This window comes from Rousettus aegyptiacus, unplaced genomic scaffold, assembly GCF_014176215.1.
Source record: "Rousettus aegyptiacus isolate mRouAeg1 unplaced genomic scaffold, mRouAeg1.p scaffold_m13_p_9, whole genome shotgun sequence".
Lineage (NCBI taxonomy): Eukaryota > Metazoa > Chordata > Mammalia > Chiroptera > Pteropodidae > Rousettus > Rousettus aegyptiacus.
In genome coordinates, this window is record NW_023416312.1 from 8,334,634 (window position 1) to 8,406,722 (window position 72,089).

Sequence of the window (72,089 nt, forward strand, 5' to 3'; positions counted from 1 at the left end):
TTCCATTTATCTTGGGTATAGACCTAGGACTAGAATTGCTAAGTCATAAGGTAACTCTAAGTTTAACCACTTGAGGAACTGCCAGATTGTTTTACTAAGTGGCTAAAACATTTTACATTACTACTGGCAGTGTATGAGAGTTCTAATTTCTCCACACACTTGCCAACACTTATTATTAATTGTATTTGGGATTATTGCCAATCTAGTGGAGTGAAGTGATACCTTATTGTGGTTTTGATTTGCATTACCCTGATGACTAATGATGTTGGACATCTTTTAATTTGCGTACTGGTCATTTGTATATCTTCTTTGGGGAAATATCTATTCAGATTCTTTGCCCATTTTTAGATTAGGTTGTTTGTCTTTTATTATTGAGCTGTAAGAGTACTTTATATATTTTAGATATTTATCAGATATATGATTTGCAAAATTTTTCTCCCACTCTACAGGTTAACTTTTCACTTAATAGACTCCTTTGAAGCATGATTGATTTTAATCTGATGTCTAGTTGATCTATGTTTTTCTTTCCTTGCTTGCTTTTGATGTCATATCTTGACTAATCCAAGATCACAAATATTAATGACTACTTTCTTCAAAGAATCTTAGTTTTAGCTCATATGGTTAAATATCTGATCCATTTTAAGTTAATTTTTACATATGGTATGAAGTAGAGGCACAACTTCATTATTTTGCATGTGGATATCCACTTGTCTCAGCACTATTTATTGAAAAGACTATTCTTTCCCCTACTGAATTGTCTTGGCATCTTTGTCAAAAATCAGTTAACTGTAAATGTGAGGGTTTATTTCTGATCTCTCAGTTCTATTCCATTGATCTATAAATCTATCCTTATGCTAGTATCTCACTTTGTTGGTTATTGTTACTTTGTAGTAAATTTTGAAATCAGAAAATGTGAATTATCCAGCTTTGCTCTTCTTTTTTAAAGATTCTTTTAGATATATTTGGTCCTTTTCATTTTCACATGAATTTTAAGATGAGCTTGTCAAATTCTGCAAAGGAGTTAGCTGGTATTCTGATAGGGATTGTGCTGAATCTTGTAGATAGATTTGGGGAATATTACCATCTTAACAATATTAAGTCTTCCAATCCATGAGCATGAAATGTCTTTCCATTTATTTAGGTCTTCTTTAATTTCTTTCAACAATATTTTATAGTTTTCAGAGTATATGTTTTGTACTTCTTTTGTTAATTTTTTATTTTATTTTTTTCATAAATTTATTGGGGGTGACATTTATTAATAAGATTATGTAAGTTTCCAGTATACAATTTTATAATACATCTTTATATTGCTTTGTTTTCTCACCACCCAATTACTAATTACCTTATTCTATGTGATGCTATTGTAAATCTATTTTCTCAGAGACTTTTTTTTAGTTGAAAGTTTCACAAAAGGCTATTTCTTTGAACTTCAGGTTGAAACTTTAGAGGTCAAAAATTGTCATAAACACAAGAAAACTTCAATTCTAGTTTATCTATTGCAGATGGCTGCTCAGGCACATTTAAAAGATTTGGCACACTGTCCCAGTTGTTACAAGTGTTATTACCAATTACTCTGTTTGCAAAGCAGCTTCTCTTTAGACTCAGAGAGCAGATGAAGATTGTGTTGGGCTCCCCAACTCTTTCTTTACAGCCTCATCCACAGACAGCTTTCCTGATATTCTTTGATTAACCAGAGGTCACAAGAATGGTTTCCTACCTATTCTTGCCTTTTCTGACCAGAACTCTGAATCCTTAATTCTCAGTTGTCCACCCGACCATCTCCTACCTCAAGCTTTCTGTATAATGATATATTTTTTAGCAGAGAAGTTAGCATATTAGAGAGTTAAGATAGTGCCTTTCTAGAGGAAATGGGGACAGGAGATGTGGCTACAAATATATTATTATAGGTCCCAGGGATGCAGAAGGAGTTCAGTGAGTACAGTCACACACACACAGAGGGAAGATCTAGGAATAAGGTCAAGGAAAAATCGCCACAAACAGGAGTCAAGGCAACAACAGTCAATAGTGTAATCTGAAATGTCATTATAGGCAGGGGTCATGGCAGGATTAAAAAATAAGAGTTTGTGGCTTGAACAAAGGACGGAAGTCATTGATGGAGCCAGACGTTGAGATAGTAGCAAGAGAACAGCCATTTAGGTCTAAGGTGCTTCCCTTAGTTACTGTCAGTTTATCTTTTTCCACTTGAGGTGGTCCTCTAAGTTCCTATAGTGTCCAGGCTTCTAGTATCAGTCAACATTCAATGAGAAAAGCAGAATCATTACAAAATATCTATCTCTGTCTCTGTCTCTATCACTCTCTCTTTCCCTATTATTATTGCCATCTGTAGCTACATCTATGTATTTATATCTATATCTATAAACAGCTATTTTAAGGGATTTATTATAGAAAATTTACCATATTTAATTGTGGAAGCTGATTAAACAGCCCATGTGAGGCTGTTGATTCTGAGTCTGGTGCTAGAGCCCCAACTCTCAGGGCCAGCACTGAAACAGGGAAGACAAACATGAGATAGGAGAAACAAAGGTAAACTAGAACCTATAAGGCTGAGCTTGAACACACAAAGATGAACTGAAATCATGTTGGGCTATCACCATGACCTTTAAGCCTCAAACTTTAATGATGGGGGAATCCTATGTAAGTTGGCATCTGTCATCTCAAGGCTAAACACCTGACTGTTCCAGGAGCTGAAAAAGATGTAAGAGCTGTGAGCCCAGCTGCTGCCCCACACCCAAAGGGTGAGACAGCAGATAAGATAACCTATGTGAACTGCAACAGCACCTTGTGCCCTGCACTGATCTATAAGAAGGTGGCTCTGCTTCATTCGTGTCTTCCTAGTCTCATATAAAACATCTCTGTGGCTCACCCTAACTCAGATCTATGCAGGAAAGGAAATTCTGGATAGATGTAGTTCCAGGTTAGTTGACACTGAACAAATCTACAATTCTTGTAAACACAGGTCATGTTTTTTTTTTTCAGTGAAGAACTCCTTATTCTTCAGGAGCACTTGATGTACCATCTTCAGAAAAGAACCCTCACTCTGTGGGGTTCATGTCCCCAGTAGATGGGTAGGAACTACCTCAAGGCCTTCAGAATGAGATCTTGATATCTGGGATCTCAACTCGAGCTCTAAGAAGCATTTTTCTCACTTCATAAGTTATTTTAAAAGACTGAAGAAATATAGCTAAAAGTATGGAATTTCTTAGGTCAATGACATCAAATAGGTCTATAATTCATAAAGCTAGTCCTTTTTGTTCTCATGAATTATGGTATAATCTCACACACATTTTAACCACAAGGTGTCTTTCTTCCTGTGAAATTTGCTCTTATGTAATGGGGAATGAAGCAAGTAAAGAGGGAAAGGGTTACTCGATATTTATAACTGGCCTCCTTTAATGGATGTGACTACAATTCTCTAAATAGGACTGAGTGTCCTGTTGAAGAACAGATGTACAGTGGTAGGACTACCCATATTTCCCTTAAGGCATATAAATTCCCTTCCTTCAGGCATTGATTTAAGATATGTTTACACTGTAACAATGAATGCACCCAGCATTACCCATTTTCTTTTCTTTCTTGTTTTGTCTGTGATCATTGTTAATGAATGGAGGTAGAAAAGTACAACAAGAAAAAAATTACTGGCTTTAGATGGTTATATAAAACTAGTTTAGAGTTTGAAGAGATTCCAAGAATGAAAAGAATTATAGGTTAGCCTTGCAAATTGTCAGCTGCCTTGGGCCAAACATGATTTATATGTGCAGTAAAGGTTTCAGTTTGTTTCTTGTTCTGCCCTAGGATTCCATCTCTCTTCTAGTAAATATGACATTGCCCCTCCATACACATAAACCCACCCCCATCACAAGTAACTTTGAAAAAAAAGCTGAGTTTTGCAATGTTTGGATCTTGGTACATTTTCTGTTTATTTTCAACTGGCTTGGATGAGTTTTCCCAGTAAACTACAAAGCAAATGTATTTTTTTTCAAGAGGGAATCATCTCTTCTTAAATACAAGTGAACAAGACCATGATTTATTTATCAGGAATGAAAAATAGATTCTTCACCAAAATTTATAACTTTTCTCTCTCCCTGGAGTAAGTAGTTATGATAGCTGAATTACCTGCATTTTTTTTACTTCTTTGCTACATAATTCTCCTTGTTAGGAATCTCTCTGGAACCAGAATGCCCTATATTCTTAATGACTTGGAGAGCCACAATTATCCCTCTAGTTTCATCTTTGTTGAAATCCCGTTAGAAAAGATGGTCTATTATTTCATTTCCACTGAAAACTGTACACCTGATATTTCAGGACATTTAATAATTAAATGAGCAGCATGAATCCCGAGTAACTGCAAAATTATTTGACAGCAACTGAGAAAGACCTGTACACTAAATCAAACAGCTTCCAATCTAAGATACCAATACACACTCAAAGAATTAGATGAAGGAGGACACAACTGAAATTACTATGGATTGTAGAAAACTAGGCAATAAGAACACAGGTCTTCTCTAATGCTTTCTTGTAATTGGGAACTTGGAATGCCTTATATAGTAATTAGGAGTGTTTGTCCTGTCTTTTTGACATGTGCCATGTATTAATATCTGAGCCCAATACCTCTTTTGATCCAGTTTGAGAGAAGGGGGCAGTGTTTGTTTTATTTTGTTTAGTTTTGCAAATCTAGTATCTATTGAGAAATAGATAGTTCTTAACTTTAGAAAATACAGTCTAAATACTGGGTTAATGGAGAATCTGGGATGGTTAGAATTAGAAACCAGGCCACTAGCTTTTCTAAGCAGAGCCTAAATCCATCCTGACTTTTCCCCAACACTACCTCTAGGCCTATTTACTTTCATCCTTTATTGGAAAACATACTTCTGACTTTGTTTTCTTTAGATCTCAACTAAAGGAGCCTTGGATGATGTGTGAGATTTTGCCTAAAATAGCAAAACTTGACCTTGTCTGCGTTTCAGTAGTTAGTAGCAGTTGTTCTCACAGTTGTAACCTTATCAGCTATAAATGTGATATACATGAAGACATAACTCAGTTGAAATTCAAAACAATGAATAGGTCATCTTTCCTACTTGGAGAAAAGTCAGAGGAGTTTTATTACATTCTACATAATGAACTGTGTATAGGAGTCAGATTTTAGTGAACTGACAAGGACGGTTTGATAAAATCCCCTCCAAAGAACAACTGATGCTTTATTTTTATAGGATTCAAGAATTTTCCTTTTCAATTTCAAGAGTTTACTAAAATCGAGAATCAAATTACTCTAATAATCACATTGCTTCTTAACATCTATCCATATAAATGCCACTTACCATTAAGGTCAGTGGCGACTGATTTTGAAGTTTCTTTTCCCAGAAAATCAGTGTTAGTTAAAAATAACAATTCAAAGAAGTTTTCAGCTGATGGAGTGGGAATTCTTTAAAGGAATTCAAGAAATTAATGTGGGGACCACAGTGTCCTCTTCCTTCTTGATATCCAAAGGAAGAAAAGCATACTAAAGAGCCTGGCACAAACTTTAGTAGTTGGCTTAAAGGTTTTCAGCCTCAGTTGTGCCACTAACTAGTTACAACCTTGAATCATCCAAATTATATCTATGGGTATAAGTTTTCTTGTCAGGAAAATGGGAATGATCTTTGTTTGGTCTGCTTCTCTGTGTTTTGATGGCCTAATGAGGAAGGAGAAAGTACTTTGCCAGCTGCAGAGCATCATATAAAGCTAAGATGTTATAATGTGAGGCTGCTTGTGTATGACAAGCACCTCATGATAAAGAAATCTTTGGCCATGGTTCTCTGTAAATCAGTGGTCATCTGCCCTAGCTGCATAGTAGAGAACTCTAAAAAATACTAATACCTGGGCCCCACCACCAGTGACTCTGTCATTGGTCTGAGGTATGGTCTGGGCATCAGGATTTCTAAAAACTCCCAGGCAATTCTAATGTATATCCAAGAACAAGGAACGATTGCAGAGTAAGGATTTTGGAATGCCTGATTCCTGCCTACACTTTGAGCTACTTGTTTGGCTTAAAAGCAGACCTGTAGAAATATTCTCCTGAGGCTTTGCTGGACCCAGCCATAGGAAGTAAATCACTGGGATAGAATCAGAAAATTTACATGTGAGTCCTGGATGTGTCACCTTTAAGCTGTGTGACTTTGGGCAATTAACAACTTTGGTGATAATAATAACAATATCAGAGCTAGCATTTATTGTGTACTGACTATGGACTGGTAAACACATCAAGTCCTCAATAACAACCCAAAATAGACATTATTATCCAATTTTACAGAAGAGGAAACTGAGGCTTACCCATATTCAGTGACTTACCCATGTTTCTCCTTATTTGCAAAATGGATAGAAAAATAACCTGTCAGACATAATTATCAGATGAAATAATATACACAAAAGTTGTTCATAAATTAAATCGCTGTACACCAATTTAAAAAAAACACATAGAAGTTTGGGAAAAAAAACATGAGATTTAGCTTCAGACAGATTTGGGTTTCTATCCCAGTTCTTTTCACTTAAAAGCATTGCAACCTTAAGCAGTTTACTTACTGTGTTTTTAAAATGATATAATGGAGATAATACTTTTGTAGGATTGTTGTGGATTGCAGATAATGTACTCAAAACAAAGCATAGTGCCTGGCACTACAGGTCAATAAAAGTAGCTACTGTCATTTACAACTGTTTGCATCTCTATAAAATCAGGTAGTTCCTATTCCCAAACTAAGATTAGTAGGTTGAATTTGAAACCCAAATTCTGTCTTTGTTGTTACTATTATTGGAGTTTATTTTTCATAGATTTTGAAACATTAGGTTTGGGCCTTTGGATTTTTTTTTTCACTCCATCTAAAGACCTTTTGGTCTATCTCGATAGTTAAACAGAGACTACAGTTTGGTTGATGCCTTATCAGTAAGAAATGGTACATCTCTACCTTCAGGTGGCAGGGCCTGAAAAATCAGTTTACCTTGGCCACCATAATCCTCATCTTCCGGGTTAGAGTATCCACTAAGATCTTCAGGATTTATATGGAAATTTGCAGACCCCAAGTCTCAGCCATGTTTTGCACAGAAGGATTCAAAATATGTCTAAATAGGGAAATCTGAGCCCTTTCCCTATTTCTTGATCCTTCAAAAAAATGAAATAAACTTTTAAACCATTTCAACCAACTGAGGCAAATTAGTTGACTAAAAAATAAAAAAGAAGCCAAAAGGTCAACTCTGTAGGGTAAACTAGTGATTGGACAAGCAACTGTCCCCTTATGTGTGCTATGGGGTAGGTGACTCACCTTAGCATTCCTGTGTGATTATTTAAATATTTTCTAGCATATATGTCAAAAGAGAAGAAAAAGGAAAATGGTATGTACTTCTGCCTAAAAAGCCACCATGAGGTGCTGTTATCAGCAAGTGTATCATGACATTTATACAACTCACATGCTCCTTCAGTCCATTTTATCACCAAATATCAGTTTAATACTTAGTATAAATGTAACACTTGAGAGATACAGATGCCATGCAGGATGTAATGCCTGTGCTCAAGAACAGTGTAATTTATTTGGAAAGACAAGATTCCACATAGATTACAATTCAAAATCAGTATATAATTATAAATAATTGCTTCTGTAGTACAAATGAGGTAGAAATGCTTTTTGAGTTTTTATGAATGTGAGATCAGTGAGGTACAGGGTGACCTGGGAAATATTTGTGAAGATGGTAAAATGTGAGGTGGATATTGAAAGAATGGAGATATTTTGGTAACAGGGAGGGCGAAAGCATGCTAGATTATAGGAATTTTATATACCCTACAAAGACTCTACAACTACATAATATTCCAAATTAGTATTGTCTCCCTCTCCCTCTTCCTCTCCCCTCTCTCTGTCTCTCCTTCTCTTATTCTCCTTTCTCTTTTTCTCTCTCATAAGAGAAGGTCAGTTGCTAAACCAAATAGAACTCTGAAGAGAAAGAAAACATTGTTAACTACTGGGTTCTATAGGGATCTGTCCTGCTCTGAAGGAATGCGGTAGCCTTCTATCAGGTACCTGCTTCCACCATGAAGACATTTATAACCACGGCAGAGGACAGATAGCTCTCATGCTAGGGATCTAACTTCTCTGGTCATGGTGTTAAAAACTACTCATGGTGTATGAAACTACTCACGATACAGGGTCTCTTAATGCCATACCTTAATATCTTCATTGTTACCCCGTGTGTAAGATAATCTGCTAGTCATTAGGATCCCCTAAATACTCAGACCACACTTTAAACTGTTATTATGTCAATAGCATGGAGGCCTATAGAGTGACTATCAGCCTCTGCCCTATCTATGTGCCATTCTGGCATTGGACAGTCAGCACAGTCCACTGACTGCATGTCCATCTGTTTCTTCCAGCTTGGCCTGAGCACACTGCCTGCAACTGTGACTTTACCTCTGTGTGCAGAGTATACATACTCTCTTCTTTCTGCATTCAATGACTTCCATGACCCTCAGTTATGAATCTTTTCTTGGCCATCCACTTTTCACTCACAATTGCACCCATGGCTTTTACTGCCACTTCCACACTGGCCATTCTTAAGTCTGGGTCTCTATCCCAAACTTTTCTCCTAGTTCCAGATCCTTAGAGCTAACTGTTGGCTTGATATCTCTATCTGGAAGTTCCGCAGACCATTCAACATCAACTTATCCAAAAATATACTCTTTCCCTCTCCCAAATTTATTCTTCTTTTCATTTGCTTTCTCAGTCTATGGCACCACAATCTCCCTAGTTATGTGTTAAGATTTGTTGTGGCTATGAGTGACAGAAACTAAAAGAACAGTGGCTTAGACAAAATAGAAGCTTATTTTTCTAGCATGTAAATGAGAGTACTTCAGGGCTGATTTGGCAGCTCTGCAATCATTGAGGACCCATGCATGTCCTTTCAATCTGACTGTTCTGCCCTCTTCAACATGCAGTTTCTACCTTGTGTTCCAATATGGCTGCTCTACCTCCATCCATCATGACTGCATTCCAGTCACCAAAATGGGAGAAGGCCATGCTTATTTCATTAAAGATTCTTCATGGGAATTTCATATACCACTTATATTCATAGCCACTGGCCAAAACTTAGTCACTTGGCTGCAAAGGAAGCTGGGAAATACGGGCTTCTTCCATTCCCAAAATTAAAGGCTTCTGTTTGTAGGAAAAATGAGCATAATGTAATTTTGGGAGACAACTAGCTAGAAATATGGGAGTCATTCTCATCTCCTGCCTTTTCCTTGCCCTCTGCCTCCAAGATAAACGTTTCTCACAATTCTATTTCCTAAATTACTCTTAAGTGTACTCAGGCCCCATCTTTTTCACAGATTATTACGATAACCTTCTGAAGGAGTTATCTGAGTCTAGTCTTACAGTCTCCTATATATTCAATCTGTTCACAACAGTTTTCTTTCAAACATGTAAATTTAATGATCACTTTTGTTTAATTCTCTATTGCCTTCAGGATAAAGTCTAAATTCCTGGGAATGGTATATACGCTCACCTCTGCTTGAATTTACTCTATCTTCGAGTCATAGAAAACTTGAATTTCCTGGAAGGCAGGATACTGTTCCATGCCCTTTAGCTTTCCCATGCTGTTCCCTTTGCCTAGAATATCCTTTTTTCCTCGTCTTGACAAATAAACGCCTACTCCCTTCCCAGCCCCAGCACAGACTTCACCTGCTCTGTGAGGTCTTTGATTTTCCCAAGATAAACTGTGTGGCTACATAGCTCCTGAACCAACTTCTATACTAGCACCTTGCTGTGGTATTATAGATTTACAGTTCTAGAAGGTGAGCTCCAAGGCTGTGCCTTATTTATCTTTGAACCCTTAACTTTCAAGAACAGTGCCTGGTCCAGGGCAGGAGTTTAATGGATGTTTATTTAACGAGTGAATGAAGAAAATTAAACTTGTTAGGATTGTGTGCAAAGTTGGAGTAAGTAGACTGAAGGAAGGCTTTAGGACCTTTCCTATATTTGAAGTGAGTAAACTTAATATATAAACTCAAATAATTTATTTGGAGTATTTGATCCTTTTCAATAGCTTTCTAATTTTAACTGCTATGAATAGTTGATATCATTAGATAAGTGACTTCTCAATATGACACATTTTTATAACATGCTCAAAATTCTGTATAAGGCATACAGCACATAAAAAAAGAATAAAAAAGTGTAATTCTCACCTTGTAGTCTATTGATAAACATCCTAGACAAGAGTCAAATAACCTTTTTCCTAGTACTGACCAGTAACTTTTCTGGGTTTCAGTTGTCTACAAATGAGAAATTTGAAAAAGATGGTGTCTAAGTTCTCCTTCAGCTCAAACATGCTCTAATTTTGTAATAGTTGATGCGTTTTGCATTACAGAGCATTTTCTGCCTAGGGTATTTTATCCTGATATGAAAAAAGAAACTCAGGATCTCTTAAAAGAAAGATCATAAATGCAGAGGAGTAAGGTCCACATAAAGATAGTCTTAAAATAGGAGAGCAACAGAGTCGTGGTGGAAAAATGAGGTTTGTGAACCAGCCTCTCTTTTCTCCCTCTATCCTCACACTGTCCTATTTATTTTTTAGGGCAAGAGATGAAAGTAGGTTAGACTGGGAGGGGGATGGGCAAAGGGGCATCCTGCAGCTGCAGCTTCCTTTCATGTCCCCCTTAAACCTGGTGACAGGGTGGAGGAAAAGCTAATTGAGGTGGGATGACTTCCGATGTGCCCGAGGGTCCTAAATCCTTTCATCTCCCCTTTCCCTCTGAACATTTCAAATACGCATAATGACAACAAGACTGTAATCCTGACAAGGCTGGGTTGAGCATTTTCTGCTGAAAATATGTGCTTTCTAGACTCTGGGGCCTGGGGGTGTGTGGTGAGGGGAGACTGAGGACTTTGGCTGCCTCTCTTCCAGATGAAAAAGCAGGCGGCTGCCTTTGGAATTTTTGTGTTGGTGGTTTGACAGACATCAAAGTGGAAATACCTGTGATTGAGAAAGCAAATGAGAGGCTGATTTCTCCTAAAAGAGATGGGAGTTGCACTCTCTGAGGAATGCAGTGTGACGTGGGAGTGTCTGAACTAGTCCCCAGAAGGTTCTAAATGGGATTCTCTCCTTCAATAACTTTTTAAAGCCCCGAGGCTCTGTCATACAAGGCTACATTCTGCTGACTGAGTGTGCTCCTGAGATGATTAATAAGTAGCTGTTCTTCGCTCTTAGCAGGCAGTTTTCAGTTGTTCTAACGCTCATCCCTTAGCTTCTCTCCAGAATGTTTGGATTCTTGGTTGTATACTGTTGTTTTGTTTTTGATAATTTATGTGGCAAATGAATGGGGTGTCTTTGCAAAAGACCTCCCAAGCTTCCAGTTTCCTCATTATGTTGGGGAATTTGTCAAAAAAGGAGCAATTAACTCAACCAAATAAGTGGCTGTGGTCCCTTGTAATGGTGTTCAGTGCAGATAATTACCCTTGACCTTTTCACCTGATACTGGATCAGCACCATATTGTTTGCAAAGTACTTTTTCAAGCCCTAATTTCTCTTCGCTTGGAAACCAGACATCTGGACAAATGCTGCAGTTAGTAGCAGGGCCAGTGATTACATTCTCACCTCCTCCAGTATCACTTCTCTCTGTAGGGCTCTCAAGACAGGTGGGTTATCTTCCCAATGCCTTTCACATTTGCCTAGCCATTTTCCTCTTATTAAATTTTATTTATTTATCTTTTAGACAAGTACTAAATTCACATGGCACAAAATGGAAAAGGTATAAGAGTATTTGGTGAAAAGTCTCCCCCTTCCTCCTGTCCCCCAGCCTACCTGTCCTCCCTCCCCTCCAGAGGTAACCAATGTTATTGGCTTTTCTTAATCCTTTCAAACATATTCCATATTTGTACAAGCAACTATGTGTACAGGATATTTTTATTTCTCTGTAAGCCCACATGATAGCACATCATCCACAGCTAGCCCCTTGCTTGACTGACTTAGGCATCTTGGAGCTTTTTCCATCATCAGTTCGTATATACATACCTCATTCTTTTTTATGGCTGCACAGTATTACATGACATGGGTGTGCCATAATATATTTAACCAACTATGAGCCCATTTTAACTTTTAGAAATATGTGTACAGAGACATTGCTGCAAGGAACAACAACATTGTATGGTTCTCCCCTATTAGGGTAAATGTGGTATCTGTGCCTCCTCCCAGGGGCACTGAGTTTAGTGCTGCACTTTCCCATAGCCTAAAGCCTGCACAACCCTCTACCTCTCTGTTATCAGACCCCTGATACCTGGGAATTGTTCTCCTTTGCTCCAGTGAGAAAGCTGGATTTCTAACCTCTTGACCTATATTATTTTATTAGTAACACTACTTATATAGAGTTTCGATTAGCATGCTCTGGGCATGGGAAAAAAACTGTTTCACCATTTCGAGGTAACTTAAGACTGTGACATGTCACTGGGAAGTCACAAGTAATTGCCATATTACCCTATTTCCTAGTGTCATACATATGTGTCACCAGGCAGTTCCATTTACCTACAGAGAAATCTCTAGAGCACCCAGGTTTGTTCCAGGAGTTGGATAATGACATTCTTTATATTTAATGGTGGCCATCATTTCCTTTACATGGCTCAGCAATCTATATGGTACCCAGACTGAGCATCCCAGGGCAAGGATCATCTGGCTTATTCATCTTGTTTCCTTCAGTGTTTTTCATAGTGCCTGGCATCTAGTATTTACTATAGGCTAAAGGATTTGGATATTTGGCAAAAATATTAGAAAAGATAAATAATGTTGAGTTTTATATAAGGTCCTTATAACTTCTATAAGGACCTTATATAAGTCAGGGTTTGCTCAGAGAAGCAAAACCATCATAATTATGTAAAATAAGAGATTTCTTACAGGAATTTGACCTTGCATAATCAAGGGAGTTGATTAAATAGTTTTTGTATGGCTGCTGCTTCTGTACCAGGCATTGAGTCTGAAGTCAGCAGGACAATCATGAAAAAAAGATGGAGGCAAGGACAAGCTAATACTGTGAGTCTCTAACTGCCCCTAGACTCTAGTTCAATGATGCAGAGACATGAAGGGAGAACACAGCACCCTTCATCACAAAGCTGAACACGGACTTGACACAGGAGTCAGAAAAATTGAAGACATAGTCAGAGTCAGAGGAACTGCAGACCTGACTGTTGCCCCAGAAGCGGTACACACTGGCTCAGGAGATGGAGAAGATGTAGAAGGTCTGGCAGGAGCTGGAAGAGCTATGGGCCCAGCTGCTGCCTCATACAAAAAGGGTAAACTAAGTTCAGCAAAAACAAGTGGGAACTGCATTTGTAATCTTCACTGTAACCATTAATAGTGTTTCCTTTCTTCTGATATTACCCCAAATCAGGTTCTCTAAAAAGAAACATTCACAGGTTATAAATTAGCTTCTCAATTTAATCTTTAGTATCTACAGAGAGGCAATGAAGAATGTTATCTTTCTGCTACTCCCCCCAAATAGTATTTTCATCCTCATGGGAAACTCATGGTTTGACTGGGAATACGATAAACACTTCCCCTGAAAGAATTTACTTTTTGTTCCCCTAGATTATATCATAGAGTACCGTTTAGGCGGGGAAAAAAGGCCAATTGTGTTTTTTCAGTACCTGTTTCTTTTTAGTCAAGTATTTTTCACAGCCTACTCAAGGTTAAAAAAAATGTTGTGCATGTAAGTTCTTTTTTTCCCTTCTTCTTAGAATTTACTTTCATTTTATTATTATATTTTCTAAAAGCAGTAAAATATCTTGATAGATCTCAGAGCATCTATTAATGCTTTACAGAGAGATGTTTTCAGCCCATCCCAAAGTTGCTCAGTTCTATTCAAACATTGTGGTAGATTGCACAACTGATCCCAGTTTTTCACTCCTTCTTGTATCCTACACCTTTGTCATGTGAATTTTCAGTTCCTCTGATTATAGGGACAAAGTTTATTTCCTCACCGTTTGGTTTTGGGCTTGGCCATGTGACTTGCTTTGGCTAATGGCAAGTTGACAAAAGCAACAGTGGCCAGTTCTGAGCCTGAGCCTCAAGTGACCTTGTGTCTATACCATGAGAAGAGCTTTTCCAAGGGAGTGCCACCTCTCAGACTGGTCCCCCAAATGAGCAAACATGGAGTGGAGCTTCTTTAGGTAACCTGAAGATCTGTGAGAACAAATGACCTCTGCTCAAAACCAATGAGTTTTGGTGTGGTTGTTACATAGCATTTTTGTGGAATTACCTGTCCCAGTTATCTTTTTTTATGTAATCCTCCCATGACTACCAAGAACCAAAATAAAACAAAATTTAGTGGCTTGCAACAGCAACAACCATTTGTTTGCCTATAGAGCAGCAATTTGGGCAGAGCTCTGCAAGGAAGGCTCATCTCTCTTCCACATGATACAGCTCAAATGGGGCTGGAAGACCCACTTCCAAGAGGCTCTCTTATGTGACTGGCAAGTTGGTACTGGCTGTCACCTTCAGCTCACTGGGGCCTCTCCTTGGGTTGCTGGCTTCCTCATACATAGTGACTGTGTTCCAAAAATGAACAACTCAAGATACAGAAAGTGACAGCTGCCAGTTTCTTAAGGCCTGGGCCCAGAAATCAGCCCAACCTCACTTCTGCCTTATTCCAGCAGTCAAGCAAAAGTATGCTAAATAGCAACCTCCTGTTCACAGAGTCCATATTCAAGGGTAGGGGATGCAGACTTTGCTATTTGAGGAGAGCCAAAGATTTTCCCTACCATGTTCTAAAATTGCTATAAGACATAACTGATAGAGACACCTTTGGGTATAAACCTTTCTACCAGCAATGGAAAACATACCTTTGGGGGTAAAAAATGAAAAGGAAGGAATAAAGCAAACACAGAGAAATATCACCCATCTTATATATACCTTTCTTCTTAGAAGTTTTCCAGTTTCAGCCTAGCAGCAGAGTGGAAGAAGAGATCAATATTTGTGTAGCCCACTTGGAAATTAGAAACATTAAAAGAACTTTGGATTTGAGGAGTTGAAATAGGAGCTTGATAAAACAAAATGTGGGTCACTGTGATACTATGGATAAAAAAAGAATTTTAATCAGGTAATCTGGCTCTGTCTTTATTCTGCACTACTTTAGTGTGAACTCTGGAACATTACTTAACCTCTCTGGGTCTCACGTTTTTCATCTATAAAATGAAGTGAACAGGGTAGTATTTGAGATTTCTTCCTGTTCTGACATTCTATGAATCATTGTCATTTTCTTTATGACGCTGACATCTAGATGATGGCCTGGACTTTCTATACTTAACTCCTCAGAATCTATTTTTGTTGTATGCCCTCAATAATGAATGGGATTCCTTAGTGAAACCAAACCTTACAAGGTCTGAGCAATAATGAGCTTCAGAATAATAGTCAGGCTGAGTGGGACAGCCAAACTAGTGGCTGAGCACAAACTTCTTCCTGTAATTGGAATAAAATGAAAACATTTTCTTACTCTCTTTAGCAGAGAAGAAGACTAATATTTTCAAAGAGAAGTTTACTAAAAACTAGGGAAACAAAATAGAAACCACTATCCCTGAAATAAAAGTAGTATAAAAATATTCATTTCTAAATATAGAAAATAAAAGCAATATAGAGTTTTCAGAGCTGAAATCTTATGCTAACTAGCAACCTCCTATCCCTGTGATGCTAATGGATTAAACTTAGTAAGAGCTAGGTTCAAATCCCAGCTCCACTATTTAAATTTTTTACCTGGGCTAAGTTATCTAGGCATATTGAGCCTTAATTTCTTCATCTCTAAAATGAGGATAATCACACCTACTATGATCTGAATGTTTGTGTCCTCCCCAAATTCATATGTTGAAATCCTAACCTTAAGATAATGATATCTGGATGTCGGATGTCAGGCCTTTGACAGGTATTTAGGTCATGAAGGTGATGCTCTCATGAATATAATTAGTGCTCTTATAAAAGAGACTCCACAGTGAGAAGCCTTACACAGTCTATAACCCAGAAGAGGCCTTCATCAGAAACTGACCATGCTGGCACTCTGGTCTCAGACTTCTGGCCTCTAGAACTGGGAGAAAAAAAGTTCTGTTGTTTATAAGCCACCCTATCTATGGTATTTTGTTAAAGTAAATCAGACTAAGATAACACTCATTGCTCATAGTCGTTTTTAGGATTAAATGAGGTAATATAGGCATGCCGAAAGGCTCATAGAAAGTTCACTTGGTTTGGGGTATGTGAGAAGCAGACCCAGAGACAAGGATTCCAGTGTGCATGGTTTATCAAGGAGGTACAAGGAATACAGCCAAGGAAGTAAGGGAATGAGGGACAAAAAGGCAGCCAACAAAGGACATGATTATTAAGATAGCTACCAGAGTGGGTAACTAAATCCCACTGGAGAAACTCTAGGAACTGGTAAAACACATGCTTCAGATAACCCCACTGAGGAATCAAGGAAGCTGGGGTATTTATACATCCTTTTCTGTCAGTCATTGAGGGCTGCTTATGGCTTACTGTGAGAGGATAGAAAGGTCCTCTTGAGAAAGCCCTCAGACAGAGATGGAAATACAGGTAGGTGGAACTTGTCCAGAGCACACTGATATGTAAGGTCTAAGGAGAATGGGTAGTGTGTGGATAGCATCTGCTACAAAAGTACTCACCAAATGTTTCTCTTTTTCCCCCAGTCTCTAATACAAATCGGTAGCACCAAGCTCAATTTCCTTTCCTCTAGATTCTTATTTTTCGCTCAGAGAGACATTCTGTTTCACAACTTAAAACAGTGACTAACATCAATTCATTGAACTTGGGTATAGAAGCTGCTGTCATAGACCCCTTTCTCCTCTTCTCCACTTCCTGAGTCTCGGGGCCATAAGCTAGAGACAGTAGAATTTCCATCTGAAGATTGACATTTATAGCTCCCCACAGAGCACTGTTAATGGGAAGTCCCGAGGAATATCATTATTGTCAGTAAGAGGTCTATTTTCAATGCCAAGGCTATTAAGTCCACCAAGTCTCTCATACTGCCCACTTTAGTACCCAAATACAAATCTCTCTGGCTCTCTGTTCTCACCTGTATTCCCTTAGGCATATTGTCCTGCTCTTCCTTTCCTTCTCTAACTGCAGCCTTTCCTTCTGAATCATTTAGGTGTACTTTTTGGAGGTGTCAGTAGTTTCTAACTTGTCACCAGATATTTTCTCCACATCCTTGCTTTACGATAAACTTCATTCTTCTTGTCCTAAAGTTGGGAACATTGCAGAATTCTGTTTCTGACCCTCTTCCTCAGAATCTTCTAAGCCTGCACTATATCATTGAACACTCTCATAAAACTATGCAGATAGCCACAACTATAATTTCTAGTCATCAAAAAAAATATTAGATAGACTCTAGCTCAGCCCTCTCAGCTTGCTGGGTTTTCCTGGTCCATGGCAACTATTTCTAATATGGTCCATTTTGCTCATACTCCTGACTCTCTCCTGGGTCATCTTTCTCAGCAAATGATTTTTGTTTCCTCCTTCACAGAGAAATTAGAGGCCATTAGTCAATACTTCCTTATATATTTGCCATCAAATTGGTCCTCATCTTTTCATTTTTCCCTGCTGCTATGTTGGGGGAGGCCAATGTCTCTATTTCCCTGTTGTGCAAATCCATCCCTTCCTACCTTATCAAAAATCTTGCTGTCTTAATTTTGCCCTCTATTTCCAATCTTAAAGCTCTCCATTACCAATCAGCACTCAAACGTGCCCAAGCCTAATTCATACAAACAAGACTAAATAAAAACAAAAACACAAATCTTCACTTAATTCCATCATGTGGTAAAGAAGTTGGCTTTCCCAAAAAGTCTGGCCTTCAGTCCTGACTCCTGGGAGGTAACCTCTGAAATCTCGGAATTTCTCAAGTGATAGAAGTATCTAAACTATTCAAAGTAGGCCCCTGGGACCATGTAATAACATCCCAATCTCAAGGGAGGGAGAAGCTGGAGACACAGTTCAACTACATGGACAACCAATAAATCAATCATAGCTACATAATGAAGCCCCAATAAAAACTCTGGGCACCACAGCTTGGGTGAACTCAGATTGATAATACACTGTGGATATTTTCACATATCAACTGGGAGGATAATACATTCTGAACACAACAGAAGCTTCAAATTTTCAACCCTCCCAAACTACCTTATATGTCTTGCTTTGGCTGGTTCTAATTTGTATCCTTTCCCTGTAATAAACCATAACCATGAGCATAATAGGTTTTAGTGCGTTCTATTAGTTTTTCTCGTGAATTTTGAAACTGACAGTAGTTTGGGGAAATGCCCAACTTAAGAGTAGCATCAGCAGTGGGAGTGATCCTGTGTAGACCCTTCCTTCTAACTTGCATTTGAACCCTAATTCCTGTGGTAAAGTCAGAAGTCTTGAACAGACTTGGCATTCTGAAGGACTGTGTCCTTATTGTTGCAGTTTGCTTAACTCTGAGTACCCACATTCCTCTTCCAGTTGCTACTAATGTTTCTTTCCCTTTCATAGCTAAATTTTTTTTAAAAAAAATTATCTACAAAGCTCATCTCCATTAGCTTTCTTTTTCCTTTCTTATTCATTCCTAAACCCACTGCAATTAGTTTCTTTCCATACCATTCCAATGATACTCTAACATAACTCACCAGTACCCACTTTGACACTAAATCCAGTGGACAGCTACTTTTTGTCTAATTGGTCAGAAACATTCACTACTCCATCCTTGATTCATTCATCTCTTGGATTCCATAATATCATATCTCCTTATTACTTTCCTACCTCTGGCCACTACTTCTCAGCTTTTCTTTTGGTACCTCTTCCTCAACCTGTCCCACATATATTGATGTTCTAGAGACTTCCTTAATGATTTCATGCACTGGTAATTCCCAGTCCTATATCTTTGCCTTAAACTCTTTCCGTAACTTCACTCAAATATCAACATGTCTACTTCAATTTAAGCTAATCTGTATTCATTGTTCTATTCCTACAACATAGCATAATGCCTGGCATATAGTAGAAACTCAATAAATATTTGTTGGATGAATGAGTAAATGAATTGAATATTAGTATCACAGGCACCTCAAGCTCAATATGTCCATAATTGAACTCATCAATATATCCCTAAATCTAATCCTTTCCTGGAATTCTCTGTCTCAAATAAATGGGGCCATCATCCTCTTAGCTCCCTAAGCTAGAAATCTTGGGAGTTGTCCTTGACTTTTCTCTCTCTCTCTTACCTCCACATTGTACCCATCAACAATCCCTGTCAACTCTTACTCCTAAAAATCTTTGGAATTCATCTACTCCATTTCGTAGGCAATACATTAGTTCAGTCACTATCATCCATCACCAAGACTACTCCAGTAGCCTCCCTATCTTAGATCTCAACCTTCCTACCCATTCTTTGTGCTGCAGCCATACTGATGCTTCTAACTACAATGCTGATCATGTCATTCCCAAGCTTTTGCAGACTTTCTTCTATCCTTAAAATAAAGCTCAAATCTATTAATATAGCTTACAAAGGACCACCCAGGTGTCACTTTAGCCTCATTTTTAACCCTTCCTCTTACCACCTCCTCCCTCAATTTTTTGTTGCAACCCTACTGAAGACATTCAAATCCATCATACTCTCTCTATCTCTCACTCCAAGTCTTTGCATATACTGTTCTCTCTCTGAAAACTCCACATACTTTAAGAATGTATAACAATCTTTCTGACCTAAATGACAGACTCACTTCCACATTCATCTTTCTCTCTTCCCATCCAGTTGTAGGTGATTAGAGTCTTTCTTTCCATTCAAAGTCAGTGTCTCCACATCTACTCTTGATTTTACTTACTTTTATTTACTTCAATATTTTGTTTAATAATTTTTTTTTTCTGTCCTATACCTTCAATTTCTTCCTCTCTGGTGGTTCTTTCTCTCCTGCCTATAAAGAAACTTATGTTCCTCCTCAAGTAAAAAAAGTCTATTGACCCTAGACTCCCTAACAATCATATTAGTTCTCTGTCCTTTTGAATCAAGCTTCCTGAAAGATCACTCTACACTCAGTGTCTATATTTCCTCACTTTCAATTCACTCTTCAACATACTGCTTCTTCTATAGTCTTCTGAAATGACTTATGCAAAAACCTTCAGTGAAACCCATTTTCCCCAGACCAACATACGTTCCTCATTGTGTTCCCCCACATTTCTCTTCTACAGTTAACCTGTTGAGCCCTGATTCTTTGCAACTCTTATTATCTTGATTTTAATTTTATGCAGTTATTTTCTCTCCATTAGCTCCCATATTTGATCATTTATCAACTCCTGCCAAATTAACATCCAACTTAATTTTGAGCCTTTCCTTTCTTTTCCATCCCTCCATGCTGCCACTGCCTTGATTTAAGTTTTTGCCATTTCTCGGTTGGATATTACAAAAGCCTCCTAACAAATCTCCTTGCTTCTAGTCTTGTCTCATTAAAAATTCATCCATTCTTCCACCATAGTCAGAAATATTTTCTATCATGACATCTGACTGTATCACTCTTCCTCTAAAACTTCAAATATGTCTCCGTTGCTTACAGAATAGAGTTTAAGCTCCTCAGCATGGCATATAAAGTCCTCTGTGACCTAGCCTCTGACTATCCTGCAAGCTTATAGCACCTTCTACTTCACACTATATATTTTTTAAATTTTATTTTATTAGTTTCAGCTACACAGTACATTGGTTAAACATTTATATAGTTTATAAAATGATCCCTCTAATTGCTCTTTCTTTCCTCTGGATCTCCACCTAGCTAATACATTAATGCTAATTGCATTCCCTATGCTGTGCTCCCCATCCCCCTGACCATCTATCAACTACTAATTTGTACTTCTTTAACCTTTCACTCCATTCTCCCAGCACCCTAAACTCTCTCCTCTCTGGCCATCATCAGATTGTCCTCTATATTTGCGAGTCTGTTTTTGATTAGTTTGTCTTTTTTTGTTCCTTAGATTCCACATATAAGTGAAATCATATGGGATTTATTTTTCTCTTTCTGACTTATTTCACTCAGCGTAATAGCCTCTAGGTCCACTCATGTCATTGCAAATGGTAGGATTTCATTTTTTTAATGGCTGAGTAATCATACTTTATATTTTAATAATATGTAATGGTTTATAGACACACACAGTATATATAATTAATACTTTTCACTTCATATCTTTGATAATGCTTTTTCCTTTGTCTACAATGTTTTTCCCATCTTTCTTTGCTTAAGGGCCTCTCTTTTGAGATCCCATAATACCCTGGAAATTTTCCAGATATTATCATTTACCATTATGTTGAAATTACCTATTTAAATATCTGTCTCTCCACTAGACTATTAGCTCTTTAAGGAAAGGGACCCTATCTTCAGCAGCTAGCATAGTGCCTGAGGTGAACTAAGATCCCAACTTCTTATTAGACAACAAGTTCTCTAATAGAAATTCAGTTATTTTTAATCTGTAACTCCTGTAGTTGGCAGGGACCTTTTAGGTCATTCAGTCCTGCGTCCCCTCCTATGAGACCCCTCCACAACAGAGGCCAAGATAATTCAGTTAAATGTTATAGTCCATTCCAAACTTGGGCAGTTCTTATTTTTATACATATGGTCTCCTCTGGTGAGAGTGGAAATTGATACTACTTTCTTAGAAAGAAATTTATAACACATATGAATGTTTATGTGTCTATATTTTTACTGTTTCATATTTTTATTCCTCAAATACTTATATCTTTATTCCTAGTAATGTCTCTTTCAGAGATCTCTTCTTAGAAAATTATCTAAAATTATAGGGAAAATTTATTACATAATAATGTTCATCATGGAAATACTCAGAGAACATTTATAAATAGGCAAAAGTAGGAAAATGATTAAGTAAATTATGCCATTTTAAGTGAAAAGTCAAGATATAAATTATTTACTCAATATAATCTTAGCTATACAAAAAAGTGTTTAGGAAAAAATGCTGAAAAGAAATGGTTGTTATCATTGATATTCTTATTTTATTTTCCAAATGTTCTATAGTAAGCATGGATTATTTTTATAATAAGAAAAATTACAGGTTTTGTTTTGTGTTTTGTTTTGGGCTTTGTTGTTACTGTAGTTTTAAGGGACTATTACTCTTTTCTTAAGAAACAAGTCTCCGATCTCGGAATTCTCTGACTTTTGTTGAGTCACCCCCTCTTGCTACTGTGTTTACCGCAATTTAACTCCTAAGCACAGCCCAGCACATCCAGCCTAGTTCATCTCTAAAGTCCAGTGCAGTATGCATGTGTGTTCCCTTCCTTACTGTTTTTGCTCAAGCCTTTGTTACTCCTGCCTCGCAGTAATTCAGAGTACACCAGCTCCATCCCTTCTTCCATAGATATGCCTGTGATTTTATGTTTTCTTGAGTAGTTACAGTTCCTGACCTGAAGTGTCTCATATCCCTGGTGAAAGAGCCACGCACAATAAATAAAGTAATAAAGGTGTGCCCAAAATAGAAAAAAGGAAGAGATTCATGCTCTCTGGAGGTATCAGAAAGGTTTCTCTACATAAATGGATGCAACATGCCTCTGAGATAAGATTTTCTTCTTTAGAATCACAGTGTTATGGCTAATATGGAGCAATTGAGAATTTAGGAGAACACTCTCCAGCCTAACATCTTATTTTACAGATGGGAACACTGAGGTACTCAGAATTCAAGCAATGTGGACAAGGTTTCCTATTGAAGTAGTAACAAACCCTGGACTAGACCTCGGGCCTGTGGTTTCTGTGACCAGTGTTCTGCAAATCGGTTTGCTAAAGGGAGGATAACTGCTTTCTTAAGCTTTTCAGAAAAGAGCCCTTAACCCAAAGTAAAACAAAAACAGAACAAGAACAGCAACAAAAATCAAAGTAGGATCTGTAGGAACTAATAAAAACAGAAACACACTGGTTTCTGTTTTGGGGAAAGATTTAGGGACTCTGAGAGCTACTTTGACCCTGAGGTTATTCCCAGAGGGCATACTGGAAAAACAAACAAGAGTCAATTACTATTTTGACTCCAATTATTTGGGGGAAAAAATTGAAACCATTGCCTCCTTTCATCTCTTGAATACTGTTGACAACAGGAGTTTCTGATTAGAGCTGTTAGTGGGGAATGCTGAGTAGCTCTGGGCAAGGACTCTGCATTCCAAGGTGACCCTGCCCCACCAGGAGCAGGGTGAAAAAGAGGCATTGAGCACAAATTCCCAACTCTTCACTACCCGCCCCCCACCTGCAAATAGTGCATTTACTGATTGCTATAAAAGGTATTTATCTCATTAGAGAGTGTTTCCTCCTTTATTAGTAAGCAATTAGACCACACTTTAGTACATTAAGAAGGTTTTGTAAAACCAACCGCAAGCATGTAAATTCTATAATTGTGTAATTGTATATTGGGCACAAAACCACGGATTTCCTTCTATTTTGGCTTGACCATTTTTTAAAGCAATTTAGAGTTTTCCAAACTAATGCTTATGTGGTGAATGTTTTTTAAAGCCTAGGCTAATACATATAATTTAGACATTCTTTGGTCTTAGACCCAAACCAGAAAATGACACAAATTCCACACAAACATACATCAAGTATTTGTCTTTCTTCTTCATCTGAGTGCCTGGGAATAATTCTTCTGTTTCACAATATATGGTGAAGGCACAGTATCATTCTTTAGCATAGTAGCCAAATAATTCCACAGACTCTCATATAAACATCTGTAGTTCATATGTATATGACTGAATTTATCTTAATTAAGTTATATTTGCAAGCTAGGAGTGGGAAAGAAAAGTAAAGATCATATCAATTTGAATATTAACTTTGTTAGGTTAAATATAATATTAGGTTGAAATATATAATGTCAAAATTTGACCATTTTTTATTTATAAAAATGGTAATTTCCTATGGTTCAAATTCTATTATATATGTTGTTCCCAGTTTTCACAGGACATTATAAATACTGAAAATGAAAACCATCATTGTTTCACACCCTTAATAACAATTCATCCACTTATAAAAGGTGTTGAAAGACTTTCTAAGATACACAGCTAACATGTGTTACTATCAGTTTTACTACTAGATGCCTGTGGAATCTTGCACAAAACACCAGGCTTTGGGGATATTCCGTTTCCTTCTCTAACAAATGAGTGGATTATACTAGAACTCAAAAGAATTTTTTAAATTTCTATAAAAGCTATATCACTAATCAAAATTAGGGTAAACTGTAGATAACAAGGCTATTAAGCAAGTTGAGGTCTATGTCATTTCAGAAACAGATCATAGTATTTTTATATTCTCTAGGAAAACTTTCAGTGCATTGAATTATACAATAAAAAACTGATTCACTGACTGAATGATATAAGCAACAATACTAATGAGAAAAATGACCATTTATTGAATACATGAGTCACACACTTAAGTACCTTTTACATGTTATGTCATATTAATTCTTATATCACATGCATAAACAGTGGTGTACAGGTATACTTAATAAACGACTATTGCAGGGGACAAAAAGCCCTGACTTGTAGTGTGTTGTTGTTTTTCATGGTGTAAATATTTTCACCTTGGTTGATTTCCAGCTACTAATCTGACTTCACTGAGCAAAGGTGAGATGTATAAGCAGTGCAGCACCACATATAATATAGTATTTCCACCAGACTGATACAGTAGAAATGAATAAGCTCAAGAGCACAGATAATAATAAGGAAGTGATGAGTTTTGAGTTTTGTTTTTTATTTAATATAATTTTAAGTGTAAATTTATAGAACTTAACTTTTAATAATGGTTGTATTTAATAATCAATTCATAAAATTCATGAACATTTAGCAGTTTTCATGAACCAAATGCACCACTGTATGTGAGGTTGATTTTACTACCCAATTTCATTGAAAATAAGGAATAGCAAAATATAAAGGATTAAGTAACTTGTCAAGGTTATCCATCAGTGAATTCAAAGCCAAATTTGAAGGCTCAAATATAAGCCTTAATTTCTTAATTCTGAGGAAGCTTCTGCAATGAATTTTGAGAACATGATTTTTATATAATCCAAGAATGTGTTTTTTATTATAGGTAAAGAGGCAAGCAAGGCAAAAGTGAAAGGAGAAAGCAAAAGGAGAATTTAAAGGAATGTCTTCTAGAAGAGGGCCTGCTGACAGAAAAGATACAAGTCACTGGTGACAGGTTTCTGTTCTATGACAGGCTCTAAGGTTAGTCAGAAAGAACTAATAATTGAAAAAAGAGAAGTCAGAACAGTGAACAAGCCAATCTATTCTAAGACATCACCAAGGGGCACTGAGGTGTGAAATCCCCAAGGTAGGGGTTCTCCAGTCTGAAATGCTTCAAGGAATGCTGTCTCCTTTATTTGCCTGCACTGGGGTCACTATAGACTATGACAGACACTGCCATACTTTTCCCCAATTATTTGAGCCTATTTTCTCCAAATAAGAGAAGCAAAACTCTACATTCATGTTGATAACTTTTTGATCCTCGGGTAATTTCTAACATAAATTATAAAGTAATTTATAATTATAAAATAATTTCAATATTTTTTGTCATAAAGTTTTATCTATTCAGAACTTTTATGCATTTTGATTATGCAGTGCTTCACTGGTGCTATTGGCGAAGTACTCCATGCTGAATGTAAATGGGCCAAACTTTTATGTTTCATGAAGACTTGGGCTTACTCTGACACTTACCAGACACTAGGATTGGTGTCTGGCCATAGTAAGTGCTATATAATCATTAGCTGTTATTATTATTATTTAGAACTGTTGGGTTTCTGGTGAGTCCCAGGTTCAGGCTATGGGTAGGTTTTCTTAGAATGCTGCCACTCAGATTGTAGAATTCTCTTCATAAGCAATGTATTACCCATGGGCTGGCCAAATTTGCTCTTTCCTAAGGCTGGTGTAGCTAATGTTTGCAGTTGGTCTTTGGTGCGCTGGATTTATGGTTCAAGGAACGATTCATTTAATCACTTCTGGGGGCCATTTGTGAAAGCAATTTTCCCTCCAAAACAGGATCAGCTCTGGTTGTCTGATTTGGGATCATAAAGTGTCTGGTTTGATGTTGGGTAATGTTTGTTGATGTGAAAATTGTGCTCTTCATAGTGCAACCAATGTGTCTTCTCACCAGGCCAGAGATCAAAGTAAGTTCCTCATGAGAGCTGGGAAATGATTTCTTTGATGATCAATTCTTGCTTTTCAGTAGGTTTCTAAAATTTATTGAAGGGCTATGTGAACAAATTCAAAATAATGCATCTTTTAGTATTTACAACAAACTGTAAGTTAAATTTGTGAGCTTCATTGGAATTGATAAATGGAACTGGTCTTTTTGTATAATGAATGATGAAAACAATGAGCGATCTAAGAAAACCCTCCTTCTAAGACTTTCTGCCTCAAAGCTAAACCTTTCAGGTTCATCTTGTACTTTACTATGATGTTTAACTATTGCTCCCTGTAATTTTGAATTATTGTTTATTACTAAATTTGTAACAGCTTTATCAGAAATGCGAGCCACCTTTATAACTGTTTTTTTTGAACATATATAATATTTTCATCATCATAGCAGCCATTTCAAACCACATCCTTTTAGAGCTAGTAAAGGACTTCAGATTCATTTAGTATAAACTCCTTATTTTATGGTTGAGGAATCAAAGGTCCAGTGAGGTTAAACGCCTTGCCACAAAACTCACCACATCAGCATCATACTAGTTCTGAACTTGCATTTTTGAATGAGTTATAAGTAATGTGTGGAATACCATCTATTTGTAAGATGAATAAACTTTTCTTTAGAAATTTTAATTTCCTGAAAAGAATTTTTCAAGAAGGCATAATATTACATAATCAAAATCAATCATATTGTCTTAGCAGGTAATAAAACCTTGGGTGGTCATCGCTGAAAACACAAGATGAGAGCGAGAAGGAAAAGGTACCTAAGCTGCATCCAACACAGTAGTCACTAACCACGTGTGTGTATTTAAAATTTTTAATTCATTAAAAGTAAATAAAATTAAAAATGTATTCCTTCAGTCCTACTAGTAACAGATCAAGGGTTCGACAGCCACATGTAGCTAGTAGCTATGGTATTAGGTAGCACAGAAGAGAACACTTCTTTTATCCCAGAAAGCCCTGTTGGATAGCACTGGAACTGGTTTGGACCTCCACTGAGCTTCCGATTTTGCTGGGGCTTTCACAACTAAAAAGTTCCTTCCTTCTTGAGGTAGGTGTTAATTCTGATACCAGGTGACTCTCTCAGGGAATAGACAAAGGCTTTCTGGAGTGACAGTCTACTCAGCTCCTAAACTGTACCACCACTCCCTGACGAAAGAATGAGACTCCATATCCTATGCTCCTGGCCCACCTCATATCTGCCCTGTTTTGGGAGTGAGGGTGCAGGAAAAAGCATAAAGAAAGGAGGAGTGAAGATTTAGCATTTTGGAGGTATATCCCAAGCTTTCTGAACCTTGTTTAACTTCCCTACCCTCTTTTAACCACCAGGTCCTAATCCCTCCATCCTCAGAAGATGACAAAGGTGTGACTTTGATGAGGTCCAGCTACTTTCTGCATCTTCAGAGCTAATGGAGGTGGAGGTGCTTAAACAGATTCAGGGGAAAGAGATGTGTGAAGGCAGGAAGCTCAGTCAACTGCTCACTGCATTTGCTGAGGGTCCTCAGCATTCTCTGCCCAGTCAGCAACGCTGAGGATACAAAGATGGCAAAAAATGCTTTATAGGGGCTCTTTTCCCCAGAAACCCTTTTTATTTTCAGCTCCCCAAGACAGAGGGCCTGAGACTGGGCCTGGCTGCCTCATTGCTCACCTGGTCCAAACCAGACAATGGTTCTTTTCCCTTTCTACACCAGAGTATCTCACAATAGGGATTAATGAATTAATAGATCAAGGCACTCAAAGAATGTACATTTCAGAAGCTACTTCCACACTCTTCCAACTCCCCTGCTCCCACTTCCTGTTTATTGCCCAGAAAAATGAAGAGTTAGAACTAACTGATTTCTAAGTCCCTTCCAAACACAGTTGTCAGATCTGCTATGTCTAGGGGATGCTCATGCCCTAGCCCAAAGGAAGGCTTGCCCCTGGGGGCAAGAGCTACTTCTTGGCAGTAGCTTCTTACCCCCATTCACGTTTTCCTCAAACAACACTCTCATTTATTCTCTCTTCCTCCATGTTTAGGTAGATTCTCAAATCAGCAGAGGAAAAAGCCTCCCAAATACTCTTTTGGTTTGGGTTGTTAAGAATGGGATTCTGAAAGCACCTAAAGGAGAGGTTGTCCCCTTGGCCATCACCACACCCAAAGTAAACCACAGTTTTGAACAATGCAATTCTTCAGAAAACCCCAGTCTACAGCCTTGCCACCCTGAGCAAGCCCGATCACATCTGATTTCAGAAGCTAAGCAGGGTGGGGCCTGGCTAGTAATTGGATGGGAGACCACCTAGGAAGACTAGGTGCTGTAGACGTAAAAAATAAAAAAATAAGGAATTGTAAGCTGACAAGATCCTTGCAATCTGTGAGGTCAAACAAGGGTTGCCTCTTCTTAAAAAAAAGAAGAAAGGAAGGAAGGAAGGAAGGAAGGAAGGAAGGAAGGAAGGAAGAAAGAAAGAAAGAAAGAAAGAAAGAAAGAAAGAAAGAAAGAAAGAAAGAAAGAAAGAAAGAAAACCCCAGCACAGAGGCTCTTTCAGAGCAACTCTGAAACTTTAAGTGTTTCCCCTGGAAAACAATAGCTGCTATTTATTGAGCAACTATTATATGCCAGACATACCCACTTGACTACATGTGCTATCTCATTTACCCCAATCCTAGCCCAATTTCCATTCCACAGATGCAAAATAAGTTCAGAGAGTACTGGTAATTTGCACTGATTCATACAGCTAATATTTTGGAGCTAGAATTAGAATAAGACTTCACCAATTGCTACAGTCCATCTGTTTTACACTTTGCCATTAATTTTCAAATTATGTTCCAAGGAATCCTAAATATGCTTTCAAGATGTTCAAAACTGTTGAGGGGCTTGGAGATAGGTGGGGAAAGAGAAGAGAGAGGCCATGAGCTCACCTCTATCCCTGTCCATGTCTTATTTATCTCACTCTCCCTTTCCTACCCAATTTTACCCCAGTAGACATTCTTTTAACTGTTTTAAATATTGGGATTCTACATACTATTCCTAGCTTTAAAAAAAGTTCAAAAACAATTGTACTACAGTGTGCTTTCTCCAATGTCCTTCTGATACCATTTTAGCGATAGCTTTTGTCCATTTATAACTAATTGACATTAGTTAATTCATTCCACAATTGAAGAATGATTAGTAAAAAAAAATCATTGTACATCTTTAACCACATTGTCTTAGTTAGATTAAAAAATGCTGTGGTAGAAATTGATTATTCATAGACTTGTAAGGCCAATTCATTAGAAAGGAAAAGGAGGTGTCTGGGCTATCACTGCTTGTTTTCTCCCTCAAAAAGAATTAGGTTTCGACGAGATGATCATCTGATGTGTGATGGCCCTTGGCCACACGAAATACATTCACTTTCACTTTTTTCCAAAAGGATCATTTTCTCAATCAGAGGAAATGGGATTGATTGACTTCCAAAAAAGATTGTTCACTCTTTTTTTTTCTCATTTTTTAAACACCTACAGAATCTGTAGCCTCATATTTTCTTTTCTATTAGGTATAACTGCTTGGAGGCCTGAACAGAGATAAGTTAGTTTCAATTACTTTTTTACTTCCTAAGGTGTTCTTTAAAAAAAAAAGGACAAAGCTGTTTCCCAAAAGATTTCTTGTTTTGCTCATGGTATTCTTGGAGGTTCACCTTTGTTTGTATTTGTGTGTGCATGTATACTCACAAACAGGCCAAGTAGTACCTGTGTGTAAGGGGGGGTCATAGGAAGATAGCATTCTCCAGGTATCTTAGAACAAAGGAAGCTGTAATACTTTGGAACAAAGAACACGGTAAGTCACTTGGTACAAGAGGAAGCTGCCCTTGGCCAACCTATTTGTTCTGTCCACTCATTAAATAGCAATAAGCAATATTAGTCAAATGTCTCTTATGAATAACCAGAGAAGGGAATCATATATGTTCAGATAGGGATTGAATAACTGCTTGGCAAAGAGATTATAAAACAGATTCCATCTTGGACTAGAAAATCAGAGTTTAGAAATTTAGAGTCCCTCCCATCTTGGGATTCTGTGCTTTTGACTTAGAGATTTGGATCCAGAGGGAAGATGAGGCATTTAGCTCATGGTGATGGTTGGATGTGTCTGCCAGGAATGACTCTGATTCTTATATGTAGGAATGGATCTTTATCTAGAGTAGAAAGTTGTCAAAGGGGTTGAGCGGGACTGTGAGATACTTGGTCATAAAATGAAACTGAAAAAGTGCACTCTGGGAGAGATAGGAATATGATATTATTTTCCTGGAAGAAGTGGCATGTTTGTTCATAGTGCAGTAGGTATTTTTTTTCTTGGTTATTTTCATTGATCTTCAAGGGAAAGAGGAAAGGAAATAGGTGGTACCCTTGGGACGAAAAGTTCATTAGAGAAGGGCACCCTCAATACCTAGGAGACTCATAACAGGATCCCCCTAAGAGTCAGCCCAGCAGTACGTATATGCATGTCAGCGAGCAGAGAGCATATCCAGGCCCAAGGAAGCTGCAAGCACAGCATCCAGAAGAAGGGATACTATAGAACTGAGAGAGCATGATGACAGGGTAGGAGGCTTTCAACACCAAGCGAAGGATGACACTCACCCAAAATAACCATACAAAGCCACTGTCTCTTCAATAGAAGGCTTACCATGTAATTGAAATAACATTAGTCACCAATGCCAGTGAATGAGTACACACTAATGACGCATCTACTGGGTACAGTGCACAAGTTCTCTCCTTTCACCACGGACTGTCATATCATCTCATTTGACCCTCAATACAACCTCATGAGGGAGAGGAAATTAAGGTTCCCAGGGGTTCAGTAACTTATTCAAGGTCACACAGCTAGGTGGTAGCACTACGATTGAACCCCATATGTGTCTGGATCTAAACTCATACTCTTCACACTTTTTCTACCACCCCTGAAAATAAAAGTTAGGAAGAAATAGGTAAGTTTATGGAGATAGCCAAATTCATGGTGGAAACAAAACTATGCTACAAGATTTCCTTCTCTTTGCCATACAAGAATTATTTTCTAATGTTCTAAGAAAGTGTTCATACATTTAGCCAGGGGGGAGGAAAATAGGTCCCGTTCTTTGGTATTAATATATTTAAAAATTTATTTAAAAATATGTTCAATAAGCACAACTTATAATGAATAAAATTTCAAATAATTTCCTTTGCTTAACTCTGAATAGGGAATTGACTTTATCCCAAAAGCTAAAAAAAGCCAAATTAATCAAGAACCAACAACAACTTAATTTAATGTAGTTTCCATTAGAGTACAAAACGCTTAAATTGCCCACTTCTAAATTTAACTGCAGATATGGTAGGAAAATATGTGAAGGGCAGAGGTGTTTAAGAGACCCTGTCTTTGATAAGCTTTCAGTGGGCTGTGCTCTATTCTCATTTTTAATGCCAGTGCTCCAACTTCAACTGCAGTTTTACTTTCTGCATTTCAGTTACCTGTAAACAACCACAGTCTGGAAATATTAAATGGAAAAACTCTAAAAATAAACAATTCATAAGTTTTCAATTGCACGCCATTCTGAGTAGCATGATGAAATCTCATGCTATCCGCTCCATTCCATCTGGGATGTGAATCATTCCTTTGTTCAGCATCTCCACACTGTGTACACTACCCACCCATTAGTCACTTAGTAGCTATCTAGGTTATCAAGTTGACTGTCATGGTATCACATTGCTTGTGTTTAAGTCACCTTATTTTACAAAAATCATGGAATACAATCCCAAGACAGACTGTAGCATTAAAGTCACCTGTGTGATCAAGGAAGGATTACAACCTCTACAGCAAAACTTTAATGAGTTAAAAGTAAAGAGACAAAAACATCGGATTAAAATGTTCTTCCAAAACATTTGGAGGAGGGAGGAACCTTCAACTACTGAAGGTCCCGAACCATCGATATCATCTGCTCCTTATCTCCAGCCATAGACATCATCATGGCGCTATCATCCAGGATCACCCAAAGCACATGATCCTTTTTCTGACGTATTGTCAGAAGGCCAATAGTGGCCTAACACTACATCACAGTGCCTATGTCATGCCTCACACTTTGTCCCATCACATAGGCATTTTATCATCTCACATCATCACAAGAAAAAAAAGGGTGAGCACAGTATAATATTTTGAGAGTCACATTCATGTAACTTTTATTGTAGTATACTATTAAAATTTTTCTATTTTATTATTATTTATTGTTGTTAGTCTCTTACTGTGCCTAATTTATAAATTAAACTTTATCATAAGTATGTATAGGAAAAGGCATAGTGTATGTAGGGCTTGATACTATCCATAGTGTCAGGCATCCACTGGGCATCTTGAAACATATCCCCTGCCGATAAGGAGGGACTACCATATTTAGATGCATGAGCCTGGGTAAATTATAGAGAGTTAGAAACTACATAAAACTGAGGTTTTCTATTCTGAGAGCTTCATACTATAGATGGGGAAATGAAGTCTCATCCATAGTAAATGACTTGCTGACTATCAAACAAATAGTGGAGAGCTATAATGGTCTTGTGTTTCACATTTAAATTTTAGGCGCCTTAGTTTGCTACTGTATAAAATGAAAGAATATGAATAGGAAATGACCTGATATTGTGGACAGAACCCTTGTCTTGGCGATCTATATCCTGGATTTGAGGTCCCTTCTCCAATACTCACCCGCTGGACCTTAGGCAAGTCCACATCTCTTGTTTTCACAAATTTTAAATTTGAAATTAAAATTTCTGTCCAGGCTATATCACAGAGGCATTGAGAGAAACTAATAAGACAATGTACATGCAAGTACTTTGAAAACAGTGAAATATTTCAGAGGAGCAAAGGAATTATAATAATGATGATGATAATAATGATGATGATGAAGTCCTCTTGAGCTCAAATTCTAGTTGGAAAGGAGAGCTTGCATCTGGAGGAAGTGGAAAAGATTATATTGGCAGAATGAGGGGCAAATTATGGAGATTCATAAATGACAAGATGTGAGTTTAAATAGATTTTTAAAGATAGAGTGCAATTGGTAGGATTGTCAAATAAAATACAGGGTGTATTTTGTTTACAAAATCAGGCAACCCTAACAGTTGAGGGATTTCTGCGAAGGGTAGCAAGTGACATATGAAACCAATGGTTTGTTACTATTACAGGTATCAGGAAAGAGTGGACACAAGGAGCCTATCCTGGTTTGTGTTCCCCTAAAAACAGAGATTAAGAAATAATTTAGGGATAGTAATTTATATTGGAGATGAGGCCTTGAAAATTGGTGAGGAAGAAAGTGAGAGCCACTCTAACGGTACATTATATAAAGCAGCGGTCCTCAAGCTTTTTGGCACCAGATCGGTGCTCCTATGAGAATATGATGCCTGATGATCTGAGGTGGAGCTGAGGTGGTGATGCTAGCGCGGGGGAGCGGCTGTAAAAACAGATGAAGCTTCACTTCTCTCGCCTGCTGCTCACCTCCTGCTGTGAGGCCCAGTTCCTAACAGGCCAAAGACCCTACCAGTCTGCAGCCCCAGGGTTGGGGACCCCTAATATAAGTCATTACTGTAGGCAGGGAGGGCTGGATTCCACTGTTTTCAATGAAAGGCCTACACAATGTCTTCTAGGAGGGAAGCTAGGGCATTTAGTCACAAGCTCTCAGCCCTTTATTGATTAAGGGTTACCCCTGGGGGGGGGGTGAAGGGGATCAGAATATCCTACCTCAATATATTCTACTTTGTCATTAGTATTATGGAGTGAAGACTCTTGAAAAACAACAGACACAGAAAAACTCTCTACCATCCCCTATTTGCCTAAAAGCAGGATGTAAATTTCTGTTTGTGAAGGTTTGTTCCCCTCCCTTCCCTCATAACAGGAAGGGCAGAACTACTCAATCACTAGAGACCACTCTAGACTTATCATCTCAGGGACAACACAAAGAGGAATCTGCATAATAAACCTTACTAAATAACCTTTAGCTTCCACTAGTTTCCCCCATACATTTACCTTCCCACAATTTACTGGCCCTAGAAGCTCAAAACCCTTTTCTCTTGTCTTGTCATTTCTCCACAGATTTATTTACCTTAGTTAAAATGGTTTATAAGCCTCTAGGTCTGACTGCCTCTTTGGGGTTTTGACTTCATTTTCTGTGAAACCTCTATACCATATAAAAGTAAAAACATCAAATAAAATTTGTATGTCTTTTCTCCTGTTGATGTCATTTGTCAATTTAATTTGCAGGGCCCCAGCTACTGAACTAAGAGGGTACAGGAAAAAGTCGTTCCATTCCTACAGGGAGTTAACATCCCCTATACATCTAAGCTGCATATTCCCTGTGATGAGCAGTTTCTAAAAGCTTCAGAGAAAGTCAGAGGCAGTAAGGCTTGGAGCAGTTGAAGGTAGGATGTGTTGGCAGTAGTTTACTCCTATAAGGTACAGTAGCGCTACAGCTGAAATAGGAGGATAGAGGAGATGTGAAGCAGGACATCCAAAACATTTACAGAGACTACAAAGAGGTCACGGATGCAGTGCGGAAATATTGAAGTCTTGAAATATTGAAGTCATTCGTTTGTTCCAAAAACATTTATTGAGTACTTAGTACATGGTAAGCATGCTTTAAACACTGGGGATACAAAGGAGAATGATAAAGTTTCTGTTTTCAAGGAAGTTTTAGTCTAGTAGGGGAAAAAAAGTGAAAAACAAATACAGTACTTAGAATGTAGTATGCTAAGCATTATTACAGAGGTATATTTAGAATATTACCAAAATAAGAGCAAGTGCCCAGAAAAAAATACAGAGATTTTAAAGACTAATCAGTCATATTAGTTAAATGAATAGCTCTTTCTTATCTCTCACATCCAGCACCCAAATGTAAGTCAAAGATTATGAATGAGGGTAAATGAGAACTGATAGAATCAGTAGAACTAAGAAATTAGGAAGATGAGCTTGTTTCATGGTGAATGACAATGAGTTATTTTTAGACTATATTAAGTTGGAAATGCTTAGGAACTGCAAAGATGTCTAGGAGGTCCTTGAAGATAAAGCACTGATGTTTGTTTTAAAGACCAGGGCTGGAAATCACCTGAGAATTCGGTAGGCTTGGAAGAAAGTGAGAGTCACTGGCAGAGTATGCTCAATAAGTGAAACACTGATGAGAGAATCAAGTTGGGGCCAAGGATGGTGCCTCACAGAGCATTTGTGACTAGAAATCAAGAGGAAAAAGAGGTGACATACAGACCAAGACAGAAGAGTCAGAAGTGCATGGCAAGCCAAGAGAGGACTTTCAAGAGTGGGGCTGGCTGGAAAGGAAGTCAAACCAGGTTCCTTGATCATTTAGTAAACACCAAACTGATTTGATTGCATTAAATCCAAATGGGCATTTATATCCCACATATAAGTGATATCATGTGATTTTCAACTTTTCTGTCTGGCTTATTTCGCTAAGCATGATTATCTCGAGGTCCATCCATGTTGTCACAAATGGTAATATTTCATCTATTCTAATGGTTAAGTAATATTCCATTGTATATATGTACCACTGCTTCTTTGGCCAGTCATCTACTGTAGGACACCTCGGTTGGTTTCATATCCTGGCCACTGCGAATAATGCTGCTATGAACATCGGTGTGCAAATATCTTTTGGTTACTAGTGAGGTGAGAGAGGAGGGAGGAGGTAGACAGGGTAAAGGGGGTCAAATATAGAGTTTAGGGAGAGGCTAAAGTGAGTAAAGGAAATCAAATATATGGTGGCTGAAGAAAACTGGACTTTAGGTGGTAAACACATAATAGAATATACAAATGTCAAATGATCATGTACACCTGAAAATTATATAATTGTATTAACCAATGTTATCCCAATAAACTTAATTAAAAAATAAATCCAAATGGACAATAACTTAGTTGTAATGTATGGATGCCTATGGACAATTCAATTCTTAGTCTTTTGCAGTCAAATAAAAGAAAGTTAAATATAGTGAATATACATGACTGCTATCACTAACATAAGCCACAGCACACCAGAAGTTAGGCAAATCTGGTGTGTCTCACGGACATTTTTTCTGGGCCTGGGACAAGTATTTGTTCTTTGAATCATCCCAGTAATCATGTCTGGTGGGGACTCTCATGCACTACCCACACCTCCCTTCAATGAAAAACTTCTTACTCCAAATGCTGAGAGTGCTATCCACAGGCAGCTTTCAATTGCCCCTTCAGGGGTTGTCTTAACTACTAAGAGCCACTAGGCCCCAGATCCTGGCCTTCTGAAGGGGGATGCATTCCAATGACTAATGGAGATGAGGGTATAAAGGCCTGCCAATCTAAGGCCAACAAAAACTTCTCCATGAGGTCACACATGGCTGTCATTGCCTACTTCCCAGCTTCTCTTTGTCTGCCCAGTTCTGCCTGCTTCTTTTCCCTTCCACAGACACTGCTTAAAGTAAATTTCATCTCAGAACTTGCTTCCAAGGGAAACCACCCAGTGGCATTACCCAACCTACCTTTATCAGTTAAGTATATGCAAGTAACAGACAACTCTATCTCAACTGGCTTTAACAACAAGGAAATAGTGATATCTCATATGACCCAAAGTCCTGCGGTGGGGCTGTTCAAGGGTTAGTTAATGCAGTGACTCACTAAAACCATCAAGTCCCCAAAGTTTCTCTTTCTGCTCTGCCATCCTCAGCATGGTGCCTTTATATGTCACCCTAGCATTCCTCACAATCATAAGATGCCATCACATGCAGGTGTGAAAATGTCCTGGAAAAGGAAAAGGACTGATACTTCTCAAATGAATCTTTTTTAAGAACAAGCCACCCTTTCTTAGAAGCAATCTGGCTGATCTTCCTTCACTGGCCACACCTGGGGCTCTCACCACCCTCCAAACCAATGATTGGCAGGGGAATGGAAAGGGTTATTTTGGCAGAAATCGATCAAAATTTTCTCCTAAATCTTTTGAGGGATGGACATACCCCTAAACAAACAAACAAACAAACAAACAAACAAACAAACAGCAGTGTAACTGCAATGCCACACCCCAGAATGCATTTATTCAGCATTTTGCTTCCAAATAACTACTTTTACATAACTTAAAATCTAGGTTAGGTAGCTGGAGGGAACTGTTATTTTTATATAAAGCACCTGGATGGGCCTTCTGTGAATCTTCCTGCAAGGACAATGAAATGACATTTTTTTTTTGGCCAGGGGCTGAGAGATGTGGTATTATTTTCTAACCATCAGTGAGCCTGCTATTCATTAGATATACATGCATTTTCACCAGAGCTTAAGTTCAGTGGAAAACAGCAGTACCTGACATCCTACACCGAGTTTAATAAATTTAGAAAAAATAGTTAAGAAGCACATTTTCAAATAAATCAGTCACAAAAGACAAACACTATATGATTCCATTTAAACCTAGAACAGTCAAACTTATAGAGATGTAGAATGCTGATTGCCAGGAGCTGGGGGTAAAGGGGAATAGGAATTTATTGTTTAATGGGTATAAATTTAGTTTTGGAAGAAGAAAAAAGTTCTGGAGTTGTATGGTTTTGATGGTCGTACAACAATGTGAATGTACTTGGTGTCACTGAATTATACATTTAAAAATAGTTAAGATAGAGAGTTCTGCTCATAATGGTGGGGTAGGTAAACACTGTGCATGCCTCCTTCCATGACCACATTAAAATTGCAACTAAATTAAGAACCAGTCAACCTGGAGAATGATTGGAAGACTAGCTGAGCAGAACTCCTATAACTGGGGCTATAAAAAGGAGACTGGTAAGAAGGGTGGGCACACAAAATGGGCTGGTCCTCCACCCCCGTGTGGTGGTTGAGCATGGAGGGGGAATCTCAGCCGTGGAGCACCCAACCCCAGGAGGAGTGAGGGGTCCCAGCCCCACATTAAAGCTCCCCAGATCAGGGTTCCAGTGCCAGAAGAGGAGTCCCCATAAAATCTTGCTGTGAAAATCAGTGAGAATTCCAGCAGTACAGGTGATATGGAGGGCAGCTGAAAATCCAGACACCTCCTTAAAGGGCCAGCACACGGACTCACTCACTCCGAAGCATTTAGCCTAGCCTCTGACGGAGGGGCAGCAGCTTAGGAGGTGCCAGAGACACATAGGGAAAAACTGAGTTGGGTGGCTTCAGTGAAGGCTGGAAGGACAGCTGCCATTGTCTTTTAGTTGGGCCCCCCTCCTGCATAGCCTGCAGGTGAGCGCCATCTTGCTTCTGTTGAACCCTCCCCCCACATGGCCAAAACTAAATCTCCATCTGCAATGGCCTGGTGAGATCTGCTCACTCCACCCAGATAACTCCCTGAGACAGCCCCACCCAACTCACTCAGCAGGAGGTTCCCCTGGTAGCAATCAACAGGCCTCCACTCTTGCATCTCTAGAGACACTTTTGGTGGCAGGCAACTAGCCCCAGTGATAGCCACTGTATTTCTTGAATAAATCTCGAGAAAATGCCACTGGAATCTTGATAGGGATTGCATTGATCTATCAGTGGGTTTGGGGAGTATGGATATTTTAAAAATATTAACTCTTCCAAATTAGGAAAACAACTTCATTAACAATTGCATCGAGAAAAAATACTTAGGGATAAATTTAACCATGGAGGTAAAAGGCATGTCCTTGGAAAATTATAAGACCCTGAAGAAAGAAATAGAAGATACAAATAAATGAAAACATATACTGTGCTCAGGGGAAGGAAGAATTAACATTGTTAAAATGCTCATACTACCCAAAGCAATCTATAGATTCAGTGCAATTCTTATTAAAATACCAATAGCATTCTTCACAGAACTAGAACAAATGATCCTAAAATTTATATAGAACCACAAAAACCCTGAATAGTCACAGTAATCTTGAGGAAGAAGAACAAAGTGGGAGGTATCATGCTGATATCAAACTATACTACAAGGCTATCATAATCAAAACAGCATGGTACTGGCATAAAATCAGACACATATATCAATGATACAGAACAGAGAGCTCAGAAATAAATCCATACCTATATGGTTATTTAATCTATGAGAAAAGTGGCAAAAATATACAGTGGGGAAAAGACAGTCTATTCAATAAATTATGTTGGGAAACTGGACAGATACATGCAAAACACTGAAACTAGACTATCTTCTTACACTGTATACAAGAATAAACTCAAAATGGATAAAGACTTAAATGTAAGACCTAAAACCCTAAAATTCCTAGAAGAAAACAGAAGCTGCAAACTCTCTGACATTGCTCTTAGTAATGTTTTTTTCTGATCTATCTCCTTGGGTAAGGGAACAAAAGAAAAAAAAACAATAGGACTATATCAAACTAAAAAGTTTTTGCACAGCAAAGGAAACCATTGACAAAACAAAAAGACAACCTACTGAATGGGAGAAGATATTTGCCAATGATATATCTGAAAAGGGGTTAATATCCAAAATTTATAGAGCACTCATACAACTCAACACCAAAAAAACCCAAACAATTCAATTAAAAAATAAGCAAAGAACCGAATAGGTTTTTCTCCAAAGAGGACATTCAGAAGGCCAACAGACATATGAAAAGATGCTCAAGGCCACTAGTCATCGGAGAAATGCAACTTAAAACCACAATAAGCTATCACCTCACACCTGTCAGAATGGCTATCAATGAATAAACAAGTGCTGGTGAGGAGGTAAAGAAAAGGAAATCTCTGTACACTGTTGGTGGCATTGCGAATTGGTACAGCCACTCTGGAAACGGTTTGGAGGTTCCTCAAAAAGTTAAAACTAGAACTACCTTATGATCCAGCAATTCTACTTTTGGGTATTTATCCAAAGAAAATGAAAACACTAATTTGAAAAGATATATGCACCCCTATGTTTACTTCAGTGCTATTTACAATTTATTTACAAATTACCTTTGCAACAACATGGATGGACCTAGAGGATATTATGCTAAGTGAAGTAAGTCAGACAGAGAAAGACAAATACCATATGATTTCACTTATATGTGGAATCTAAGGAACAAAATAAATGAACAAACAAATTGAAAACAGACTCATAGATACAGAGAACAAATTGCAAACTGCCAGATTTAAAGGGGAGCTAGGATCCAGGTGAAAATAGTGAAGAGATTAAGAAGTACAAATTAGCAATAATAAAATAGTCACGGAGAATATAGTTAATAATATTATTCCCTATAGTTACTATAGGGAATGTAGTCAATAATATTGTATTAACGATGTATAGCACCAGGTGGGTACTACACTAATCAGGGAGATCACTTTGTAAATTATATAAATGTCTAACCACTATGCTGTACACCTGAAACTAATATAAAATAATATTGAATGCTAACTCTAATTGAAAAGTAAAAATTAAAAAAATAAAAAATCATTCAGTATAAAAAGCAAAAACAGGTTAAAATGGTAAATTTTATATTATGTATATTTTACCACAAGAAGCAGCATATCTCCAGAAAACACCTGTGGAAAGAAAACCCAACAGCTTGGGTTTAGCAAAAAAAAAAGTTTTACTAGAAAAGCCTAATCACTTACTGGAACTGCTTTAGCTTATAAATACCCACTGCAAGCATATTTTATTGTTATGTTTGTAAAATGGCTTTGAGTATTTTTAAATGATTATGGCTGTTAGCTCATCATGTAGAAAAATTAATTCTAAGGAAATGTTTGATTTAAAATGGTTAATTATTCCTAAGTAATGTTCCATTATTTTAATAACAGACTCTATCCATCCTATTCAGAAGGTAAGACGAGTGGCTACTTATCTTATTTAAATCTAATTTATGTCCGCATAAATGTTATTTTCTGATTTAGGTGAAAATAACAAACTGTGTTGGGGCAAAAAAAGATCAAAATTAGATGGATATATTAATATGTTTTAACAGTTTGACTGGAAATTTCATAAATCTCATCCAAAGAATGACACTATAAATTCCATCTTATCTCCTGCTCAGAAAAGGATACTCCACTAAAATATTTTTAGCTACTTAAAGCCAGAAAGGGTATATCTATTGATGTAGAGCAAATTTTGTCCTAGGAAGAGGCTGCATTAGGTAATATCTAAGGGCTTTTTCAACTCCATGATTCTATGATATGCCGAATCTTTGAAAATGACTCTCAGAGAGAAGAGGGCAATGACGGCAAAATGGTCGTATAAAAATTTCTAGTGCTCATCCCCTCCCAGAAATATCAATTTGAACAACTATCTGTACTCAAAAATACCTTCACAACTAAGGATCCCAGGTGAGGGATTACAGCATTTGAGGGAAGCACAGAAGAAATAAAAGATGCATTGAGGTGAGAAGGAAAGGTAGATTCACATCACTCCATCACCCTTCCCTTAAGACTAGGCAGTCCAGCCTGGAGAGAGAAACCCTTCACATGAGTGAGTGCACAACTTCATCTCACCATGGGTGCCAGTGCCAGCCTGCCCCAGCAATAAGCCCATTTTTGTAGTAGGACGTGGCTCCCAGTGAACTCCAACGAACTTAGGCCCTCGATCCACCAAAGTGCCTGCTGGCTCTAGCAGCCCCAGGTGGCTCCTGTGATACCAGGCTCCCAGTATACCTTAGCACAAGCCATCTCCCATGGTATCATGCTCCCAGAGAGCTCCCATGAAACCAAACTCTTAGAACATCCAAGCATCAGCTGGCTCCCAAGGCCATGGGTGGCCCCAAGCTCCCAATCAGGCTCTCAAAACCCACGCTCCAGGTGATCACTCACAAAATCCAATCTTCCAGCTGGGCTCAGAATCAGGCCAACTACCATGGACTCAGGCTTTCATCCCACCCCAGCACAAGATTGGCTTCCTCAGACCTAGAGCCTAGAACAGCTCCTGTGGACCGAGGTTTCCAGCTGATCCCCCTGGGCCCAGATTCTAGGCCAGTTACCATGAATCCAGGCTCCTGGACCATCTCAGTACCAAAATGATCCTCAGGCACCAAGATACTGGGCCTTCCTCAGTGGTAGGCATACCCAAGATCCAGGTATGCCTACAAAGACCCAGGCCTCAGGTCTATCACTGAAGATTCAAGTGTGAAGCTCACCCCGGTGAACCTAGCTCCAGGCCCCTCACCTGCTGATCCAGGAACCAGACCTGCCCATCCAAGGACTCCAGCAGCAAACCTGCCCATAGACACCACACAGAATCTCTGAACAGGCTGACTGGTGAACAGTTTTGCCTGCCAAAGCCAGTCTCTAAAGATTGGAAAAGGTGCCTACTTCTCCAAATCTGCAGAGAGCAATGCAAAGCCATAATAAAAATCAAGGAAACATGATACCACCAAAGGAAACTAATAAACTCCAACGACTAACCCTAAAGAAAAGGAGATGTATGAACTATTTAACAAAGAATTCAGAATAATTTTCTTAAAAAATTCAGTAAATGGCAAGAATACACAGATAAACAATTAAATGAAATTAGGAAACTATGTGAACAAAATGAGAAGTTCAACAAAGTAGAAACCATTAAAACAAATTAGAAAACCGATCAAGATGGCATAGAAGGTTGATGCTATTCACGCCTCCTCTAGCGACGATACCAAATTATAACAAAACTACAGAGCAACCAGCATGCGGAGTCGCCTGAGATCCGACTGAACAGAAGCCCTACAACTAGGGACAAACATAAGAGGTTACCTCAAACTGGTAGAAGGGATGGAGATGTGAAATGGCCCAGTCCCACAACTTCTTGCGATGCTCCAGAATCGGAAGGGCTATCTTGACTGCAGAGCTCCCTCCTCAACCTGAGGAGTGAGGGGTCCTGGCCTCACACTGGGATCCCCAGTCCAGAGTTCCAGCACTGAGAAAAGAAGTCCCCACAACTTCTGGCTGTGAAAACCAATGGACATAGTGGCTGAGTGAGCCAGAGACTGTAGGAGTTGCAGACATTCCTCTTAAAGGGCCCACGCTGGCCTTACTTGCTGATGGACTCACTCGTTCTGAGCTCCAACACTGGGGCAGTAGCTCAAGGAGTGCCAGGGACACGGAGAGACACTTAGTCATCAGGCTTCAAGGTGAGGGCCGGAAGGGCGGTTTTCTCCCAGACAAAAGTGCTGGCAGTATCCACTGTTCCTTTGTTGAGCCCTCCCCTCTCCCAGCCTACAGATGCAGGTGGCTACCATATCTGAGTGTATACCAATCTGGATAACACAGGTCCCTCCTCCAGGATTCCCTGAGACCCTGCCCCTCCTAACTTGTGGGCTCACTCAGGCCATGTCCAGTGGTTTATTCCATACAAATGGTCTATCTTGGCTCTTGGCTGCAGACTTTCCTAAAATTTCAAAGGCCCACAAAAGCCAAAGCAGCAGCATCTCTCCTTGGCATGCCCATACCTCTTGCTGAGCAGCCCTAAGCCACACACTAGCAGCAGCCGGCCTCGGATCCTGGCTTGGACTCTCGAGGCACCTACAAGCCCAGCACAAGTGGCAGTAGTAGGCTAGTAGATTTTGAACAACTGGCCATCGTTAAAAAAAAAGAGGTCTGATTCATAGTATTTGCCAATTTCCATGGTCAAATTCCATGGTCAATTCTCACTGTGGTCAATTTTATGCCACTAACATGATGTCACTGAACACAGAGTAGAGGAAAGTTATGCTAAATTGGCTCTAAAAGCACCGGCTCCAGTACATTACCAAGAAACCATCCTATTTGCTCACGGATAGAGCTAACTACCTCTTGTTAATGACTAAGATTTCTTCTAAGCCAGGTTGGCAGATAGCAGGGTGGGTAGGTGGAACAAATATTTATATATAATTAAGTGTGCTATGGTTCAGTTGATTCTATAATAGTGAATGTTACAGAGTGTGGTATTCCTTTTATATTGATCAGGAAATCTGTTAAGGTGTGCTAAAGAAAAACAAAAGGCTGAATAAAGACAGGCTTCAATGATGGAAAAATGTTGTCATCTAACCCTAAGAGTGGAACTTATCAGTTGAATGTTAGGTTTGCAGCTGAATTGATGAGGATCAGCCACTGATGCTGTGGACCTAATCTCCATTTTTTTGGTCTTATATGTTTTTAGTTACAAACAATAACATAAGGTAATCCATTTTGTAGTATTATAGGTAGACATATTTTACTGAGTGTTTAAGAAATAAAACATTCTATTCTTTAAAAAAGGAAAGAAATAGCTCTCATTAGCACTACATAGAGATGTGTTTGAAAGAAATTTCAACATCACTATGATTCATACTAATAAATCAGTATTTTTAATATATACTATAAATTAAGACAGAGGCTGTTATTATCAAATACCCTTCCCAAAGTTTTCTATATTGTTTATTTCCATTATCCCAACTCATAATATCTAATAGTATGACAGATGCTGCTCAGATAATATTTTGGGAATGCAAGAATGAAATAAATAAATGATTGGGGATTGTCTTAGTTAATTTTTATAGCAATAAAGAGAAACACTAAATTCAGACTACTTGAAACACAAGTTTAGCAGGTTCTGTTGATGCCCATCCATATCCTTTTGGTACTTGTCTTACTCCAAACACATGAAATTATCTGCCTGAGAATTTCCTCCGGCCACAGGAGCATACCCAGCCCGTTAAAAGGGCAGGCCAGAAATGGCAAGGAATTAACAGCCCTGGGAGCAGTTACCCACCAATGATTGAGAGTAGTGAATAAATATGTTTCCTTTCCTCTTGGATGGGCAACTGAGTTGTCCTTTATGCTGTCTTCCAGGGGACCCCAGTATTATTGAGCCTCAGTTGCCTACAGCAGTAATATGCTAATAAACATGCTTGTATTGGCTTCCTTCCCTTCTCTGTCCCCACTCCCCTACTAGTGCTTCCTGAGATCATTTTCCAAATAAACTACCTGCACTGAAATTCTTGTCCTAAGGTCTGAAACATTAAACTAGAATTACAAGTAAGGGAGAAACGATCTCATAGGAATTTGAGAACTGGCACTGGAATGAGTCTCATGGCAAATGAGTTTGGTATTGGGATCTCATGAGTATTCACTACAAGGTTCCACCATTATACTAAACATGCTGGTTTTCTTTATGAGTCTCTTCTTTCCCCTCCAAACTCGTTTCTCAATCTCTGTTTTGCAGATCTTTTTTTCAACTTTGGAACTCCTATTTATTCATAAATTTGAATTACTCATAATGTTGACTCACTCATGGCCTATCATAACCCTCCCACTTCTCTCTACTTCATGAATTTTCAGTTCTAGGCTTTACTGTTAATCATAGGAGTCTAATTTCATTTTTCAATTCAAATGGTAGAGAGTGAAAATCTAATATACTCAATCTTTGAGCAGAGCTAATTACAATAGATTAGTGATGCACAGTTAGGCATCATCAAATCCAGGACACTTATATGCGAGTGAAAGAGGCACTGTTAATAATTAAGCCAGGATGATAGGTACAAACCAGGGATGCTCTGGGCCAATTGGGATGTACGGTCACCTGGACATATGATACTAATCAATTTATACTGGCTTCCCTAAGATAAGTTGCTTAGTAATTGTCAAATTAGCCATGACCTTTATGTGTGTGCAAGGATTAGGGTGGGGGTAGCTGGTATATGATCATCCATTAAAAAAAACAAGGATTTTCTAAGGAAATAAAAATATGGTCATTGTTAAGTTATAGAACAGCCATATTATAGGACTATAAGAACTATCGTGGATCATGAATGATCTTCATACCAAATTTTGGGGACCACTGAAACAATCCACTCTTTGATGCAATATGAGAATACATTCTAGGCTGACGATAACTTGGTCATGAATTCAACTGTAGCCTATTTTGTAAAGATACAAAGCCATTTGGTAAAACATCATTCCTCAAAAAAATGTTTCAAATCAGTATTGATGAAATAGAAGCCTGTTTTATCCAGTCAATATTAGGATTGTTTAAAATAAGTAATACTGGGAATTGATGATATCTCAAATTGACATTATTGGTTAAGATATAATTGAAATTAAAACATTCAGAAAAGTATTCATTGCTATCTCAGATACAGTGAATGGTAAGGGGAGTCCTTGATACTACCAAGGGAACAAATGACTAATATCTCACATCTCTGAAAATTAAAATTAAGTTTCTGTGACCATTGTTCTGCATAAATTATAAAAGATTTATCTTTCTAGGTTGATCTTGTAAGTATAGTTTCTACAACTATTTTAATAAGATTGTAGAGAATATCCATTTCTTTCTACAGAATTTCAGATAGACAAGGTAACCAAGCTTTTTTTCTACTAAAGGTTAACAAAAGATAAGCTTTCAGTAATTCTCTGGGTATGTAGAGCAGGGACTGGATGAGGCAGCAGTCAGGAGTCCTAGGATCAAGTTTTGTCTCGGCTACTACTATCTCTAAATTTGTTTGTTCATCTGAGAAATGAGAAGATTGAGCTAGATCAGACTTTCCAACTGAGCTCTGCTGGCCTACAGAGTTCCATGTATTTGAATGGGTCAAAATGTTCAGGTTTCCAACATGTTTCAACCAGATGATGGGTTTGATATGCTCCATGCCCATGACTTCAGTAACCCTAAGTTGATTAACTTCTAAATTTACATCTCCAAATCAGATGCTTCCTCTGAGCATCCAGTTGCCTACTCAACATCTCTACTGGATGTTCAAAAGCCTCTTAAACTCAACATGACCAAGATCAAATGGCTTCTTGCTATGTTCCTTACCTCAGTGAGTGGCATCAATATCCTTCCAGTTGTGCATTCCTCAGAAATAAGTTTATCCTAGACACCTTCCATTTCCTTACTTCATTTATCCTCACTTTCATATTCTATGAATTTGACCTTTTAATATCCAGTGAATTGTTTCATTTCTCTTCATTTACCTAGTCCAAACTGCTGTCATCTTGCCTGGATCATGGTAACAGTTTTCTAACTGGTATCTCTGCTTCTTTTCTGAACCACCACACCCTTTCAATTTATTCTCCATATTTAAAGCAGAATGATCATTTTTAAAGCTAAATCTGACCTTGTTACCCCCTTTATTAAAATCTTCCAGTAGGTCACCATTGTTTTTAGGATAAAAAACTAAACTCCTTTACATAACTTATATATCTGGTATTTTTCCTACCTCTTTTTCTTCTAGCCCCATCTCATCTTACATTCTCTCCATTGGGGTTCAGCTACCTGAGTCTTCCTTTCAAGTATTTTGTACAAACCACAGTCACTTCTGCCACAGGACCTTTGCATATATTATCTTCATTTGAAATGCTCATTTTGCTCCATCCAATCTCTAAACACCTTGCCTCATTAATTCCTACTTATCATTTAGATAGTCATTCAAGCATTGGTTCCTCAGGAAAAATTTGCACAATCCTTATTTTGGGTCATATTCTGTTATTCGCACTTTTATAACCACACTATTTTCTTTCCTAACACTCAGTCAACTCATTCGTCTTAATTATTTTATTAATAAATGAATTCTCCAATAGTTCTAACTCTGTGAGGATGAGTCTATGGTATGTTATATTTTCTAAAGATGTTTGCAATAATATCTCCTATCCCACTTGGTTTTCTACAATGTGTCCTTGTGACTTCCCCATCAAGAGGTGAAGTTTAATTTCTTTCCCTTTCAATGGGAGCAGGCCTACGGTTGCTTTGGCTAGTAGAGTACTTCAGAAGTGACACTGAGTGACTTCTAGGCTAAGACAGAAAAGGCAATGCAACTTCCTCTTTGTTCACTGGAAAGCTTTATTTTGAATCCTAAGGTACCATGTAAAAATTCCAACTATTCTGAGGCTCCTGTGCTGTAAAGAAGCCAAGCCACATGGAAAGGCCACAAAATAGGTATTCCGGTTGGCAGTTCTAGTCTTCATATCTTTTCAGCCAGATGTCAGACATATGAGCAAAAATGTTTTTGATGATTCCAATCTTAGCCATCAATTTGCTCCCAGCCATTGAGACTGCCCAGCTGAGTTCTCAGATATCATGAAGCAAAGACAAGCTACCTCTGCTTCACTCCTATCAGAATCCCTGACTCACAGAATCCAGAGCATAATAAAATGGTTACTTTAAGCTGCTAAATTTTGATGTGTTACTCAGCATAAGCAAATGAAGCAGCAGGTCATGTTTGTCTTTCTTATAGAGGTATCTTAATTGCCTAACACAATGTCAGTGACACCTAGTAGGTACTCAATATATTTATGGAAAGAATAAATAAATTCCCATGCCTTTGCTTTAGTTATCCTCCCAATACCTTGCAGAAAGTACTTTTCCCACCTCTCTTGTGAAATCATACACAGCTTTCAATGGCCAGTTGTGGAACTTTTATAATGTTTGTAGTGAGTTCTGTATAAATCAGTGTATAATATAAAATCTCATGAAAAGCAATGAGCCATCAAACTGCAATATTTTCACAAATTCATTTAACTGAGCTCTTTTCAAGTTTATTACAATTATTGTTGCATCTTTGTTTACTAACCAGTTTCTTTATCTGCCTATCCATCTCCTTATCTCAGTCAAGGACTTAGTGGTTTTAAAGTGATGGTGGCAAGATCACTATCCTTATGTGCTGAGAGCATTAAGAATTTGACTTAAAGAATTGACTATATCAGAAGGAAATTAAGTTGCGGAAACTGGGAAATCATTACAGCCAATCTATTAAAGGCAAGGTCCAGTGAAGATGCGGAAGGAAGCATCTAACCAAAAATAGAAATATCTAGCACAGTTTCCATTTTCTGACAGTTCTCTGTCTGAAACAATTCTTGGTATAGGAGTAGGCCCACAAAATAGATCCTCAAAATGAGACTCTTTGAGGTTAAACACAATTATGACTTCCCTGTGGGTGAAAAATGGGATATTAGTAAGACACGATCCTAGTAATCCTAGTAGACCATGACATCATCCATAACTTGAATGAAGGAAAATCTGTTGCCAGTTGAAGTGATATACTTCATGCATGTTTATGATGATATAAATTAACATAGACATCTTGTGTTAGATGTTTTAAATGAGCCTTTAGCTTGTGCTGCATTAAAACAATTAATTCATAGCCACTTGCTTTTTTCTTTAACTTTGTAGCCAAATGCCTTGGGTAGCAGATGATGGCATAGAGAGGGACACATTGTTATTCTCTTAACATTTAAGGGCTTATTTCTAAGGGTTTATCTCTGTTTTCACTCTAACAGAAGACCAGGTCCCTATATCACATGCATGAGCTAAAGAAGTACATAGGAGTAGCAAAAAGAATGTACAACAGAATCATAAAAGTCTTTGTTCAAAACCCCAAATTTTAGAATCACATAGCATTCAAGAAATATTTTTAATCTGTACATTTTTTTTTAGGACAGGAATGTAGAGTGAAAAGAAGATTCTCAATCTGAATGCTGTGTAACATCTATTTTTAAGAACTATATCCTATATGTGGTCCTGGAAATAAGAAATAGGTACATATTTCCCAAATAAAAAGACACATTGATCCAGTGGATATAATTGTTCACAATAGAAGAGTTAAATATTTGGACATACCCACAGTCAGCTTTCTTGAGCATATGGGAGAATGACAACCTTTATATCAGGAATGGAGTGTTTCTATTCAACACTGGGCCTTAGAAACCATCAATTCTGAGTCATGATAAATGACTTCACTTTTACTGCAAAATGACTCATAAACAACTTAGAGCCCATGAGATTGTTTCACAAGCTATATTAAATTTATTTGGCTATCTTCCTTATTTAAAAATCAATATCCATATGGACTTTTAGACATATTACCTTCCAGAACAGGTAATATCAGTAAGCAGTCCATGAAATTGAAATGTCTGTAAGCTACTTTGTTATTACGCAGCAGATGTTGTTGTTACTGTGGCCTCAATTTTTGTTAAACTGTAATCACCTCTAGTTTCCTTATTCCCCTTTTGACAATCAGATGTTGACAGGTGTGCTGGGTTAGAAGAGTTACATAAAAAGTCTCACAAGACCATTTTTAGATTATTCCCTAATTTAATTTAATAGAAACTGAGGGTGCAGTATAGAATTTTATTTTGTGTGCTATAATATTAAATATTTATGTGTGTGGGACCCTTCCATGCCTGAGATGAGAACAGCAGTAAGAATTTCCTATTGATCCACTGTCTTCAAGGTTAATGAGAAAGGAAAAATAAAAGGAAAATTGTCTCTAGGTTTGCCAAAGGTAAAGAAACAATTAAAGTCAAAACTCACATTATGAAATTTACAAATACGAAAAAGACTAACAAGACCCAGTGTTGCCAAGGGTGAGAGGAAATGGACAATTGTCCTTCCAGAGAGAATCTGATGTACCAAACCAATTTTTAGTATTTTTTCTTACAGAAATAATCACATAGGTATAATAGGTCCAAGGATATTCATTAAACAATGAAAGAGGAATGGAAACATTGTCGATATTTATCAATAGGGCACCAGTCAAGTAAAATATAGTTTATGTCCTAGTTTGGTTACTCCAGATTTGTGTGGTAGCCACCAGTCACACGTAACTAATGAATACTTGAAATATGGCTAGATATACACCAGATTTCAAAGATGCAATATGAATAAAGAATGTAAAATATCTCATTAATCACTTTTATTTTAATTCTCTATTAAAATGATAATTTTATATATTAGGTAAAATAAAACATTATTAATTTCATATGTTTCTTTTTACTTTTTTAATGTGGCTACTAGAAAATTTTAAATCATATATATATAGCTCATATTTGCGGCTTGTATTATATTTCTAGGGATAGCACTGCTCTAGAAGCAAAGTTTGAGACAAGGATTTATATGCAAGTAATTTATTAAGAAAGTGCTTTTAGGAGAAACTAGTAAAGGCACAGGAAAAGGAGGATAGAGAATCAGAGAAAACTGAGCACAGATGTGATAGAGAATAAGTCTCAGTCTCAGCTTGATCCTGAAGAGAACTCTGGAGCATATATTACATCTCAGAGTTTGTCTCACCTTGAGGCAAGGGAGCTGGGCTTCCAAACCCATATGTCAGTCGGGCCTTGGCTGTGGGGCCACCCTGAGAGCATGTAAACACTCAGGCATTTCTGGCTCTCCATTGTATTAAAGCAGTTCCAGTCTCTCAAGGGATACCCTCTAAAGATTTCAGGTATAAGCCATTGGAAGAAAAGCATATGGAAACTGGGGGATAGGCGTAGAGAATAATTTAGAGGGATCTGAAGGAATAAAATAGTCCATTGACGATATCAGCTGCATTTTATACAATGGAATTCTATGGAATAATTTTGTAGATTTAGATTTTTATACATAGGAAATGCCAGTTAACACAAAGTGGCATATTAAAAGCCTGTTACCAAACACCATGTATAGTATAATCCCATGTATAAAAATTGTATACATATTCATATCTGCACAGAAAGATGTTTAGAAAAATCTTTCACCAAAACATTAACATATTTTAAGTCTGAGTTGTGATATTTCACTGACTAGTATTTTATTTTTTATTTGACTATTTTTAAGCAATGGATATGTTTCATGTATTAGAAAAACAATAAAGCTATTGACTGCATTCTTAAAGTGAAAGTGATAAGTAGAACCTAAGATCTCACACATGAGAACTTATGAAATTTTACTGAATTCCATGCCTTGGTTATCCATAACATTTTTAGGATACCTGGAATGCACTTGGTGATGTGATCATACCTGACAGTCATCAGGTATGTATTTAAATGGTCAAATAGCCAGCATCTGTTCTGGTTGACCAATGGGTGCTGTGCTAGTCAGTAACTTGATAAAAAGAACCATTAAGACGTAAGCGTATATGGTCGAATCAGCCCCGAGATAACTAGAGGATAAAAAAAGATGCTGGATCACAGGACCAAAGGTTCAATACAATCTAAATTAATATAAACAAACATCCTGAGTGACTACAGAACAAAATATCAACATTTTAAATAAAGATAGGATTAGTAATTAGGTCTAGCACAGCCATATTGAAGCCTGAGGCAAAAAAAATCAGTGATACTTATCCCATCTTTACTAAAAATGTCTATAATGTTGTTCATGATGAATTTTTCATTAATTTTCAAGCTATTTCATTAAAATATTTATTTTGATTACTGAGATTTTTGGTGTCGCATAAATTTTGTACCCTAGACAAGTGCCTCACTTGCCTCACTAGTCCAGCCTTGACTTGGAGATGTCTTCTAAAACAACCTTAGTCTAACTGATTATTCGGCACATAAAACCATCATCTGCATATTACTTTTGAGAGTTGGCTGCCAGCGTGACATCTAAAAAGCCTTTCTGTCAACCCTTTCTTTCATTAATGGCAATCCAGCAGTGTCTTTATCTAAATTACAGGAAAAAGTAAAGACAAAGATATTTTAAATTCAGAAGTCTCCACAGGCATTTGAACAATGCCACGTATGTTTCATTATGATGTTGAGACACAGAGATTTCCAGATCTGTTTGGGAACTGTTGACAGAGAAGTAAATAATTTGACTGTGTTGAAGATGTGCTAACATTTATACGTATGTTAATACAAAGAAAACAAAAGTAAAATCACTAAGAAAAAATTGTTCATACAGACACAAAAGTAATTATTAAGAAGAAAACTCATAGGTCAGGATTATAGAGGAATAACCTGCAGCAAAGGATCTTTGGCAGAATTTCCAACATTCATTCTTGGCTTCATAGGGCCTTGCATTAAGGTTGATGGAAACTATGTGCAGGATCATGTTGCAGTGTATTTTGAAGCGATTTAGTATTTTGTTTGCTCCCAGATACTTAGCTTAGTTGAGAGCATACTATGTTGAAAACATGAATATGTTGCAAATTGCTGACCTCATTTCTTTCTTATTCAATCTCACAAATACCTCTTTCATAAAACCCTGTTCTTAAACAGTTGACACTATGAGTGGTAAAACTAGAAAGATTGAGAATAAAAGTTGTTTCTTGGTAGAGTTTTCTCCTGAAAGCTTTGTGTTAAATTGTGTATACAGTTACATACTTATTACTATCTCAATGTTTTTATGCCACTGTGGTATTTAATTTTTCCTCCTAACTTTATAGAACTGCATATTTTCAAATTGTATTTCTGGTGTAGATCCTAGACCTTACAAAGAATCCTTATGCTAAAAAAAATTAGTGATTTATACTCTTGTTTAGAAATAAAATTTCAAATAGAATTGATTTGCCATCTATGAAGCAGTTCAGAATTAATGTTTCTCTACAGGGGAAATATGATATATGAAATGTTTGGCTACTTTTAGGATACTTGTTATGTACTGTGAAAGTCAGATCTTGAAGGAAATCCTTTAGAATTAAGTAGCACTCAAAACCAAAAATTATTATATGTCTATTTAGCATGATCAATACAATGTGAGTGGTGAGTGATGTTTGAGCACAAATAAGTGTGATAAAATGTATGGCATGACTGACTCTTTTACATGATCACTTTGAAATGGGTTGAAATAAAAACAACTTGTGTAGCAGAAAATGAGCTCAGTATAAGATGCTATTAGTGCTCAGACAATATCTCCTTGGCATACACTGTTCTAGAGCATGTTGAGGGCATTGAATGGAAAATAAACACCCCAGTATCCTTGCCCTTTGGAGGTAGGGTAGGGAGCAGACAGCGCTGTAGCTTGTTCTACATGGTCATCCACAGTTCCTCAGTGGGACTGAGCCCTGGTTGCTCACTGTGACAACATATTTGATAAAGTATTCTGTACTGGCTTCCTTCCCTTCCCTGTTTCAATTCCTGTTTTCCTACCAGAGGTTCCTGGGATCACCTTCCAAATGAACTACTTTCACTTGAACTCTTGATGCATGGTCTGCTTTTGGAAAGATACCAAACTAAGACAATCTCCTTTGAGGGGTCAATGAAGAAATATAGCTAGTAGTTAATTCAGATTGATCACTCCATCAATCCCCAAATTCTTGAGTTTGATATAGTTTTCCTGGAACTGTTACATGCGTTAAGCTCTGCTGTCCTTTACAAATAAAAATAAAAATAAAAACGAAGAATATCTCATTTTGTAGACCTCTTCCCAAAGTACTTAATTCTTGAAAGCAAGCTCTCATGGCTAGGAGTGTACAATCTTGATGTAAAAAAATTTAAGCACATAATAGAAAAGTGAATAATTTGGAACTAACATTCTCAAAGCCTCTACATAACGACAGCTTTTATGGCTCAGTGTTGACAAATGAAAAGAATATCCTTCAGGCCAACTGTGTACATTCACAAAATAAACTATCAAACAGCTTGGGAGGTGGGGTATATTTTTTAGAGATGAAACTGGCCCACTTGAACAGGATTTGTTCAAAAGTCATTAGTAACCTTTGGCATTTCATTTGGACTTCTGTATGCTTGCCACTGGGGCTACATTAATATTTGAACACCAGACTAGCAAAACACAGATGCATCAAGGCAGTGGAAATACAAGGCATAAGAACTGTCTTCTTCTCTATCCAAATAAATCAGCAGGATAATGCTGAGAAGCCTAGATAGATCTATTATATAAAATATATAATAGACAAATGAAATGTATTGCCAGAAAGAGCAATGATCTTCGTATGATTCAAATTCAACCCTGCATTCCCATGTTTGAATTTAAATATCTTGCCCTTTAATCATTATTTTGTATCACTGACCACTGGAAAATATGGTGTGTCATTCAAATATCATTCCAGGTGGATTTTAATTCACACCTGAAAATCCCAGACATTCTGTACAGGAATGTCCACAGCTATTATTCATGACAGCCAAAAAAACTACACACTCAAATGTCCATCCACAGGTGAATGTGAATGTATAAGCAAATTATGGTATATACATGAAATGAAACACCACACAATAGAAAGCAATAACATGGATGAATCTCAGAAACATATATTAAATGATAGGAGCCAGACACAAAGGCTTTATGTCCCATTTACCTGAAATTCTAGAACAGGAAAATCTAATCTATAAGAGAAAGATGATCAGTAGTACTTGGAGCCAGGAGAGAAATGACTACAAGGAAACATGAAGGAACTGTTTGAGATGATGAAAATGTTTTATAACTTGATTGTGTGGTGGTTCTATGAATATAAAAAAAAATGTCAGAACTCATCAACTGTATACTTAAATTGGAACATTTTACTGTATGCAAATCAATCTTCAATAGAGTTAATTTGAAATAAAACTTACCTGAAACTTCCTCTACCAAAACTTAACAACCAATTATTATCATTTGGTAAGTAGGGCATTGAGAAAAAAAGACTAAGAACACTTACATTTTGTCAGTGATTCAGACAGAATTGAGTACCACCTTGCATTGTAGGAACCTAGAGGAACCTAAGACAAAAACAAACAAACAAATAAAACCTGATGCCTAAATGAATGCATCTAGAAGAGATAGAAGGGGGATGCATAGAGGAAGAGGAGAAGGAAGGAGTAGAAGAAAACAAAAGCACATTGACTCACTTCAGAATTTTGTCTTCAGACAAACAATACTATTGTATCATCTCCCTGATTAACCATACCGATTTTGGTGGGAAAGGGGGTATTGAGGAGGGGCAAATGTGTTAAAACATGGTGTCTTGAGGTCCAAAATTTAGAGATATATATTTAGTGTGAAAGTGATCTAGATCATTGTTTCTCAAACTTGAGTGAACACCAGAATTGTGTGCAGAACTAGCAAACATGCAGATGCCTGGCCCCTACCAGAGATGCTGATGCAGTAGGTCTGGAGTCAAGCTGAGATTTTGCATTTCTAGCAAGCTTCTGGGTGATGTTGATGCTGCTTGTCAAAGGGACCACACTTCGATTAGACCTGATCTAAAGACCTAGAAGAATTCCAAAGTATGGATAGACTTTCACAATTAATTATTGCGGAAAATTGTTCTGTTTTCATGGCCAGGGCATGTAAGTTCAGAAGTTTTGCAGTACAGAATACTTGCTCCAAATTTGGTCAGCACTTCTTTGGATTTGTTGATGAGAGGAGGTGAATGAGCTTTTGAAAATTGATCCTGGCTTCTTACCATTTCTTTTTTGAAAATTCCAAGTGTCATCTGTAGGTGTGTGCAGGGCCCTCTTGTCCTGCAGTCAGAATATGAGAGTTGATTTTCTGAACTCTTTCAGATGGAAGTTAATGATTTTGTAGTCCTCAGAATGTGCAATTAGTGAGTTTCACTGTACTGACATTTTTAATGTCGGCATTACCAACAGCAGATGGGAGATGTCTGCATTGGGTGTCTGTTTCCAATTAAGATCTTTAATTTATGATAAATTAATACATTTCAATCATGTCTTCCCTGTATTCAGTATGCTTGGTTGATCAACAATAAAAGTTGCTGGGGATATTTTGGCATACAGTGAGAGACTGAGTCAGCCCACAGGAAGATGGCTCACTATTTTAATAGTTCTTAAAATCTTATATTAAACCAGAAAAAGTCAGAAATAGGTAATAAATGAGCTTTTCAGTTCTTTTTTTCTGTATATGTATGTGAAAACTTGGAACATAGAAAGGAAAAAAAGGCATTTGTAGGTATCAACCACCCTAACACAAACCCTGTTTAGCATTGAGGCATTTTCTCCTAGTCTTTGGACTCTTCATAGAATCATTTAGATAGGTATAATTATATATTGATTCTTGAATTTTTTCACCTAATATGTCTTAAGCTTTAGTTTCTGTTTTTATATAGTCTGTTCCAGTTATCTATTGCTGCATAACAAATCATACCAAAAGTTAGTGGATTAAAACAAGAAGAGTTTTAATCAAGAATCTGCAATTTGGGCAGGGCTTGACAGAAACAGCTCAGCTCTTGCATTCTCAGCATTAACTAAGGCATATCTAATGCTGGGGCTGAAATAATCCGACTTGCTCACTTGCATTGCTCTCAGTTGATACTGACTGTTGGCAGGGACCTTAGTTTGGACTGTTAGCAGAAATACCATATGTAACCTCTACACATTCTTTGGACCTTCTAAAAACATGATAGCTGGATTCCAAGGGTGAGCTTCCCATGAGAGTGAGCCAGATGGAAGCTATATTGTCTTTTATGATCTAGCTTCAGAAGTCGCATGACTTCCACCACTTTCTATCCAATAGAAATGAGTCACTAAGGCTAGCCCATATTCAAGGGGAAGAAAATAAGACACTATTTTTTTTTATATCAGGAGCACCAAAGAATTTGCTGATACATTTTATGAAATGATGGCATAATATTCTATCAAGTAAATATTCCAAGCTTAATCATTTCACCTACAGTTACACGTTTAGGTTGTTTCCATTCTTAGACCATAATTAATATGTTTATTTAGCAGGTCTTCTAGAAGTAATTATATATTGCATTATGCCAACTAGTTTCCAAAAGAGAATTTGTGTTACATATATTAGTACTTAGTAAAGGTACTTTGATTTTGAAAGGTCTACCCAGATCTTAATTGAAATAAGATCCTTTTAAGAGCTATAGCTGCTTTAATAGGTGATAACCTTAGAAAGAGATGGGGAAGTAGGTAGATGCTATGCCTTAGAACTCTCGAGAAAACAATGCATCCAAAACTATAAATTCAAACTATGAGTTATAACATTTTACAATTTAAGATGGACTGACAAGGTAAATGCTCCAAGCTTATCTGGCACTGGCAGATGTAGGGGCTGGAAAGTCAATATGCCCCATGGGAATGGAGTGGGGGAGGGGAACGAATGCTGATGGCAAACACAGTTAGGGTCTCACTTGGATGTGTAGGGCCCCAAGTCAATATTTTTCACAGGGTGTCTATCTATATAAGCCATTTGATTTAAAAATGTATGATGAAGTTCATGGGTCTGTTTGACTTAATGATGAATATTTAGAATTATGGGTAGAGAGAAGGCACTTACATATTTTATTGCCAATCAAAGCACATAAAGATTCTTTGTGGTATCTAGGCACCATCTCTTCTTGTTCAGATCCAGAAACCATATCTTCGTGTTCTTTATTGGCAAATGTGCTATTCCTTGATAATTTCATACTTTCTGCCAGGAGAAAAAAGGTAATAACACTGTTATTTACAACACCATGACTCTTTGAAACCTCTTTGTATTAATATAATATAGGTCCTTTTCCCTCTGTTTTTCCATAATACCTTTTATTTAATGATAGTTACATAATTTCTCATGATCCTGCACCTCCATTATGCTGTTTGTGAATACTGGCTTTCGGTGACTCTCTCATAGGTTATTATTGTGTTACTGTTTTGTTGTTGATGACCATATATGTCAATCTTAACCAGAATATACAGGAAAATGTGAATGATAATTCATTTTCTGGTCATAATAAACTTACAGTTCAGAATTTTATAGAGTAAATGTAGAACAACACATATTTCAACAATGTCTTTTCTTGAACTCTTCATTCCATAATCACTGCATTTCTAGAATATGATCTCTTTCAATCTCGACTGCACCTCTTTCTACTACACACAACCGCCAATGGGAAATATAGGCATAGGATCCTCGAGCAGAGTGAGAAGAACAGAAAGAATATTTGTCCTTGGTCTGATTCAGGAGTGGCTCTCTCAGAAGAGAATGCTGGCCACAGCCAGTCTCAGCTACCAGAGGGCCTCTTGAAAATTTTCAAGGAAGGTATTCTCAAGTGCTGGGCTTCTTGTGTGGCCTGGGGATGGGAACCTAGAGCAGGGTCTCAGTTTGCCCAGGTTTAAGAACAATATTAAATCCAGTCACAGATAATAAAAGGAAGTTAATTGTTGCAGATAAATGCCTTAAGTGAGAGTATGGCACCAGGTAATATATTGTAGGGTAGAAGGGTGACCAGCATGAGGGAGGTCAGCCAATATGATAGGTGATGACTTGGCAGCAAAAAAATCCTCATGATGGATCACATACACATGGACTCCACAAAGAGATTCAGACTAGAAAAGAGTCACTGGATTTTAGTTACATCATTCTAAAAACAGTATTCCAAGTTCCAGGCTCTGTTTTCTTGATGGTCAATTCCCAATCTTCATCTTTCTTGACTGAGCAGTGGCATTTGACACTGTTTATTATTATTTCTACCAGAAACATTTTCTTTATTTTGCTTCCAGAACATCAAACTCACCTAAGTTTTTCTCTTAACTATTTGGCTGTTCTTTCTCTGTCTCCCCTGATGATTCCTCTTCACAGATCTCTAATCATCAGATTTCCCAGAGCTTAGTCCTTGGACTTAATCTCTTCTATATTTATACTCACTCTCTGGTACTCTCATCCAGTTTCATAGCTTTAAATATCATTTACACACTTTCGACTCTCATATTTATAACATTCATATGTCTATCTCAAATGACTTCTCTAAACTTCAGAATCATCTATCCTACTTTGTATTTGATGACCAAACCATCCCTACAATTGCTCAGGACAAAGACAATGGAATCATCCTTCACTCCTCTTTTTCTCTTATATTCAGTGGGGTCCTGGAGCCAGCTTGAACTGACACATAAGAGCCAACTGTGCACATCTTTTCCCAACTCTGTACAGTATCTTCAGTGCCTATAAGAGTTCCTGGCACGTAGTATGTGCTCAATAAAAAATTTTCAAATGAACATATAAATAGCACATATGAGGAAAAGGGGAGGCCAAATAGGGCAGTGTTCTATACTTTCTAGCTGCCATTGAACCATATGGCTTAATATTTTACATATTAGCTCCATCCATTTTACATATTGGGTTGTGCACACAATTCCACTTTTAAAAAAGAGGTTTTTTTTTTGTATAAGCAGTAATAGTAATAATGATAAGCTTTGAATACACTTTCTAATCTAATACTCTCATTTTTCCTTTGGTAGAAACTGAGAATCACAAAGATAAAATGGCTTGCTTAAGGTCTCACAATCCTAATCCTCGCCTCCTAAACCTAAGCTTCTATGAAGCTTAAATAGAATGGAAGAACAGGATTGCTAAAGCCACGAGTTTTTCACTTCATCTGAGTGGGATTAAGAAGTGTGTATGGAAAGAACATCTTCAAGAGGAGTGTGGATACATTTACAAATTATATTAATTATGTGATTAGGAACACAATAATACACCCATGGCTCATTGCTAATTAGAAGGAGATATCTGACTTTTCTGATTAAGAAAACAGTGGCAATAGGATATGTGGGGAAAACAGAAAACTTCATAAGAAAGTCAAGATTTAAATATGAAGTACACTAAAATGTAGTATAATTTAAAACAAATAAAGATAAATAATATACAATAATGCTACACCTTCACTGATCAGATAATTCAGGAAGGAGTAGAGAACCAACTGATTCTCTGAATTCTTGTATAATCTCTTTGAGGTTACAATAAATTACAGCTCTAGCCATTTTTGAATGATGTGCTTATTTACCCCCGGAAGTTATTTTTCATTTACCCTTAGAAGTTATTTGTCATTTTATAAGGTGAATTTTCCTTATATATCAGTTCCTCTCCAAAATCATCATTTTAAAAGATCACCTTAAATGCAGGTTGCAATGAACATAGTCTTCAAAAAAATGAAGTTATTTATTGATTTGTTTTGGTATCATCCTGATGGTTTGTATTACTAGTATTTTAAAAAAAATTTATAAGACAGTTGGCTTTTTAATTCTTGTAAACTTCAATTCATGCCTATGAAGACTCATGAAGTTTTTTAAAAAATTTACTAATCCATATCTTTCTAGTGTTCACAATCTTTAGTATTACATTAAAGAAATAACTTAAAAAAAGATATCGCTTGTTTAATTCCTTCAATTTCATTTTAGTTAATTTTCTTTTGCTTATGGTCAAGTAAAGCTAAAGTTTACAATTTCTGTTGAAAATATTAGCACCGATAGTATTGGATAGTAAAATCGTTTTAATAGATTTTCATTTTCTAAAATTTCTTTCTAATGAACACCTATTAATTTCATAATCATTATAATTTTTATAATTTTAAGTAATATAATTTGAATTAATAAAACCCTGATTTGACTAAATGAAATATGTGCATACATATCAATAAGAAATCAAGCTTTAATCTCTTTATCCCTTTGGGTTTTATCTAACAAAGAGGCTCTGCTTTCACAGATCAGCTTTACTTCTTTTAAGAATAGATAGTAACAGAAAGCATGGTTCTTGTTAGAAAGCCTAGAACTTTCCTCTCTTGTCACTGGAACTAATGAGAATCATGAACTCTCCTTTTTGCTGAGATGAGCTCATTTATCTGCACAACAGCCTGATGGGAAAAATTGGGGGCAGTACGCAATAATAGCAGCAGCTACTGGTACTCCAGCTTATAGTGGATGGAAGCAGAGCTTTTGGGGGACCCCTCCCATCTCTCCTTCCAGTTTTTTTAAGACCCTAGATTCAGCACTACTTGAGGCAAAATTTTCAGGGCCTTGAACTCAGCAAAGGAAAGTTAAAGTGCTAAGATGTTATTAGTCCCAGAGGTATTCGCCTCTTAACATTCCCTTTTCTTTCTTTATTTATAATTTATAGCCTGCTGACTTCAGAAAGAGAACTTGAGATACAGCATTTCAATAAGAAACACTTGAACACCAGAAACTCCAGAGGCTCAAAGGAATGCACTTTCATTGGGGAAATTTCTGGTATGATGGTCTTTGCATGAGGGAGGTATTTTAGCATAGTCATATCACATAGGTAGTTTTTGGCCTTCCCAATCAGCAAAATTGACCCTGCGGATATTTTATAAAAATATAAAAGGTATTTGGAAAGTTACTGCAGGAACAGAGCAAAGTCCACAAAATAATCATGTACAGTGCTTGCTCTCCAACATGCCCACACACAGTCCTACCCAACTCTTAATCTTCCACTCATTTGCTTCCATGTTTGGTTTTGACATAAAATGCTTTAGGAATGAATCTTCTCTTTGTTTTCTCTGCTTTTAATCTGAATCCCTTGTACTTACCTTCAAGGATCATGCAGGCCCATGTCTGGCCCCTATGATTATTAATAAAAATTCACCCTGAGGTGTTGGAGACTGACAGACAGAGGTAATACAAATGGATGTGCCTACAGGCCAACGGGAACCAACAACTTCTCAGTGCCTTGGAAAAGATGTTTGCCTAACAATGAGGTTTTAGTTCCCATTTGAAACACTCAAGATATCAAAGTTAGTTCCTATTATTATTTCTGTTGTTCTCTGTCCCCCAAAAATAATACATGTTCCTTTCTGAAATTTAAACTAAAATTAGCTTGGCTCTCTCACCTAGGACTGACAAAATGTTGGGTCGTGGGAGAAGAGAGAAGCAATTATAAATTAGCAGGGCCCAGTAGTCTAGGAGAGAGACCAGGACTAATATGTAGCATAGAAATGCAAACCCCAGGTAAAGATTAGGTGGTCCAGCCATGAAGAAAGCGTGAACCTGCTCCACACAAACACAGAAGATGAGATATTAACTTATAAAAATATTTCATCAGGTTTTAATCAAATAAATTGAATAATCAAATATATTGAATAATGATATATAAAATGACCATTTGAATACCTAAAGTTTTTGGAGGTCTCCCAACACTTAATCTTATATTTGATGTTCATAAATGATTAAATATTTCTAGTTAGTATAATTTTCCATGAATTACTAAACAAAAGCAAAATATTTTTCTTTGATCCAGATTTTTTAAAAATTCTTTAATGTCACCAAATTTTTGACCCCTTTATCCTATCTACCTCCACCCACCGCCCTCCCCCTCCCCTCTGGTAACCACTAATCTATTGTCCATGTCCATGAATCTGTTTGTTTGTCCTGTTCATTCATTGCTTTAGGTTTAAATCCCACATATAAGTGATATCACATGGCTTTCGACTTTTTCTGTCTGGCTTAGTTTGCTTAGCACGAGTATCTCGAGGTCCATCCATGCTGTTGCAAATGGTAGTATTTAATCTCTTATAGCTGAGTTGTATTTTATTGTATATATGTACCACAGCTTCTTTAGCCAATCATCTATCAGAAAACACTTCGGTTGCTTTCATGTCCTGGGCACTTTGAATAATGCTGCTATGAACATTGTGTGCAGATATCTTTTTGGATATAGGTTTTCAATTCTTTGGAGTAAATACCTAGTAGAGGGATTTCCAGATCATGTGGTAGATCAATTCTTAGTTTTCTGAGGAACCTACATACTGTTTTCCATAGTGGCTGTACCAATTTGCAGTCCCACCAGCAGTGTATGAGGGGTCCTTTTTCTCTGTAGTCTCTCCAACACTTTTTATTATGTGTCCTGTTGATTATAGTAGCTATTCTAACAGGTGTGAGATGGTATCTCAATGTGGTTTTGATTTGCGTTTCCCTAATAGCTAGTGATGTTGAGCATCTTTTCATATGTTTGTTGGCCATTTGTATGTTCTTGGGAGAAGTGTCTGTTCAGGTTCTCTGCTCATATTTTGATTGGATTGTTTTTGTTGTTGTTGTTGTTGTTGAGTTGTATGAGTTCTGTGTATATTTTGGATATTAGGCCTTTATCGGAGGCATTGCTTGAAAAATATATTTTCTCATTTGGATGGTTGCCTCTTTACCTTGTTGATCTCTTTTGCTGTGCAGAAGCTTTTTAGTTTGAAGTAGTCCCTTTCATTTATTTTTGCTTTTATTTCCCTTGCCTTTGAGGTCAGATTCATAACATCCTCTTTAAGTTCGAGGTCCTTGAGTTTAGTTCCTATGTTTTCTTCTATGCATTTTATTGTTTTAGGTCTTATATTCAGGTCTTTGATCCATTTTAAGTTAATTTTAGTATGTGGTGATAGACAGAAATCCAGTTTCATTCTTTTACAGGCAGCTTTCCAGGTTTCCTAGTACCATTTATTGAAGAGGCTTTCCTTTCTCCACTGTATGTTTTGGCTTTGTTTTTGGTCGAAAATTATTTTCCTATATAAACATGGGTTTACTTCTGGACTCTTGCTTCCATTTCACTGGTCAATGTATCTGTTTTTCTGCCAATATCATTCCGTTTTGATTACTGTCACTTTGCAGTATAATTTGAAGTCAGGCAGAATGATGCCTCCAGCCTTGTTCTTTTTCTTTAGGATGGCTTTGGCAATTTGGAGTCTTGTGCTTCTACACAAATCTGATGATTTTTTGTTCTATTATTTAAAAGAAAATGCTAATGGGATTTTGATGGGGATTGCATTAAATCTGTATAATGCTTTAGGTAATAATGTCATTTTGATTCAGATTTATATAGACAAGAAATTTATATGAATTGGTAATTGCTGATTTCACAATAAGAAATGCTTTTATGAAGATGGTTCTGAGAGGCTGCATTGCAATGTTAGTGTTATTATTGTTGGATATTTCTAATTGTTGGATATTTTTATTGTAATGGAATTCTAATCCTTGTACTGTTTATATATGAAATACATAGTAACCCAGAGTTAACCAAGAAATCCCCAAATTCTATAATTTTGTCGTTTCAAGAACACTATATAAGTGGCATCATACAGAGTTAACTTTTCAGGATTGTCTTTTTCCACTCAGCCTAATTCCCTGGAAATTCATTCAAGTACATATAGATATAGTTTGTTATGTTTGTTATTTTTTACTGCTGAGTAGTATTCCATAGTAGCTGTACCACAGTTTGTTTAACCATTCAGCTGTCGAAGGACATCTGCATTATTTCCATTTTGGGCTACAATGAATGAAGCTGTTAGGAGCATACATGTACAGGTTTTTGTGTGAACATCATTTTTTATTTCTCTGGGATAAACACATAAGAGTGTAATTGTTGGGTCATATGGTAAGTTTATGTTTAGTTTTGTAAGAAATCATCACACTTGTTTCCAGAGAAGCCATACCACTTCACATTCCCACCAGCAGTATATGATTGATCTAGTTTCTCAACATCCTTGCAGCATTTGATATTATCACAATTCTTTATTTTAGCAATTCTAATAGGAGTGTAATGACATCTCATGGTGATTTGAATTTGCATTTTCCTAATGGCTAATAATGTTAAGATTCATTTCATGTGCATGCTTTCTATAGGGATGCCTTCTTCGATGAAATGTCCATTTTCTACTTGAATTGTTTGTTTTTTCACTAGTGAGTTTTGAGAGTTCTCTACATAGTCTAGATTCTAGTTCTTTGTTGAGCATAGGGTTCAAAAATATTTTATCATAATCCCTGGCTTATCTTTTCATCCTCTTCACCAGGTCTTTTGCAGAGGAAAAGTTTTTTGTTTGGATGAGGTCCCATTTATTGATTTTTCCTTTTATGGATTATGTTTTTGGTATCAAGTCTAAGAACTCTTTGCCTAACCCAAGTATTCAAAGATTTTCTAATGTTTATCCTTCTTAAAGTTTAATTTTTGTTTAAGATGTGAGGTTTAGGCTGAGGGTTTTTTTTCTTCTTCTCCTATGGATACCCAATTGTACTAGAACCATTTGTTGAAAAGACTTTTTCCATTGAATTGCTTTCGTTGAATACCTGTGTCATAAATCAGTAAGGCACAATAGATATTTCTCCAAAGAAGATATATGAAAGAACAACAGGTATATGAAAGATGCTCAACATCACTAGTCATTAGGGACATGGAAATTAAAATCACAATGAGATATCACCTCACACCTGTTAGAATAGTCATCATCAAAAATACAAGAGATAATGAATGTTGGTGGGGATGTGGAGAAAAGGGAACAATTGTGCACTGTTGGTGGATTGTAATTTGGTACAGCCACTATAGAAAACAGAATGGAAGGTCCTCAAAAAATTAAAAATAGAACAACCATATGATATAACAATTCCATTTCTAGAAATATATCCAAAAGTAAAATAAAAATACTAACTCAAAAAAAACCTCTGTACTCCCATGTTCATAGAAGCATTATTTACAACAGCCAAGACATAGAGTGTCCATCAATGGATAAATGGATACAGAAGATGTGAGACACATACACAATGGAATATTATTCACCCATAAAAAATAGGAATCCTACCATTTGCAAGTACATAAATAGCTCTTGAAGGTATTATGCTAAGTCAAATAAGGAAGAAAGAGAAAGAAAAATACTATATAATCTCACTTATATGTCAAATCTTAAAAAGCCAAGCTCTTAGAAATAGAGTAGAACAGTGGTTACCAGGGGCTAGGAGATGGGGAAAACATGGGAGATGCTGATAAAATGGTACAAATTTCCGGCTATGAAATGAATAAGTTCTGGGGATCTAATATACAGTATGGTGACTATAATTAAGAATACTGTATTATCTATTTGAATATTGTTAATAGGGTAGATCTTAAATGTTATCACCATAAAAATGGTAATTATGTTAGCTGATGAAACTGATAATTAACCTTATTGTGGTAATCATTTCACAATATGTACATGTATCAAATTATCACGTTGTTCACCTTAAACTTACATATGTTATATGTCAATAATATTTCAATAAAGCACATTTGCAGGCAAGCCTTTTATTAGCTCTAGGAATTGGCTAATGGGGGTGGGAACAGGGGCAATCCCTCCAGGGTTATAAAGGCCCCAGTATGTTAAGGCATCAAATACAGAAACTAGAAAACATGGTTATTACAAGAATTTCTAGTATTACACAAAATAAGAGTAATGAGACGGAACATTCTTGTCTTGTTCCTGACCTAGGTTTTTTGAAGATGTTCTTTATCCAGATAAGGAAGTTAACCCTCTATTTTTACTTTGCTGAGAGTTTTTACCATGAATGAGTGTTAGACTTTGTCAAATATTTCTTCTGCAACAGTTAATATTATATGGATTTTATTCTTCAGCCTGCTGATATGGTGGATTACATTGATTAATTTTTTGAATGCTGAAAGAGCCTTACCTATCTGGAATAAATATCTGGACCTCCATTGCCAAGATATCTCTCCCTATTTTTTATCACCACACATGGGTGTGGAACCAGCCCATTTCTCATCTCCTCCCCTCCTACTAGTCAGGATGTGACTTCTTCTGTACGTCTTTAATTATAGGACTTCTGTTCAGCTATACTTCAGTGATTTTTGGTGATGACTGTTCTGTAGTTTAGTTGTAATATTGATACGGTCATTAGAGGAAGCAAGCACAGCATTTATCTACTTTGCCATCTTGACTGGAACCTGTACTTATGTTCTTTTCCTAGGTTTTGGCATCAGAGTAGGAACTGTGCTGGTCACATGCAGCATTACTGGGGGAGACAGCTTCATAAAAAGTAGTTAATGGCTCTGTCTTCTATGCTGCACAGACATGCCTGAGTGCATAAGAAACATTCCGTCTGTAGTTCAGACCCAGGTACTGAAACTTCCCTTCTGTTAGTGGGTATGCTAAGGTATTTTGCTGTAGAATTTTTTCCAATATCAGAAATAGAAGTAGAGACTGCACTGTTTATAGTAATTCTGTACTTTGAAGACTAAAAAATTTACTTGTAGCTAGGATTCTGCATGTGATTTGTACTCTACCAATCAGGTGCTCTTGTGTGTGAAACTTGAATGGGAAACTGAGTTAAGTGGGAAGAGAGGCAGAGTATAAGGCGTCCCTGTTTTTGCTGTGGATTGTAATGTGGGCTATAGGATTCTGGAATTGACAGCTGTGACTTTCTGATTCTGCAGCAGCTCCCTTGGTAGCCCAGTTCTGTGTGTGCAGGGGGATAAGGTTGAGGAGCTGTCCTTTGAATTTCAGACTAGACTTTGTTTTCTCAGTGCTGATATCATCTGTAGAATTGTAGGTCCCACTGTATGAGAGAAGAAAACAACAAAAAGGCAGAATGACCTCATAACCCAGGAGATCTTTAGCTATTCTTTAGGACATTGCTCCAATTTCTGTTCTGTTGGGGTACTGAGGCGGGTAGAAAAAGGGGTAGTGGGGACTTGGAGAGGCAAATGAAAAATCTCCAGCACAATAATTAGGTCTAACGATCCAACCAAATCTTGGATGTTAGCTACTCTTACACCTGCTGTCACTGTCATCCACCATAGAAGGTTTGCTCTCATATATTCCTTTGTAAAACATGCTGGACAATATGCTATAACTTTATATACCTTATTTAAGTTAAGTAAATCTTTAAGATAATTTTATGAGATGAGTATTATTATCACTACCTTACAGATGAGCAAATTGGCACTCTGAGAGAAATTGGAATTGATGGGGTTCGAACTTAGGTTTGTGTAGTCCTAAAGCCTAATCATGCTAGAGAGAGAGAGAGAGAGAGAGAGAGAGAGAGAGAGAGAGAGAGAGAGAGAGAGAGAGAGAGAGAGAGAGAATGAATTATATACTAAATCCCTTTGACTAAGATTAAATAATTTTATAAACATGCCCCTATCATTCCTTCCATGCCAATAGCTTTTCTCTCCAAATGAACATAACTGACACACCAAGTGTGATTTTGAAGATCCACCTTTTTCAGAGTTGTAAAACATTTTACAAAAAGACACAACAACCTTTTTTTCTTTTTCTTTTTCTTTCTTTTTTTTTTTACAAACATTCTACAAACTTGTACAACTTTACAGCTTTCAAAAAATATATCGATACTCTTAGTGGCAGTAAATTCACTTACTGCATTCAATTAAGTTTTAAAAAATATTGTAACACAGGAAATTAGGCAAGTGAGAACATTTGTACTAGGCAAGTAGGCTAGGTCATGTCTTCTAAGTAGCTCATTTTGGTTATGTTATATTACCATGTTCTGAAGACTTTAAAAGATGCTAATCATTTCATTTCCAAAACATACATATTTTAATATAATGAACTTTGATTTTTCAATAATAAAGAACCTTATTAATACAGTAAAATATAATTTTAAATACAATGATTTGTTTCTTATATTAACGTTAACAATATATTTGTAAAATTTTCTTATCAAAAATTTATATAAAGGCAAGAGATGGAATTGTGCTGGTTTCCTTAACAAGGGGATCATTTTCTTTTCTAGCCATATAGGTACCTCTTTATAGGGTAATTTTCCCTAGTTTTATCATTTGTAATTGACAACTATAAACTGTCTTTTTGTGGCTCCCTTACAACTTACTCCATGATTGTGAGTTTTAATGATAGCTTTCTTAGAAAGAAGGTAATACAGTTGACTGACACTGATGAACTGGAGTTTCTATGGAAGATACAGAACCACAGAGTAGCTCGTTTATTTTTTCTTCTGAATGAAATCACATATAAATATTTGCAATTGCCATTAAGGAAATCTATATATTTGTACGAGCTTTTAGTAGCCTTGGTGTTTCTTGGGTAGACATAGATTTCTCTATTTTTGCTGTTAAAATGAATCACCCTGATAAATGTCCTCCGATTTAGTCTATTCGTACCTCCACATTCACTTTTTTAGTTAGTCCTTTTCTGTTTCTTCAGTCTCCTGAAATCATGAAAGGCAACCAGCTAGGCAGAGTCAGGCTGCTGAAGTGCTAAGGAACCAGCCGTAGTGAGGCCTTCTAAGAGAAAGGACAGAACCCAGAACCGGGGGCATGGTTAAGCCTATCCTGGCTGGTGATGTGAGTCTAGACATGAGAGTTGGTTGTCCTGGGACTATGAACCTCTGCCTTAGCAAAACTACATTTCACAAGGCATTGCCTCTGTTTCCATGGTAACAGCCACTGCGAATAACACAGCCAGCTACCGTTTTACATGTTCTAGGCTCTGGTTACTTTAAAGAATTAAACTTCTCAGGCATATTTCCTGAGGCTTCTAAAGTAGCCACACACTGCTTTTTTTGCACTACATAGTGATTCCCTTGGAACAGAGCAATATTCTACATTTTAAATCAGCTTTTCTAATGTAGTTGATATAAAATATTTTTATTCTCAGTTCAGAAGGACCATTTAAATTGAGCTTTAATTAAGCTGGGTTTTAGATTAGAAAGGTACCCTCTCTTATCAAATACAATAAAATTAGAACAATATATTATATCAATTGACTTTAAAATGTTTATGCCTTGACATAATAATTTCATTTATAAAAAATATAAACTTAGAGAATAACCTGAACTAGAAAAAAACTTTATGCTTATATCCATTTATTACACTATTTATAGCATTAAAAAAACTAAAAACAACCTATGTAGCTAATACTAGATGGATCATTCAATTAATCATTAAAATTATGTTCATAAGGAGATGATGATAGAATTGAAAAGTACTTGTTATAATATTAAGAAGAAAAGGCCATTTAAAAGTACTATATGTCGGAGGAGTTCTGGTCAAGATGATGGAGCAGGTAAATGCTATACTTGCCTCCTCTCACACCCACATCAAAATTACAACCAAACTACAAAATAGCCATCATTGGGAGTTGCCCGAAGGAGTGAGGAGTTCCAGTCCCACACCAGGCTTTCCAGCCCAGAGCATCAGTGCCAACAAGAGAAGTATCCACAACTGCTGGCTGTGAAAACCAATGGAGATTAATACTGAATGAGATAGAAGGTAACTGGAGTCCCAGGCGTTCCTCTTTAAGCACCCTTGAACAGACTTACTCAATGATGCACCCACTTTCTCTGAGCTCCAGCACTGAGACAACAGCTTGAAAATCACCAGGAACATATGGAGAGTAACTGAATTATCTGGCTTCAGGACCAGGGCTAAAGGGACATCTTTTCCTAAGATAGAAGTGCTGGCAGAATCCATGGTTTCTTTGTTGAGCTCTCTCCCAACCCAGCATGCAGATGCAGGTGGGTGCCATATCTGAGTCTCCATCAACCTACCTAATACTGGTGGTCCCACCCTGGCGATTCTGAGACACTACCCCACCCAACTTGCAGGCCCACCCAAGCAACTTTCAGTTCCTTTTCCATACAAATGGCCTACCTTGGCTCATGCTTTGGACTTACCTAAAATCTCTCAAAGGTTCACAAACCCCAAATAAGCAGCATCTGAACATAGCATATATGCTCTCTCTTACTAAGCATCCCTAACTCAGCACTAGCGGCAGCCAACCTTGGTTTGTAGCTTAGTCTTTCCCAGGTACCTCCAAAGCCAGTACGAGTGGCGACCATATGCAGATCATTTTGTGGCTCATACTGACCCCAGGCAGGGCACAGGCAGTAGCTAACCTTGGCCTGCAACAGAGCCCCTCCCAAGGGGCCCCAGAACCAACAACCTAGTGGCTGCTTCAGATCACACCAGAGCACCATTTAAACACCTACAAAAAAGATAAATCCAAAGGGCAGACTGGGCAGGTACCAGAGTCCTGCTAAAGCAAATTCTGTTTTATAGGGTTAGCAACAGGTCTTCCACTATAGTTATAGCCAGTCCTCACAACCAATCAGCCTGTGGGTCAATCCCTTCCATTGACATGCAAACAGCAACCAAAACTCAACTGCAACAGGAGAACACATTCAACCCACACGAGAGACACATCTAGAGCACCTGGCTAAGGTGACCAGGGAGACTGTGCCAGTGGGCCTCCAGAACACCTACTACATAAGGCCATTTCAGTAAGACTGGGAGACATAACAACTCTATCTAATACATAGAAACAAACACAAGGAGGCAGCAAAAATGGAGAGTCAAAGAAACATAACCCAAATGAAGGAACAAAGCTCCAGGAAAAAAAAATAAACAAAATGGAGACAAGCAATCTACTAGATGCAGCGTTCAAAACACTGGTTGTAAGAATGTTCAATGATCTTGATGAGAACTTTAACAAAGAGATAGGAAACATAAAAATAGAGATAGAAAACATAAAAAAAGAATCCATCAAAAATGAAGAATACAATAACTGAAATGAAGAATACGTTAGAGGGAATCAACAGTAGGTTAGATGAATCAGAGGGTCAAATCAGCAATTTGGAAGATAAAGTAGAAGAAAACACCCAATCAGAACAGCAACAAGAAAAAAGAATCCAAAAAAATGAGGATAGTTTCAGGGGCCTCTGGAACAACATCGATCACACCAACATTCACATCATGGGGGCATCAGAAGGAGAAGAGAGAGAGCAAGGAATTGAAAATCTATTTGAAAAAATGATGGAAAACTTCCCTAACTTGGGGAAGAAAATAGACATATGAGTCCAGGAAGCACAGGGAGTCCCAAACAAGATAAACCCAAAGAGGCTCACACCAAGACACATCATAATTAAAA

The 72,089-nt window shown here is 37.3% G+C and overlaps 1 pseudogene; it reads left to right on the forward strand.

The window, feature by feature from the left end:
* The first annotated feature begins 28,376 nt into the window (after nt 1–28,376).
* LOC118608451 lies at nt 28,377–28,495 on the forward strand (annotated as a pseudogene).
* Nucleotides 28,496–72,089: the final 43,594 nt, after the last annotated feature.